This window comes from Sorex fumeus, unplaced genomic scaffold (genome assembly GCF_029834395.1).
Source record: "Sorex fumeus unplaced genomic scaffold, SorFum_2.1 ptg000044l, whole genome shotgun sequence".
NCBI lineage: Eukaryota > Metazoa > Chordata > Mammalia > Eulipotyphla > Soricidae > Sorex > Sorex fumeus.
This window is the reverse complement of record NW_026606101.1, coordinates 12,941,447-12,991,977: the sequence shown is the minus strand read 5'-3', so window position 1 is coordinate 12,991,977 and position 50,531 is coordinate 12,941,447. Positions and strand designations below refer to the sequence as shown.

The 50,531-nt window shown below is 53.9% G+C and overlaps 2 protein-coding genes across 2 annotated transcripts; one reads left to right on the top strand and one right to left on the bottom strand.

Moving 5' to 3' along the window:
* Nucleotides 1-9,055: 9,055 nt before the first annotated feature.
* On the bottom strand, nt 9,056-29,407 carry SUN5 (Sad1 and UNC84 domain containing 5). The gene is made up of 11 exons (XM_056121549.1): nt 29,341-29,407; nt 22,542-22,608; nt 21,591-21,652; nt 16,835-16,884; nt 15,594-15,628; nt 14,922-15,030; nt 13,215-13,293; nt 11,770-11,885; nt 11,156-11,323; nt 10,423-10,509; nt 9,056-9,211 (listed from the first exon to the last, which is right to left on the bottom strand). The coding sequence occupies exons 1-11, from the start codon at nt 29,405-29,407 to the stop codon at nt 9,056-9,058; spliced, it is 996 nt and encodes a 331-aa protein (XP_055977524.1).
* BPIFB2 (BPI fold containing family B member 2) lies at nt 28,815-47,798 on the top strand. Its single transcript, XM_056121942.1, has 16 exons — nt 28,815-28,831; nt 29,479-29,621; nt 33,575-33,668; nt 36,638-36,742; nt 37,819-37,968; nt 40,106-40,199; nt 41,203-41,263; nt 42,521-42,612; nt 42,791-42,976; nt 43,130-43,183; nt 43,513-43,683; nt 44,218-44,285; nt 44,371-44,416; nt 45,373-45,436; nt 45,698-45,774; nt 47,630-47,798. Exons 2-16 carry the CDS (start codon nt 29,513-29,515, stop codon nt 47,669-47,671), a joined length of 1,413 nt encoding a protein of 470 aa, XP_055977917.1. The 5' UTR covers nt 28,815-28,831; nt 29,479-29,512; the 3' UTR covers nt 47,672-47,798.
* Nucleotides 47,799-50,531: the final 2,733 nt, after the last annotated feature.

Genomic DNA, 50,531 nt, shown 5'->3' with positions numbered 1-50,531 from the left:
TGGAGTGATCCTCCTGGCCCTTATCTCTATTATCCTTGGGTGTTAGTCTCCAGTTATGTTACTTTATATTCCACAAATGAGGGGAGGGCGGTTTTAAATGTTCTTCCTGAACACTGGAGACAGGAGACCCTCCTCCCCACCCCACCTCTCCCACCCCACTCCAGCTCCTGAAAACAGGCACCTAAGACCAGGGGCAGGGTATCCCACTGTGACCTGGAGCAGCTTGTCCCCTGACCTCTGAGCTGGGGGGACCGCACAGAGGTAGGGTGTGTCTGGCATGGTTGAAGGGAAATACAGTTTGGTCCCCAGACTCACTTTCCTTCACCCAGACGATTAAGGGAGATGACAGACACGGACAGAAATGTCTCTCGGCCTCTCCAGCACTGTGATTTTGAATTGGCTTTTGAGCCACCTGCAGCGTTCCCCAGGGGGTGACTCCAGCAGTGCTGGGGATTGAACCCAGAGCCTCCTGCAGGCAGAGCGAGCCACTGATCCATTGCGCCTTACTGCGTGGAATTAAAGACTGTCTAAAGTCAGCAGGGTTCTTCACACACACAGGGTTGTTACCGGGGCATGGCATGGAGAGAGAGATGGTAGCCCCAGCTCTGACTTCAGGGGGCCTCAGGACTGCTGGGCCTGACCAGTCCCAGGCTGAGTCTTGTGGGGAGTGGCCACAGACCCCCCTGGGCATGGCTTGGGAGGACTCCCCACCCCACACCCCTGCTTCCAAAGGCAAACAAACCCAGGGCGCTGATAGGCTCAGGGAGACGGTGCTGATTATCACTGTCCTGGGATCTGGACCAGAGCAGGCCTCGATGCCTGTGCCTTCCCCGTCCCCTCATCCTTTATTCTTTTTTCTTTTGGTTTTTGAGTCACATCTGGTGATACTCAGAGCTTACTCCTGGCTCTGCACTCAGGGATCACTCCTGGCAGTGCTCGGGGGATCTTATAGGATGCCGGGCATTGAATCTGGGTTGGCTACATGCAAGGCAAACGCCCTCCCTGCTATATGATTGCTCCAGCCCCATCCTCCTTATTTTCAAATTAAAAAAAAATGTTTAATCCCCAAGTATGGCTCAGGAGGCCTGGGGCTCTGGGGCTTGGAGGATGAACGGAGGATGCGGTGCTGTAGGAACCCCAGGACTGCACCCAGTACTTGAGACCCCGAACAGAGGCACACAGTGCCTGAAGCCTAGATGAAGCTGCTTCAGCTGTTTCCTCTCACCCCCTAGCTCTTATTTTATTTCATTTTTGGGCTACACTCAGCAGTGCTCAGAGCTTACTCCTGGATTTGAGCTCAGGGATTATCCTGGCAGGCTTCGGGGACCATGTGGGGTGCCAAAGATTGAACCTAGGTTGGCTGTGTGCAAGGCAAAGGCCCTACTGCTGTGCTATTGCTCTGACCCCTCACCCTTCTCACCCCAGAAATGTAGCACGGCCGAACGGGGACAGAAACACCCCCCATTCACTTCATGTTTCATGTCAAACTAAATTTTCACGATTGCCCATTCAGAAACTTCACTGCCAAGTTTTCTGTGACCCCCATAAGACCACCTGGTGCTGTGTCCCACTGTTAAAATGGTTTCTAGAGTAACTGAGCAATGCCCCCCCCACCCCTACCCCTGACCTCACTGCCTCTCCCCCACCCCTTGCCCTGATCTCTGCCCTGCCTCTGGGCTTGCATCCTGGTTGAGGCAGGGATATGGGGTGGGGGAGGGGGGAGAGCTCCATCCTGCAGGGCTGCAGTGTCTGAAGGATTTGCCTGAGTCACATCTGCTTTGTCTCCTGCTCTGCCCTGGAGGGTGGTGCTGGGTGCAGGCACTTTCCCGGCTCTGCCCACGGACTGCAGGAGAGACCCAGCCTGCCGAGGTCTCCACGGCCTCTTGCCTGGTCCTTCCTGGCAACTCACAAGCCTGGACCCCTCTCCCCACCATGCGGGATGGGTGCAGGATTGGTGTGCTGACACTGGGCAAGGTCGCCCCGGGCCACAGTGGCTGGTGCGCTGAAGGGTTAGCGGGTAGGGAGGGGATGGGCCCATCCCCTGGCTGGCTGGTGTGGCCCATCCCCTCCCTTCCCGCTAACCCTTCAGCACACCAGCCAGCTCTGCTTCTCCGAGCCCTGGGGCGTGGACAAGGCCCCTCTTTCCCTGCCCACCCCCTGCCAAACCAGGGGTGCTCAGAGAACTTACAACTGTGTTCTGGGGGCCAGAAACTCTCTTGTTGGGGCCGAGAGGCGGGTTTGGCTTCTCCCCCAGATCAGATCCACTTGGAGCACCAGGACCTGAGCAAACAATGGAGTTGGAAGCTTTTGGGGCGTATAGGGAGCCCACGGTCAGCCTCCCAGCTTATCCGGAGCCCACCACAAGCTCTCAATACCACAGGTCAAAGAGAGGCTCCCTAATACTACATAGCTGTTAGGAGAGATGAAGTCATGAAATTTGCTTATAAGTGGATGGACATGGAGCGTATCATGCTAAGTAATACGAGTCAGAAAGAAAGGGACAGGTATAGAAGGGCTGCATTCATTTGTGGACTATAAAATAATATGAGATGGACACCCAAGGACAGTAGACACAGGGCCAGGAATATTTCCCCATAGTTGGAAGCCTGTCTCATGAGCTGGGGGAGAAGGTAGCTGGAATAGAGAAGGGACCACTCAGTCAATGATGGTTGGAGGGATTGTTTGGGATGGGAGATGTATGCTAAAAGTAGATAAAGGACCAAATGTGATAACCTCTCAGTATCTGTATTACAAACCATAATGCACAAAAGTAGAGAGAGAGAGAGTATGGGGGAACTTATCTGCCATAGAGGCGGGGGAGGGTTGGAAAGGGTGTTATACGGGGACATTGGTGGTAGAGAATGTGCATTGGTGGAGGGGTGGGTATTTGATCATTGTATGATTGAAACTCAAACATGAAAGCTTGTAATTGTATCTCATGGTGATTCAATAAAAAAATAGAAAAAAAGAATAAAAACCTAAATAAATTATTAATTAACAAATAAATTCTTTAATCGAATAAAAAGAAAATTCAGGAAGTAAGAGCAATTCCACACAGGGGGAAAAAAAAGGCTTTCTGGCTGTGTCCAGCGGCCCTCAGACGCCTTGTCCAGGCTGAGTCATACCTGAGCTTTGAGGGGGAGTCAGAGGCTGGACAAGCCCATCGTCGCCTGGTGCCGGGGGCCAGGAGCAGACTCGATCCAGAGATGCAATGCCACACTCCTTCCCCATGTGAGAGGGACTCCTGTCCCTTGGCCCCAGGATGCTGAGCCTCAGTTCCCCTCTAGCTGGAAGGAGGTGAAAACTTTCGCTTCCTGGGTGCACGTGGGGAAACTGAGGCAAAGGGGGGCCACAAAACGATCAGGTCGCTCTGTGAGGGGGCAGTGGGCAGCTGCGGGGCCCTGAACTTGGTCACCTCGCTGGGTCTGGAGCTGGGGGGTCTAAGTCTCGGGCAAGCCTGCCTGGGCCCCACCTGGGCCCTATCTGGCCTGGCATCCAGGGATTAGGAGGATTAGCGCAAATCCCGGGCCTGAGCTGGGCTTATCCCGGCGCCACTCGGGGGCTTGGCGAGGCCGGGAGTGCTTGGAGCTGGGTGCGGGCACCTCCGGTTTGGTCTCGCTGGCCCCAGAGCTGACTCCCACCTGGCCAGCCGCCCACCGCTCGGGTCCCGTCCAGGGGGTGGGCTGACCTGGGCCAGCAGCCAACCTTGGGCATTTTGGGCCCGCAGGGACTGGGGGCAGCCAGGTGTGAGGTGACCTTTATTCTCCTGCCGTTTGCTTCCTTGGGTGGAACCAGGCCCTGGTGGGCCTGATGAGACCTTTCCCATGTGTGCGGGGGCGAGTCAAGGGCTCTGGAGGATGGGGGTTGTGAGGGTGGGCGGAGTAGGGGGGGCATTAAGGGGGACCTTGGGGACCTTGGGGAAAGGGGGTGGGTACTGGGTGGGTACTGGGCCCTGTGTGCTGGGGGCTTGTGAGTACAAGCCTTCCCGGATGGAGTGGTTCCAGGACCCACCTGCTTTTACTCACAGGTCCAACCAGTGCATCGGAATCTTCTGGAATCTGAGAGGACAAAGTTGTTGTTGTTGGTGGTGGGGGGTCGTGTTGCAGGGGCAGAGGAAACACAGGGAATCTGGCAGATTTGCTTTGAGGTCACAACTGCATGACTCTCAGTGTGACCTTGGGAGGAGCCTCAGTTTCCTTATGCACCGAGGATGCTTTGTCCCCATCGCCAGGGGCTGAAATGATGGGCCCAGACACACCCATGCTGTGAAGGATGCTTGTGGACAGTGTGACATCCCTTCTCGTTTCTGGGGGAGAATTTATTATTCTCCTTCCCAGGCGGGGCACGGAGGGTGGACGCCACAGGACTCTGCTGCACAGTAACCCAGAGCATAGAAAAAAGTGGCACTGAAGGCATTTATCCACCTGAAAGCTGGTGAAATCGCCAGGATAAATCTGGCGAAGAAAAGCACAGGATTCACATGCAGAAGGCAAAGGTTCTTTAATGGGGTGCTAAGGAGGTTGACACGAACGAGGGGAGAGTCTGTAGTCCAGGCAGATAGCTCTTGACATGGCCAGTGGCTTATCCTCCATGCATGACCCATATGGCCTGTATTATTCCTTTTTGGTTTTGTTTTGTTTGATTTGGGGGGCCACACTGCTAGTGCTTAGGACTTATTCCTGGCTCTGTGTTTAGGGGTCATTCCTGGAAGTGTTTGGAGGACCAAATGGGTTTTTGAGGATTGAATCTGGGTTGGCTGCCTGCAAGGCAAGCTCCCTACCCGCTATACTAGCTCTGCAGTCCTTCCCCGCCCCCACTTTAAAAATGCAGCTTGACAAAACGATTCTAAAATTCTCCTGGAAGACAATCACTATTAGAACAGCCAAGAACGTTCTGAAACAGGGAGTTGGAGGAGGGAGGTTCTCACGCTCACATACACAAATACTCAGTCCAGAGCTCGTGACCCTGAGAGGGACTGGAGGAGATGTGGGGCTCAGTGGGATGGAAAGATGGGAAGTTACCCAAGCCTGGGCAAGGGAAAACTGGATGGTTCGGTCTGCCTCCACGCTGGGTCATAATCAGGCAAGAACGAAACGAGAGCCCGGCCTCACACCATGCACAGAAATAAACTCCAGATGCAGTAAGGAGCTTTTGTAGAATTAAATTTTGTTGTTTATTTGGTTTTGGTTTTTGGGTCACACCTGGCTGCGCTCGGGAATCACTCGTGGTGGGCTCAGGGGACCATGTGAAACAATAACAGGAGGGACATAGGTGTCTCCGATGTCATGGCTGGAATTGCCAAGAGTGGCAGGGCAGGTCAGGGTGGCTTAGAGATATGGGTGCCAGGGATCTAACTCAGGTCAGTTGTGTGCAAGGCAAGTGCACACCCACAATACTGTGGCTTCGTCTCTTGGGATTTAAGGTATTTTAGAATATTTTCCCCAAGTTTTCTTATTTTTTAATTTTTAAAAAAATATTATTAGTGAAACACCATGAGGTACAGTTGTAGACTTACAAATTTTTGTGCCCCCAAGCTTTCTTTATTAAAAATATTTTTCATTATGACACTGTGGTTTACCAAGTTGTCCATACTATAGTTGTTTTAGGCATAAAATGTTCCACGCCCCGTGTGCCCTTCCCTCCACCAATGTCCCCGGGTTTCCGCCCACCACCCTAGCTTGCTCCCTTGCAGGCACAAATAAATTGACTTCATATTGTTTGTTATAACACAAAGACTAATGGAATTGTCAAAACTTAGATCAATAAGTCAGTTTGTGATCATTGTTCTGTCTCTGTGGTGTTGGTGATGTCATTGTGTGGGGACCTGCTGTGCTGGTTGGTGCTAGCTGAGCCTTCTGTGTTATTGTTTAGGCTCATCAAGCTTGGTGGGCTTCTATGTGACTGACTTTTCAATCAATTTTCTATGATCCTACTGGGCTGACAGTACTATGAAATTTGAAGGTGGTGGTCCAGGACCTATAGATCTGGAACAATTTGGTGGTTTGGCAGTTTGATGAGGTTCAGTTCTTTTTTTTTTTTCTTTTTCGCTTATTGGGTCATACCTGGCAATGGGTTACTCCTGGCTCTGCTCTCAGGAATTACTCCTGGCGGTGCTCGGGGGACCATATGGGAATCGAACCCGGGTCAGCCGCATGCAAGGCAAACACCCTACCCACTGTGCCCGAGGCTCAGTTCTGTAGCTGGACCGTTTCTATGTTGGAGGGTGTCATGTGTGTCTGAAGGCTTCTGTGTCTTCAGGCAGAAAGGGCAATATACCCACCCCCATTCCAATAAGACCCCAGAATTCTCAGTCCAGACCAGTCTACCTGCGAAGATTCGACAGTATCATGTTCATTTGGGGGTGTGATGCTGGGCAATTTCTCTGCTGCAAGATGGTGGGTGTGGGCCCCTATTTTTTTTTACTGTGGTAAATAAATTTAACAGAATGTTTATCATCTGAGTCCTTTCTTTTTCAGTTTATTTTTTTAGTTATACTAGGATGGCTCAAGGGCTACTCCTGGCTCGGTGCTCACCGGTCTTTAGAGTAGCTTCACAGAGCCCTTAACAGTTTTGAAGTGTGTAGTCTAGTGATAATAAATGCATTATTAATGTTGTGCATTAAAATAATGCACAATTTAAAAAATTAAAATATTTTTTAATTTTAATTAATATTGTGCAGCTCCCATCGAATCCATCTCCATAGCTCCTTCCCAACCTCTATCCCCAACACGAACGTTCTATTCCCCTTACCCCCAAGCCCTGAAATCATGGCTACACTTCCCATTTCTCTGAACTTGACTTCTCTACTTATCTCTCTCTCTCTTCCTGGCCCTTGTTTTGTTTTGGTTTTGGGCCACACTTAGCTCAAGGCTTCCTTACTCTTTTTTTTTCCTTTTCGGGTCACACCCGACGATGCACAGGGGTTACTCCTGGCTCTTCACTCAGGAATTACTCCTGGAGGTGCTCGAGGGACCATATGTGATGCTGGGAATCGAACCCAGGTCAGCCACGTGCAAGGCAAACGCCCTACCCGCTGTGCTATTGCTCTAGTCCCAGGGTTCCTTTTCTCTTACTCTGTGCTTAGGGATCTCTTCTGGCGAGGTTCAGGGGACTGTATGTTGTATGGGGCATTGAACCTGGGTCAGCTGCAGGCAAGGCAAATGCCGTACCTCCTATACTATCACACCAGTCCCATGGCTTCTTTTTCTTGAAATGTAAAAGATTGACAGTTTATTTTCCCTTTCCCTTCCCTTTGCTGCTGTGGCTACTGGAGTCCGTACTCTTGCTGTCCTCCTCGGGGGAGCACCCTTGTTAGGGCTCCAGGGGTCCTCATATGGCTTCTGGGGTCACACGCAGCATGTGGGAAGGCGCCAGGAATGATTAGACTCAAGACCTTAGTCCCGCAGGGCACTTGCTCTCCTGAGCCACATGCCAGAACTCTCCAAATCTTTAGTGGAATAGTGCAAGAAATGTCTTTGTGACTGGCTTATTTAGCACAAAACTCACACGTTAGAGATTCAAGCCTTACAGTTTCTCCACATCTATGTTAATACATACTTTTTAAATTGAAGGGATATTTGTGTGTGTGTGTGTGTGTGTGTGTGTGTGTGTTGCCAACCAAGAAATGCCCGAGGGCCATTCCTGGAGAATCTTGGTCAGCTGGACTGGAGAATTGGGCCCAGCCCCAAGGTTCCTTGCAGGGCCTGGGGATGCTTGGGCCATGTGATGCTGGGAGCCCCTGCTGGACCAGGTTCCTGAGGGTCAAACTTGGATCCTTGCATGGGCACGATGTACGGTCCTGACCTCAGAGTTCCTTTCTTGGTTCCTGTGTCTCTGTTTTGCGGCCAGACTTGCCTCAGTTCTTGGGGGTCTCTCCTGACCGTTCTTCCCAGGTTTAATACCAGCACTTCATGGTCCCTGGAACCTGGGACTCTGGTGTGCAAAGCACGTGTTCCAACCCTTCGAGCAGCGCCCTGTCTATCTTCTGTTCTTCTGATCAGAGTCATCCTAATGGGGCCAGGTGGTAACTCATTGTAGTTTGATTTTCTTAATTTGAGCGCCATCGAGCAAGTTTTTGGCTGTTTATTAGCCATTTCTCTTTGGAGAAATGTCAATTTCAGTCCTTTGCCATTTTAGAACTGAGTTTGTTTGTTTTTTTGCTTTTTTAGGTTGTGGCCCAGCGATGCTCAGGAGTTACTCCTGGCTCATGCACTCAGGAATTACTCCTGGCAGTGCTTGGGGGACCATATGGGATGCCGGGGATCGAACCCAGGTCTGCCCCTTTGCAAGGCAAACGCCCTACCCGCTGTACTATTGCTCCGGTCCCTGTTTTTGTTTGTTTGTTTGTTTATTGGGTTTCGGGTCACAGCCCGAAGTAAGCCCTTTCGGGTTCTGCACTCAGGGATCACTCCTGGTGGACCCTGTGGGGTGCTGGAGATCAAACCCGCATTGACCGTGTGCAAGGCAAGCACCCCGCCCACTGTACTATCACTTTGGCCCCATGGTTCAGCTTTAGGAATTCCCTAAATATTCTGGAGAGTAATCCCTTATCAGACACACAGTCTGCAGATACTTCCTCCCATTCTGCAGGTTGCCTTTTCACTCTGAGGGAAGTCTGTAGACGCACAGAATGGAACAGAAATGTGTGTGCATGGACAGAATGAGGTCCAGAGAGGGTGATGTGCTTCCCATGTGGCCACTTGGTACATTCACATGGGATTGAACTTGTCAACCCAGCTCATCCGATTCACTGGTCTTGGTCCGTGCCTCTCGCCGTGATGGGAAGAGTGCAGCTTTGAGCTGGCTGGGTGTTGCCCAAGGCCATGTGGGTCAGTGCTGACCTTACCTGGAAGCGAGACGCACAGCCGGGGTCTGAGTCTTGAGCACCCCTGGCTGACAGGGGTCTGACAAGTCATTCTCTGGCTTGGAGCATCCCTGTCCCCAGCTGACAGGACTGTCCCGAGGGTCCAGGGCCACCTGCTCCATGTGTGGCCTCAACGGCTCGCCCGCCCTCCTGGGGGCCACAACACAGCAGCACCGGGGTATAGAGTAAACTTTAATTTTTCTGGGGGAGGGGGTCTTGGGGGGGCTGCTCCTTGGGGGCGGTCACGGAGCCGTGCACGCGCACACGGTATAGGCAGGTGAAGTGGGGGCTCCCCCAGTTGCTCGAGATCTTCACCTTCACCGCCCCGAATGCCCGGAGAGGCTGGTTCTGGAAGAGAGAGTCAGACTGGGGGTTGCCCTGCACCCCGCATCCCGCCCCTTGGACCCCCATTCGCCTGGTGCGGAGGGCTGGGAGTGGAAGGGGCTGTTTTTGCATTTAGCCAGAGTGGGGTTCAGGAGGCTTGGGGGTTGGAAAGGCTGTCCAAGGATGCGGAGCAAGTGGGTACATGACACTCGGGTGTGCCGAGGTCAAAGCACAAGTACGAGGACCAGAAAGTCCCGCCTTGGGGGTCCAGCCTATGTATGTGCCATGGGGTCCCGGGCAGTCCAAGACCCCTCCCTGGGCTCCAGCGCCTGTCTGTCAGAGGGGAGCGTGATGAACAGAGAAGATAGCATACGTCTTAAGTCACTTCCCCAGCATGTGACCGACCCTGGCTTGATCTCTGGGACCTCTGAGGGGCCCCTGAGCATGCAGGGAGCAACCCTTGAGCACAGAGCTGGGAGTAGCCCCTGAGCCCTGATAGTGTGACCTCCAAACAGACAAGGGGCCAGTAAGACTGCTGCCCAGGACTGCTATGGGCATGTCACCCAGTGGGACCCCACACTGCAAAGGCTCTGTGAGAGAAGACCCCCCTCCTGCCCCCGCCCCCGGAAGGATAGAGCCTGTACATTTACTTCTTGCTCTGCCCAGGACCAAAGAATGGAAGACTCGGCCTGTGAGATTTCACTGGATGATGTCAACCTCCCAGAGTAATAGAAGGGGAAACTGAGGCACAGAGAGGCAGTGTTCTGACCACCCAGGATACTCCGAGATGGTCGGGACAGGATGCGGGCCATTTTCAGCCTGATCGCCAAACCTGCCAGACGCTTCAGAGTTTCAGGACCATCTCAGCGCCCCACCTCTGCTTCTGTCCCTCACTCCCACGTCTCCTGTCCACGCCAGTGGTCTGCTTGTGTCTGGATTGTGGGGCACCCGGGATGGACACTGAATCTGAAGGAGAAGCTCTGGGTCCCAGGCCACCCCCTGCTCATCATTCACTGGCCCGTGGGGAGTCCGGACCTGACCCAGGTGAGACGGGACTTCCTCACGGGCCTCTCAGCTGTGGGCAGGGTCCCATTCATTCCGAGCATCAGTTTCACCTGTCCAGTGGGCTCGGAAACAAGGGGCCCAGATGGGGGGGCAGAGCGGGGTCCCCGGGCCCAGCCCCACACATGGGGCTCATGCAGCCATGCTCCCCGGGGGCCCCTCTCCCCTGTTACCTGGAGCGGAAACGTCTGAATGATATTTTCAGGCTGAAACTGGAATGCCCCCAGGAACACCTCTTCTTTGAGGGAGCCTTCCAAGCCCTGTGGAGTGGGAGCCCAGGAGAAGGTGTGAGGAGCACAGGCAGGGTCTGGGAGGGGCCCCCACCCCCGCCCCCTGCCCCTGTCAGCTGTCTCTTGCACAACTCCTGGAGTGGAGAGCATGGAGCCATGGCCAAGAGAGAGACATGGGGCTCAGAAGCTGCGGCCCTTTCTAACTCTGCCCTTGACTTGCAGGACCTAAGCGTGCCCTTGACTGGCCCTCAGTTTCCTTATTGCTAAAATGGGGCTCAGAGGTCTCGTCTCTGAAGACCAAATAGGCTCTCACAAACGTGGTCTGAAGGACCTAGAGATAGTACAGCAGGTAGAGTGTTTGCCTTGCACGTGGCTGACCCGGGTTTGATCCCTGGCACCCCATATGGGCCCCTGAGCCCACCAGGAGTGAGGCCTGAGCACAGAGTCAGGAGTAAACCCTGAACACTGTGAGGTGTGGCTCAAACACCAAAACCAAACAAAGAACTGAAAGAAACGTGGGTGGGAGTAAGGTTGCAGTCCCTCCATTTCCTGAAGGCTGTGCCCTCTTCTCTGGGCCTGGAAGAGAGCTAGCTTCCATTGTCAGGGTCTAGCCTAGTGCCCGAGACTGTCCCCTTCGTCCAGCGTAGCCCAGGCTGGTGGGGTGGGGGGTGCTCACGTAGATCACGAAGTCCTTGGGGGCGGTGTCCAGGCTGCCCGATAGGGAGATGGTCTTGGGGATGTGCTGTAGCGTCACATTGGACAGGAAGACCTTCTGGGCCATGCGAATGGTCACCTGGCCGCGGTCACCGGAGAAGGCCCAGCAATTGCCTGGGGTCACATTGGGCTAAAAGGGACAGGTGTCACTCAGGCCTGGCTGGGTGGGGTGGTTCTTGCTTCCACTCTATCCCCCTTCTAACCCCCTGCCCCTTGATATGTGCTTACTCCATTCTGTCACCAAGGCTAAGCTTGGGGGTCACCAGCCCCAACAGTCCCTCCCTCCGCATTGCTGCCAGCCAGGACATGTCCTCAAGCCAGCACAGAGAGGAATAGGGTCTGCCGGGGGACCCTGAGGGCTCACATTCCCAGTGCCCCAAGAGATTGTCCCTGTCCTATACCTGTCCCCCGATCCAGTGCTAGCCCCCAGCAACTCTCTCTCCCTTAACTCCTCCTCACACCCTTTCCCTCTGTCCTCTGCCGCATCTCCCAGGCCCACCCCCATATCCTACACTCTTTGCTCTGAGCCTCCTGATTTCCCCAACCTCCACCCTGCATCCCCGCGCTGGCCCCTGCCTCGAGGATCACGTCGGGGGGCTGCGCATAGTTCCACAGACGGATCCAGTTCCAGTAGGAGCGAGCCTTGTTGTAGTTGTACGTGGCGGACGTCTGCTCAAAGTCGATGCTGGCCCCTGGGGGGAGTGGGTCCTAGATGAACAGGAGCCTGGCCTGGGAGGGCCCTCACCGCAGGTCAGCTCATCTGGGTCCTCCCCGGAAAAGGGGGAAGAGCCAGGAGCTGCAGCAGTAGCCGTGCTGGGCGCTCCCATCCTGGGGCTGCTGCCAACGGGAAGTGACCCCTGCAGGCCAGCATGGTGCAGGGGTGCAGGGGTGTGAGCTCTCACTGTGTCCGCCTGGTTTTCTGTGCCAGGTCTCTAGTATCCCCTGTCCCAGAGAGGAAAACTCAGGCCCTGAGTGGCTAAGAGATTGAGCAGTTAGCTGGACACCTCCTGACCCTCCATGTTCTTCAGGGGCCCACAGGGCAGCCGGCCCAGGGTGTGCTGTGCATTAGAACCGCATTGGCCCATGGCTGGCACTGACACCTTGGCAATCCAGAGCCACCCTCCCTCTTTTACGAGGCTCCTTTCTCAGGGATTTCCTGGTGCTGCTCTCTCCCAGCAGGTCTCAGCCAAAATGCCCACCTCCCAGGCCCCTGCCTGGTGGCTTGTGTATGTAGAATGTGCTGTCTATGCAGGCTGTGGCCTCTCGCTTGGGAGGAAGGCACAAAGAGCCAGGTCAGAAGTCTGCCGAGGGTAGCATGTTTGCCTTGCATGCTGTCGACCTGGGTTCGATCCCCGGCATCCCATATAGTCCCCTGAGCACCGTCGGAGTAATTCCTGAGTGCAGAGCCAGGAGTAACCCCTGAGCATTGCCGGGTGTGACCCAAAAACCAAAAAAAAATAAAACCCCAAAAAACAGAAAAAAAAAAGAAGAAATCTGCTGAGAAACCGTAACACCCAAAAGGACAGAGAGAGTAGTAAGAGGGAATGTGTCTGCCACAGAGGCAGGGGGTGGGAAGGGGTGGGGAGGAAGGGATACTGTGAACAATTGTGGTGGAGAATGGGTACTGGTGGAGGGATGGGTATTTGAAATTGTTTGACTGGAACGGAACGATGATAGTTTGTAAATCTGTAACTGCATCTCATGGTGATTCATTAAAATTAAAATAAATCAAACAAACAAAAAGTAAAATAAAAGCTCACAATTGAATTACATAAAAAAAAAAAAGAAAGAAAACTGCCAGGAGGGGCTGAAGCAATAGGACAGTGGGCAGGGCTCTTGCCTTGCATGTGGCTGACTTGGGTTCGGTCTCCTGCATCCTATAGGATCCCAAAGCACTGCAAGGAGTTATTCCTGAGTGCTGAGGGAGGAGTAACCCCTGAGCATTCTGGTACGGCCCAAAAAGGAAAAAAGAAATCTGCCATGGGTGGCTTCTCGGGTGGGCGGGTGGCTTGGTGACTGACCGATAGACTTGAGGGCGAAGTCTGGCTTCTCGATGTAATCGCCTTGGATCAGCTTCATTATTCTCTGAGCCATTTTGTGCTGGGGGGGGGGGGCAGAGAACACCAGTGAATATACAGCAAAGCCACACCTCCCACACCAGCTCTCTGAGTGCTTTCTCGGAACTGGTGATGATTGTGTGCGTGTTCTCAGAGACTTGGGCTTGCAGCAGCAGAGGATATGCAAAAAGCAGTGAGGCTGAGCTGATGGCCTGCAGTTGAAACACCAACTTTGCATGTGGAAGTCCTATGTTGAATCCCTGGAACTACCTAGCTTTCCGAGAACCACTGGAATTGAGTCCCAAGGAAAATGATAGCAAATAGAGAGAAAATGCGGAACAATTTTACCTTGAAATTAAAATCCATAAAAACAGAGAAATGTATATATTCTAGCAATGTACGCAATGAAGAACTTCATGGAGGGCTGGAGAAAAAAACTCAATGAGCTGAGTACATGCTTGGCATGCTGGAGGCCTAGGCTTGGTCCCTGGTACCTTGTAGCCCCCTGAACACCATTGGGAGTGACCTCCTGAGCACAGAGGTTGGAGTAGTCCCTAAGCACCACCAGGTCTGATCCCTTCAAAGAAAAACACCCAGAGAACGGGAACATTTAACTCTACATCAGACAGAAGGCAATACAAAAATCATCCGCAAGCCTAAAAAGATATGACTAGAAAACAGAAAAATGGAACTGGAGAGATTGTACAGTGGGCAGGGTGCTAGCCTTGCAAGTGGCCAACTTGGATTTGATCCCCAGAATGCCCCTGAACACCCGCAGGAATAATTACTGAGTAGAGAGACACGAGTAAGCCCTGAGCATTGCCAGGTGTGACAAACCACCCCCCAGTAGAAAAAAATTATAAATAGAAAAAAGAATAAAGATAAACTAGTTATATGAAATATTAGTAGTAGTTCCTATAATAATACATATAATAGTGTCTAAAGGTTTAGCATGGATATAATTTGAATCTCAAGAGAGGAGATAGATAATGGGGAAGAGAGAGAACAGCTAAGAATGAAAAATTTCAGCACATAGATTCAACAAGCCCCATAGTACCCAAATAGATTAAATACATATCATTGATCAAGGAGGAGTGGAGGAGAGAAAAATATCCTACAAACTCCCAGGATAGAAATAAAAAGACAACATTTAGAGGGCTAATAATTAAACCATTAGAATTTTCAACAAAAGTATAGCTAGAGGGGCTGGAGTGATAGCACAGCGGTTAGGCCATTTGCCTTGCATGAGGCTGACCAGGGTTCGATTCCCAGCATCCCATATGGTCCCCTGAGCACTGCCAGGAGTAATTCCTGAGTGCATGAGCCAGGAGTAATCCCTGTGCAATGCCGGATGTGACCCAAAAAGCAAAAAAAAAAAAAAAAGTATAGCTAGAACATAAGAATGAACTTCCTTTAAGATTCCCATGGGCCATGGGAAACAATTTATTATCTAGAATTCTATACCCAGTCAAACTATGCATAAGTAGAATAAAGATGTTTTTTAAACATACCAATTCTCAACTTATATATTTTTACTTATAATTTATGGAAATAAGTAAAAATATATACTGGAAATTAATGGGGGGATGTACTTCACCCAAAGGTGGAAGAGAGGAAATAAGGCTTCAAATAGAGAAGTAGGGTGCTTGAGCAGAATGGCCAGCATCTCACCTCATCTGACAGGGCTTCCATCATCTGGAGTCTGATAATGAGCAAGCTCATGTTACCTCGGAGATCCTGGATTTCCCCGGCATGCCGTCGCACCTTCTCCTGGTACATCCTTATGAGCAAAGAGAATATGGACCAACTTTTATTGTCACTCTCAGCCTCTATCTTTGCCAATCAGACCACAAAGAATTAACGTCACAAATTCTCACTTTCTTTGGACCATTCCTGGAGCTCCCTGCAGGATCTTATCTCTCAGACATTATTTTTCTGCTCCTGATGGGATATCCTTAAACCCAACTCATTCCTTTTAAACATAGAGTTTGCAAGCAAGGATGCTCTCTGTCATCAAGTGGTATATTATTGGTTAAGATTTCTACCCAGCTACCATTTGTGGAGGACTGCTGGCTATGGAACAGGATCTACTTAAGACATTTAGCATCTTCATTATATCAGTAATTACCCAGAGGATGTATGTTATGCTTGATCTCAAAAAGTGAGAGGTTAAGGGTCAGAGAGGACAAAAGAGGTAATGCGATTTTTTTTGGCCAGGCAGGAATTGTGGGTGTTGAGATTTACAGAAGTTGGTCAGACTGTAGTTCCTGCATTGTTAGCCCAGAATCTGGTGATATTTCTGTTTTTAAGGAAATGATAACACTATTAGCAGATTCTTCTTACCTCAAGCTCTTCAATGGACTGTTTATGCTGTCATCCTAGTTGAGGTGGAGTGTTGAGGAAAGCAAAGCATCCCTTCAGATGACACAATCTGGACCCAAACAGCTCATCTATCCATTCTTCCACAACCACAACTATTCCACCCACCCAACAGTATATTATCTACCTAAAATCCAATATATCTTCCTTCTTATCCATATGTCCATATCTATCCTCATCCATCTACCCTTCTCACCCTTCACCATGCTATCTGCCTCTAATCTATCTACCCTTGCTTTCACTCTTTCTTCTTCATCTCATTCGTCACCATCCCATTCATCTAATTTGCCTTACTTTCCATCCATCCATCCATCCATCCATCCATCCATCCATCCAGCATCCATCCATCCATTTTCCATCCATCTTCCCATCTTCCCTCCCGTCTTCCCATCTTCCTTCCCATCTCTCCATCTTCCCTCCCATCTCTCCATCTTCCCTCCCATCTCTCCATTCTCTCATCCAATCCACTCTTCCATTCATCTTCCCACTTATTTCCTCTCATCGGGCTCTCCAATCAGACAAGTGAGAGTGGCAACTGGTCCTTCGCTGCTGGGATAAAAATGAACTTGGTTCTGGCCTTCTAGGGCTGCCAGTATTATTGGGGAAATAGTCAAAACTACAGAAAATTATTGAATGATGCAGGTAAATATGATAACTTCCTTTTGGATGTTTGGAGATGGTAACATTTTGTCTGAATCTTGAAGATATGAAATATTTAAGGAGGGGAGGAGAGATGTGGGGTGGGATGGGTCCTCTTGTTATAGAGCTTCTGAGACACTTGTGATTATGAGATTAGGAGCTCTGGCAGCTAATTTCCATCTATTTTCTCTCCCAAAGCCACAAAGCAAAGGGTTCCACCTCATTTGAGCAGAAGAACAAACTTCCTTGAGGAGAGAGAGAGAAAGAGAAATGTGTTCTTTGTCCATAGGATCCTTTACATGGGGGCCTGGATAAAGCAGATGAGTCACCACGGAACTGAATGACTCCTAGAAGAGAAACTGCCCTCTGGTCTTTGAAACTCAAGGTTTTGCTGGAAGAAAGGGTTTTAGGTGTGTGGCATTGCCAGGTGGAGAGGTGGAGATGGGATAAGTCAGGCACTGGCTGGGGTTCAGATGTGCTGAATGTGTGTGGGGGGGAGAGCTTATGCAGGTGATGTTGGTAGAGGGGTGAGTCAGTGGTGGGTTCTGAAGTGTGGACTTGCTCACCTGCCAGACTTCCATTTTGGACGGTAGGTGCATAGAGAGAATCCAGAATCCTGTGGGGTCAGGCAGGGGAAGGAGACATTTGAAATGCACTCTGAAGGATTCTGGAGGTAAGGCATCTAGGTTCAGACCCTAACTTTGCCACCTACTAGCAACTTCTGAGGGAAGTGGCTTGATTTCTTTTTTTTTATTGCTTTTTTGGGGGGTCACACTCGACGTTGCCCAGGGGTTACTCCTGGCTCATGAACTCAGGAATTATCCCTGGTGGTGCTCAGGGGACTCAGGAATTACCCCTGGTGGTGCTCAGGGATGCTGGGAATTGAACCCTGGTCAGCCTCATGCAAAGCAAATGCCCTACCCGCTGTGCTATTGCTCTAGCCCCTTAATTTCTTCATAACTCAGCTTCCTTAGATCCTGGGAATAACGTTAACATCCACTTCACAGTTAAATGGCATCATAGCTAAAAAGTGTCTCACAGAAACGGAATAGTCACATCTCTCCTCCTCCCCATTTAAATTCTGTTGAGGTCGATTGGCAAAGAGAATGGAGAGGAGATGACACTTTGCTCCGAGTTCCTGCCTGTCCTAACTTGGAGTATGCTTCCTTTATGGGGTTCTCTCCTTGTTCACATTTCCCAAATCAAACCAGTTCAGAAGAAAAAGAACAAAAGAGGAGGAAGTGGTTTCTGCATTTTATGCTTTCCACTCTACTGAAAATTCCACACTCAGACTTTCATTTATAACTCTTGAAAAACAATAAAATTCTAACAAGAGTCAGGGCAGAATTCCCTCAGTCTGACAGAAGCCATCTCTGAAAACTCAATAGCGAACCTCCTACTTAACAGTGAAAACTGGAACGTTTCCTTCAAAAGATCAAGGCCTTGCTGACCTTGCTATGTCTAATGAATTTATACTAAAGGTTTTAGTGAGGCCAATTAGGCAGGAAAAGAAATATAAGATAAAGGGATGCAATTTTGTACGTCGAAACCTAGGATATCCAAGACTTTATCCATACCCAGAAAGATATCCCAGGATATCTTTTGAATCCCTATTCAAAATTCAAAGATATCCCAGGATATCTTTCTGGGTATCAGAGCTAGTAATCGAGTTAGTGAGGTTTCAGGATACAAGATTGACAATAAAACATCCATTGTGTTGGGGCCAAGATAGTACAGTGGGTAGGGCACTTGCCTAGCAGGTGCCCAACCTGGATTCAATTCATGGCACCGCATGGTTCCCCAAGCATTGCTTGGTGCAGCCCTGGAGACCCCCACGGTGTTCAGGTATCCCCACCATTGCAAGGACCAAGCAGCATCTCTGGCTATTGTATTGAACTATCAGCTGATTGTCTGAGAACACTGGGTGGCTGCCCCAGGCATCCTGAGTGAGCATTGCTTGGATACCCCTCCCCCCTTCCCACATCAATTGTGTTAGTAAGCATTAGTAATGAAAAAAAAAATCCATAAATAAAATTAAGAAAAACAATTCCATTCAAAGATAGCATAACTCAGAATAAAGTCGTAAGGATAAATCTCAGAAAAGATGGGTAAAATTTGTACTCTGAAAATTATAAAGCATCACTGAAGGAAATTAAAGAAGGCAGAGGTATCTTTCAACAATGGAAATGTTGTTGGAGTGGAAGAGTCCACGTTGTTTAGATGATTCTGTTTCCGAATTCATCTCCAAATCACTGTAATAAAAATCCCTATTCAAAATACCAGTAGAATTTTTGGGGAAGTAGAAATGAAAACGTTAACTCTAGAATTCATAATGAGAGCCAGAAACATATTATAGCAGCTAGGATGCTTGTCTGGTCAAACATCAAAGTCAACCTGGGTTTGATGCCCAGCATCCCAGTGGTCCCCTGAACACTCCTAGGACTAATTCCTGAGTGCAGAGCAAAAGAGTAAGCCCTGAGCATCTCTGAGTGATGCTCCAAAAATTCATAGTGAAATGGCAGGGACCCATGAAGCCAAAACATCTTGGAAAATTACCAGTTGGAGGACTCATATATCAAGAGTACCACTGACAGACATACATGAAGATCAGTAGAACAGAACTGGATGTCCCAAAATAATCAGGTGATTTTGACTTTTGTGCTGAAACAATTTAGTGGGGGAGAGAATAGTGTGTTTAATAATGGTGTTGAATAAGTGGATATTCACCTTCAAATTGATAAAGTTGGACCTTTACCTCACACCACATGCAAACATTAAAATGGATCGTGAACTTGAACTCTGAAGATGAGAGGTAAACTATCAAAGTCTTAGAGAAAATATGGGAGTCAGTACTCATGGTATGTTTGGCAATGGTTTCTTAGATGTGATACCAAAAAACAGAGTGAAGGGACTGGAGCGATAGTACAGCTGGTAGGGCATATGCCTTGCACATGGTCAACTAGGGTTCAATCCCTGGCATCTCATTTGGTCCCCTGAGTCAACAGTAGTAGTTTCTGAGTGCAGAGCGAGGAGTAATCCTAGAGCATTACCGGATGTGACCCAAAAAGCCAAAAGGAAAAAAATAAAGGAAAGAGTGAAAAAAACAAAACAGGTATTGGGCTTCATGAAAATCTGAGTTTTGCACTAATAAAGACTCTTCACCCCCATCAGAAAAATGAGAAGATAAGTACAGAATGAAAGAAAAAAATTGCAAGTCACATATGTGATTAAGGGATGTGCAACAGGCTAAAAAACAAATGTAACTAAATAACTAAAATATAGACAGCCCAAATTAAAACGGGGAAAGAGCTGAACTGCCGTTTCTACAAAGGAAAAAAAAAAAACCCAAATGGCCAATAAGTTCCTGAAAAGATGCTCAACAGGTGATCCTCAGTTAGCTGGTAAATCAGAACCATTCTGAGATTCTACTCCACAAAGGTCAGATGCCGAAATGAAAGATAAGATCATGAATTGGGGAGGATATGAAGAAAGAAGGACTTACACAAGGGATGGTCGAAATAGAGGATGCCATCACCTAGGAAAACAGCTGGGTAATTCCCCAGTGAAACAGTTACCATCTGATCCAGCAATCCTGCTCCTAGGCATGGACCCAAAAGTGTAGAAAATACTTGGCCACATCGAATAAGTTTCTTTGTTTGTTTGTTTGTTTTTCGAAAATACTTGGTCGTATTCAGGGCTTGTTCTTGGCTTTGCACTCCCGGATTGCTCCTGGTGGGATTCCTGGGGTCACGTGGGATGCCAGGGATTGAATCCAGGTAAGCCACGTGCAAGGCAAATACCCTACGTGTGCCCTGCTACCTTAGGATCATCTTAATAACAGTATTCTTAGTAACAGCCAAAGGGCAGCAACATCCTACAGTTCTCCACGGATGAGCAGATGAACAAAATGTGACATGCACATACAATGGTGTGTTTCGCCCTCAAAAAAGGTTTGCCTGGCTTCCACTGTCTACCACAGGACGTGCTGGACAAGCATTCTGCTCAGTGAAAAACTCCACCAAGGCCACACAGCATGGGTTCCACTTATCTGACGTTCATGCTAGGCAAATCCAAGAAAAATAATTAGCGGTTGCCTAGGTCTGGGAGGAAGCAGTGAGGAGTGACTCCCTGGGCTGGGGGCTGGAGGGGAGTTGAGGGTAGTAAAAAGACAGGAATTAGGTAAAATGATGGAGCTGTGTCATTGAGCATAGACTCAAGCCATCCACCGGAACATCTACTTGGACAGGGTATGTAAATCATATCCCAAAAGAGTTGTTGAAAAAGAGTCATTTATTGGGCTATACTTCCTAAAGCCCAGGTTCAGCTCCTGATGGGGAAGCTGGGCCTCTCTCTCCCCAGGACACCTTGACCCAGAGCTGAGCAGCAGAAAGTGAAAGCAGAGACGGTGCGTGTGGGCGTGTGCGCACGTGTGTGTGTGTGTATGTGCATGTGCGTGTGTATGTGTGAGTGTCTATGTGCATGTGCATGTGTGTGTGTATATATGCATGTGTGTGTGCGTGTGTGTGTGCGTGTGTGTGTGTCTGGGGGTGGCAGAGACAGCTGGAAGGAGTTCCATAGAAATGTAGAAAGGTGGGCTGGAGAGATAGCACAGTGGGTAGGGCATTTGCCTTGCACGTGGCCGACCCGGGTTCGATTCCCAGCATCCCATATGGTCCCCTGAGCACCGCCAGGAGTAATTCCTGAGTGCAGAGCCAGGAGGAACCCCTGTGCATCTCTGGGTGTGACCCAAAAAGCAAAAAAGAAAAAATAAGACAAAATGAAATGTAGAAAGAGGGAGTTATCATGACCCTAATATAGTCATGGTTTGGGGGGAGCGCTACAGTTCTGAAGCTTTTCTCAGCTTTCAGACTTTCTTCTTAATATCGATGTTCTTGTGGTACTTACTGTGAGCTGATAACACTGTGTTATCTGTTGTGTGTTTTTTTTTTTTTGCCACACCTTGTTGTGCATAGGACTTACTCCTGACTCTGTGCTCAGGGAATCACTCCTGGCAGGGCTTGGGGGGCCACCTGGGGAGCTGGGGCTAGATCCCAGGTTGGTTGTGTGCAAGGCAAGCACCCTCCCACTGTACTATTGCTCTGGGCCTATACAGCCCTGCGGTGGCTCCAGGTGGGCAAATGGCACTCAGTAAGAGTCTGCATCACTCCACACCCTCCACCAAATGAAACAGTCCTCAGGTCAACCAGCCACCCTCACTAGACCCTCACAAGGCGGGAAACTGCAGCTCAGAGAGCGCATTGTCTTGCCTGGGCCACACAGTGAACACACAGAGCCCAAGCTCCCTCTGGCCCCAGCACGCACCGATTGTGCAGAAAAACAGGAATCCTGATTTTTCCATGAACTTCTGGCAGAGCTGTCGGGACCTGGAAGACGGGGAAGCTGGACTCAGAGGGGCCAGAGCTTTGTCCAGGCTGCCACCCCCAGGCTTACCCTCGTTCCTCTCCTCTGGGCAGGGACACTCTATCCTGTGCCTCCACAGGGTCCGAACAAAGTGGGCCTCTAACTGGCCCTTCTTTGGCCCTTCCCTTCTCTCCTGAGAATGCATCTTTAGGGGTCAGTGCCGATGCCCCTTTCTCCTCCCACCTCCCCAAGGACTCCCTGCTCTTAGGGGCGTCTGTGGAGGAAGTGAGGATGAGCCTGGCATGAGTGTGAAGAACTCGTTTAGGAGAGAAACATTCAAGGAGCGCGCGGGGTGGAGAGATGTGTGGGACTCAGAAGTAACCAGCAGGAGCTGGTGGGAAAGAGAAGGGGTGGGCCAGGAACTTCTGGTGGGGGTGGGGGGTGGGAAGTGTGTACAGGGTGCAGGGTAGGTGGAAAGAATCATGAGGCCGGGGGAAGAGAACCCTAGTTTTTGTTTTGTTTTGTTTTTCCTTTTTGGGTCATACCCGGCGATGTACAAGGGTTACTCCTAGCTTTACACTCAGGAATTACTCCTGGTGATGCTTGGGGAACCATATGGGATGCTGGGAATTGAACCCGGGTCGGCCACGTGCAGGGCAAACGCCCTACCCACTGTGCTATCGCTCCAGCCTCAAGAACTCTAGGCTTGCCAGTCCAACGGGTACAGAGTGGGAGTCAGTGACGAAAAGGAAGTGGGGGTGGGGCCCCCAGAAATGACAGGGATGGGGCGCCCTAGGGGGCTCTGGCAGGATCTGGGAAAAGGCAGATTTGGTGGAGGGGAAAGTCAAACCGGGGAGGGGCTGCCCACCTGCCCGCTCTGTGCCCTCTGCACCCCTGCCCCCACCCACTCACCTGCAACTGCTGAAGAGCATCTGCTGAGTCTGGGTGCGCAGGAAGGAGGCCAGGGAGTTGAGCCAAGCTGTGGAGCAAGCGGCAGAGCCGTGAGCAGCAGCGCTGGCCCCGGCGCTGGCTCTCTCCCTCACTTGCCCAGGGTAGCACTCGGCTCTGACCCCGGGAGAGTCACGGTCCCGCTCCGCTTGCCAGGGGCAGTTGGCAGCTCCATAGTCACGCCTCAGAACACCGGGAGTCTGGGGTGTGCAGAGTCTCCGGTCCACCCACGGGGTGCGGTTCTCTGGGGGAGGCTCTGTGTTTGCCCCCGTGTGCCCAGGGGTGCCCAGCACGGGGCGAGGCAAAATATAAATAAATAACAAGGGTGTAGAGGATAGATGTGGAGGAGAATGAGCCAATGGGTGGAACAGAAGGATGGAGAGAATGTCTGGGGAGGACGAAGCTGAATAAGAAGAAGCTGGTGCAGGGGCCAGTGTGATAGTAAAGGGGGTAGGGCATTGGGTAGGGCATTCGCCTTGCATGAGGCCGACCTGGGTTCGATTATCGGCATCTCATATGGTCCCCAAGCACTGCCAGGAGTAATTCCTGAGTGTAGAGCCAGGAGTAAGCCCTGGGCATTGCTGGGTATAAGAGAGAGAGAGAGAGAGAGAGAGAGAGAGAGAGAGAGAGAGAGAGAGAGAGAGAGAGAAGAAGAGAGAAGCTGATGCAGATGCAGGGGTGACTAGGAAGTTGATTGAGAGAAAGGAAGGAAGGGCGGGTGGGTGGACGGTGGCGTGGCTGTGAATACTGACGGGTCTGGAGGAGGGCGAGTGGACCAAAGGGAGAGACTAGAATGTGCGCACTGCAGATGGGTGGGTGTTTGGGTGGTTCGTTGGCAACATGAGGGTGGAGGAAGGGCAGGGAAGAGCGTGGCTAATTTCTGGGGTGTGGCCAGAACTGTATCAGTGAAAGGCGGGTGAGTTGCACCAAACCATTTCGGCGACTTCATCCATAGCCTCCTTGGCCCCATGGCTGGACCCTTTGCTCACGCCCGTGTGGATGGCCCAGATGGCTCTTGGGTCTATACGTACATCTCCATCCCAGTAGGTGCTGATTCAGGCAGAGGGCTGGGGGGTTGACGTGGAAAGGCGGCGAGGAGGCCTCACCTGTGAAGGGCACGGGCCTGTGACATCACTTCTGACCATGGGCATGAAGGCCCCAGGGCAACGTGGGGTGCAGCTAGAGCTGGTGTGGAGTATCCCTTCCCTCTGCCTGCCCCTGGCTGGGTGACGCTGGCCTGCCCATCGGTACTTTGAAGTCTCAGCCCCAACAGAGCACCCCAGGGCTCCCTCTCCCCATCCTGCTCACGGGCTGAGGTGTCCTGTGTCGTCTGGAAGGCAGCGTGGCTTCGATTAATTCTGGGGATGACAAGAAGCATACATGTAGTTCACACTTCACAGGGAGTGTGGAGGGCCCGGGAGGCAGGAAAGTTGACTCAAGCCTCCCGAGCCCATGGCTTTGAGGCAGACCCAGGACTGGCACACCCCAAATGCCCAAACCACCGTTTCCTTGATGGTCGGGGTTGTTGGCGGTGGCTCAGCCTGTTCCTCCCTGTCCTGTCTAAGCCTCTTCGCGAAGCTTCTGACAGTCCCCACTGGCCTCAGCCTCACTCCCACTGACTCCCTGTGCCCTGTGCTGGTCGCCTCGAGGACGGGATGTCTGCAGGGATGAGGTGTATGTGGTATAGGGGGCTCAAGGGTGGCAAGAGGGGCCTGGAACACCACTAACGTGAGGCCCACAGCAAGCCGTGCCCTCTCTCCTTCCGCCATGCTTCTGCGTGACCCGTGAATCAGGCTGGGAGAGGAAGCAGAAGGAAGAGTTAAAGAATGGTGGCAGAAACCTGGGTCCCAAGTGGAGTGACCAGTTGTGGAATTTGAGATTCTGGAGGTCCCCAGTGCTGAGCCCTGTGTGTATGTGGGAGCAGTTTTATTTCTTAAGGCAGAGGTTTGTTAGACTCCTAATGGGTATATGATTCTTCATGAAAAAAATAATTATGGATGCACCATTGGTGTCAATGCATTACTCTTACTCTTTCAAATATATGAATATATGCACTCCTTGAGCTGAGGAATTGGCATTAAAAGGAGAGCAACTAAAATTATTTGTAGAAATGCTAGCTCGCCCCCCCCCCCTCAGCCCCTTGGACTGTTTATTCTGCCGTGTCATACACCCCAGGGGTTGCGGGGGGATTTGGGGGGGTGGTGGCAGATGGGGTTGAGTTAGCTGGAGGCTCCCTCCAGGTAAAGCTGGCTGGGGGGGTCACTTCCTCAATGACTGCTTCTCCCCTCACTACATTGGGGGTCCTGGGGGCACGGAGCACCTCCCTCTGGAGCAGCCCCACTGGCCCAGCTTACAGTTGTGTCTAGCATACAGTAGCAAACAGTAAGTGCTCAATAAATGCTCCCGAAAAGATGATTATCCCCTACTTCTTGGCAGGGAGCTCTCAGGGAGGCCTGAGCTGGTGCCAGGTGTGTGTGTGCGAGGGGGAGTGCCCACGCCCCTCCCAACCCAGGCAGCATTTAAACGGGGGCAGGTACAGGGAAGGGCTGCTGCCCACACCTTCTGGACCTGGCCTCCTGGTACTCTTGGAGCCGACTACAGGCGGCATTACACGGGTTCCTTGGGCGAGGCATTGGCCTTCTTGTCTAGGACGGGATGTCCGAGAGTCGGCGAGCAGGAACCGCCAAAGCCTCGGGCTCCCAGTCCTCTCTGGAATGTGCCCACGGGTGGAGCACACTGTGACCTCACAGAGGGGGGAGGGGCTGGGGGTCTTCCACGGGGCCCGGAACCTCCCCTCTGAGGAAGCCAGTCTGGGTGCTCGGATGCGGGCACGAAGACTGCAACCTGGGCTTGCCAGAGCCTCCGGAACCAGGCAGGGGCGAGGGTTCAGGGCTCTCCTGGCCACCCAATGTTGGTTCTTGCTCCCCGACTGCTTCCTGCCCTGGGCTGTTCCGATGGGCCATTTTCTTGGGTTGCAAGTGAACACATTTCTTCTTTTTTTCCCATTTTATTTTGGCTTTGGGGCCATTCCCAGCACTGCTCAGGGTTTACTCCTGGCTTTGCACTCAGGAATCACTCCTGGCAGTGCTCTGGGAACTCTATGGAATGCTGGGGATCGAACTCAGCTCAGTTGGGTAGAAGGCAAGCACCTTTACCTGCGGTACGATCATTCTGGCCCCCATGCTGAACGCATTTGGTGATGTCGAGATTCTCCCTGGTGGACACAGAGCATCACACAAAATAGCACTCAGGTGTTGCTGTTTTAATAAAGTTCTACTTTTGACTGGGGGAAGAAAGAGAAGCTTGATTGGAAATGTGGTGTTTTCTGTCAGTCCCACCCGTGGCGAGCTTCCTGGAACTGACACGCACATGTGTTCCCTGCGCCTTCTGACGGTAACGGCTCAAATTGCAGGCTCAGTGTCTGTGACTCACCACGGGGGCCCTGCCATGAAACACCTGAACTTGGAAACTGTCGGGTTACACCACAAAGGGTCATTATGATCTGCAGATGGGAGTAAATTGGGTTGATCAGATGACCCTGAGGAGGTCCTGGATGGGTCAGGGGAGTCCAATGCCACAGTTCGAATCTCTGCCCGTGCAAGAGGAAGCCCGAGAGAAGGGTCACCTGCAGAAGCCCTCAGCCCTTCCTGGCTTGGGAAGAGGGAGGGAGGGGGCCATGGGCCAAGGAACGAATGTGGCTTCTAGGAGCTAGAGAAGACGGGGGCACCATCTTCCTCACCTCTGAGGAATAGCCACTTGCCCACCACTGCCTGGATTTGAGTCCAGGAAGAGCCTCTGGGGAGTCACTGTCTTCCCGTTGTTCACCGATTTTGTTCGGGTGGACCCAATAACAGACTTGTTACTGTGTTTGGCATATCGAATACGTCACAGGTAGCTTGCCAGGCTTTCGGTAGCTTACCGGGCTCTCCGTGAGGGGCAGAGGAATCGAACTCGGGTCGGCCATGTTGGCCGCATGCAAGGCAAACACCCTACCCGCTGTGCTATCGCTCCAGCCCCCTCTGGGGAGCTTTGAACGTGAGTGTTAGGTTGATGTAAGCAGCAGTTGCACACAGATCACAGGGTGAAGCCCTGAGCCAGTTACAAGCATCCTTAAAAAATGTGCACACCCATTTCCTCCTCCGCGAGTATCTGTGAAGCCCCTGTTTGGAGCCGGTGCTGGTGTGGGGCTGAGCAGCTCCAGCACCCCGGGGTGTCGGTAAGGAGGCTGCAGGACACCTGCCATATGTGGTGCTCAGCAAACGGTGTGTGCCATGGCCCTGGGTGAGGCTGGGGAGAGGCCTCTTCTTTGTGTCTGAAGCTGTCCCTGGTTCCTGGGAATTCAGGAAGAGGAAGTGTGCATGGTCAGAGCAAACACCTCCAGAGGCTTTGGTCAATATTTGTGGCCCCTCACCTCGGCTGCTGTTTGCCTGGGCCACAGAGAGGCCAGCAGGAACGGTCTAACACATGGGTGGACACCGGAGGTCAGAAGTAGGATGCGAGGGAGCTCACGACTGACTGCCCTCCCCCTGCTCGCTCTGTCCATCACAGAGGACAGGGTGCCGGGGCTGGGAGCAGGGCTGGTCAATGCACCGTGGCCTCCCAGGGAATGCCTGGAGAACAGCTGCCGCCTGGGTCAGCACCCCAGACAGCCTGAGAGGGAACACCTGGTTCTGGCCTGGTGTATGTGCTGGTGGGGTGTCGGTGGGAGCTATGGGGGGATGCTGGAGATGGGAGGGCCCCTGAGGCAGCTGGGTCAGAGGAGCCTGTCCCACACATGTGCGTGTACCAGTTGGGCACATGCCTCACCCTGTGTGCCAGGAAATAGCTCACCACACACTGGCAAACATGCACCTGCACACCGACACAGACCCAGAATCACACTCAAGAAGCCCACCTGGACAGGTGTGTGCACAAAACTCACAGTGGCACCTGTGGGTGCTGGTAATGAGGCCTGTGACATTGTCAGTGGAGATGCTGACAGGCCCGTTCCAGACACACACACACACACACACGCACGCACACACACACATACATAGGCACGCTCACATACACAGACATACAGATATGCTCACACCTAGACACGTATACACATACAAGCATACTTGCACATACACAGTCATGCTCACACACACAGACATACGCATAGATATGCTCACCCCACACATATATATACACACACAGACACACTTGCACACACACAGACACAGTTATGCTCACACTTAGACACATATACACACAAACACACACGCACACACAGTCATTCTCACACACAGACACATATGCATAGATATGCTTACCGCCCCACATATACACACACACAAAGACACACTTGCACACACAGACTCACACATAGACACGCTCACATACACAGACACAGATATGCTCACACTCAGACATATATACACACATAAACACACTTGCACACACAGTCATGCTCACACACACAGACACAGGCGCATAGATATGCTCACACACATATACACACACGCAAAGACACACTTGCACACATACATTTTCCTGATCAGATCTGATGCCCACTTACATGTCCAGTCTGCACACCCAGAGCACAGAGACAGCCCCCAGCCCTCCAGCACCCACAAGGCCTTACACTACTCATACCCTCACATCTCAAACTTCCTTGGCCCTGGGGTGCCAGGCGGAGTGTGGGTTTGGAACCAGGGAAGGTGCCTAGGGCTCGGTTTGTCTTGACTGGGTCATGTGTCTGAGAGGCTGTGTGTGTGTGTGTGTGTGTGTGTGTGTGTAGGGGGGCAGGGGGACCAGAAACTGAGGTGTTCACACCATCACCATCTTTTGACGCCCTTGGAGTCAGAGCTCGGCGCGTGAGCAAGGCCAGGGCTGCGGGGCGGGGTTGGGCTCCAGCGTGGCTGTTCTGGGTAACGGCTGTGAGTAATGGCAGCGTCTCTGCTGGCACGGGAGCCCCTTCCTCCCGGCTGAGTCATGGGGGTCCTTCTGGCCAGCCCTCCTTCCAGCAAGCCTCTGGCCCCAGGGTCTCTCGGAGGTTGGCAGCCCCGCCCAGCTACGTGGCCGCCCCACAGCACCCTCGGATGAGACACTTTGGCAAAGGCCGTGTTTGCAGGGAAAACACTCACAGCCAAAAGCAAACCAGCCCCTCCCCGAGTCCTTCCCTAGAGGACCCTGCCTCGAGGGAGCCCCATAAAGCAGCTTCCACACTGGCCACGAGGAGGAAGACTTGGCTGGGGCTCGAAGGCAGCTGCTCTAGGAACCTGTGTAAGGTAGGATGGGGACGGGGCTGGCGCTCCTCCAGGCAGAAGCCTCAACTTTTCCATCTGTTCAATGGGCGTGCAAGCTCCCCTGGCCTTCTGTAGCAGGGCCCGCCCTTTGGCAGGACCCTGGTGAGGAGCCGGGACTACCCCACGGGGTCTCAGTGAACCCCTCATTCCTGCCTGGCACCCTTTCCCTGAGTGGAACACAGAAGTGCCTGCTCAATTAGCTGGGCTGGAGGGGGTCCGAGGAGTCATGGTGGGGAGGCATGTGAGAAACTAGGTCCTCCACTGGCCTCTAGGCTGGCCGGCCACACGGGTCTGGGCTGTAATGTCAGGATTCAGAGCTGGTACTCAAAGCAAGGGCCTGTGCTCTCCTATCTGGGAACCCCCACCCCCATACCAACTGTGTGACCTTAGACCGGGCCATGTCCTCTCTGGGCCTGGGAGGCACGAAGGGACTTTGGTAGTCCAGACTGATGTCACTTTGCCGGTGGTTCCAGCAAAGCAGGAGACCTCACTTCCTTTCAAGAAGTGCCGGGGGCAGGGCCCGGGCCCGGGCATGGGGGTGGCTACTGAGGTGTCCATGCGGTATAGGGGTTGGTGAGCAGCCTTGGGGGCACATGCAGGACCGGCTCCCTGACATGACCTCTCCGCAGCCCACAGATCTCGGGGTGCCCACAGCCAGGCTCCATGGCTTGGGTATGCCGGCTGGGCCTGCTGCTGGCCCTGGTGCTGCCCGCGGTTGGCTCCTCCAGGCCGGGCATCGTGGTGAGACTCAACCGTGCGGTACTGGACTACGGTAAGAGACGGAGCGAGAGTGAGCCCGAGAGCTCGTGTGTGTCCAGGACCCCCAAGGCTCCCTCTGCCCCCCACCCTCAAGGGCCTGGATTGGAGCTTCTCTGCCTCTGGAACCCGGTCCCACCAGGAGTCTGACTCGGTGCTGACGGGGGAATAGGGGGGTACAGGCTGGGGTTCAGAGTGGACGGCTTGACCGTGCTTGGGTGCCTGACCGGGGTGGGCCTGGGTTGCTGGGAGGTGCTGGCGTGTGCATGGACAGGCATGGAGAGGTGCCCATGTGGATGCCTGGATGCGTGTCTTGGGGTGTGGCTATATACCCCGGCATAATACATGAATGGGGTGTCGGTACATTTGCAGACTGGGAAGAGGCCAGGCGAGACCTGGGCAGAGTCCTGAGCTGAGAGCAGCCAGTGCCCCCTAAGCTTCTGGGGGTGATGCTTTGTCCTGTGGCTCTTCTTTCCTTCCAAGCTCTAGCCAGTCCCCGGGGCAAAGCACAGCGCAGAGACCTGGGTCCCACAGAGGCCCCCGGGAAGGCCTTTGAGCTGCCATGGAAGCTGGGTCAAGGGCCAGAAGCCAGAATTTGCTTCCCCCGTGTCAGAGCAAACTCACTACCGCACGAGGGGCTCAGAGAGCAGGAAGGACTTGTAGGCACAGGGGCCACGAAAGAGTGAGGCAGCGACTCAGGGGCAGCCGGCCCAAGCTGGGGCGTGCACAGCTTCCAGGACCTTGATCCGGGCAGATGGGCGGGTGGTGAAAAGGCTCAGTGATCCGTGTTAGATCGTGACTGGTGCCTGGGGCCACGCACGGATGCCCGCTGCCTGGCCCTGGCACCCACGCCCTGTCCACCCGTCCCGCGCGAGGTTCCATTGTCCTGGAGAACCCTTGGGTGTTCCTGCCCATGTTTGCTCTCTGGAAGGCTGGGGCAGGCCTTCCAGAGTGCGTGCTCACACTTCTCCTGGGGTCCCTCCCTGTGCGTACCCACAAGCTCCGAGTCAAACATAAGCTGTGTGTGGTGTGGTGTGTGTGTGTATGTGTGTGTGTGTGTAGAGGTGTCCTGAGATATGGGGGTGACCTCAACCCAGCTGCAGAAGATCAGGCTGGAGAGAGGTGCTATGCCTGGATGGAGATCATTGCTTTTCTGCTTCTCAGGATCAGGGAAACTGAGGCCCCAAGAGATTTTGCACAGTGGTGGGAGAGAAGCTGGTCCCACCAGAGCTCTCGTCAATTACTTTGGGCCAGCAGCACCACCTTTCATTTTACTTAGTTTCTTGCTTTTGTTTTGGGGTCACACTAAGCCATGCTCAGGGCTTACTCCTGGTTCTGCACTCAGGGGCTTGGGGGACCAGGGATGCCAGGAAGCAAACCTGGGTCGGTCTCATGCAAGGCAAGAGCCCGAGCCTGCTGCTCTCTTTCTCTGGCCCTGCACCTCTCCTCTGAATTCCGTCCCCACTGGGTTCTTCCATCAGCCCAGCCAGCCCAGTCAGCAACTGAGCACCCAGAATCCACTTTCCATCAAGGCGCCCCAGAGCTATGAGATTCTTTTCTTTTCTTTCTTTCTTTTTCTTTTTTTTGTAGGAGTACTGCTATTTATTCAGCCACTGATTAGCTGATTGAATTCGGCATGAACTCCATCTTAATTTTTAAAAATTTTTTTCTTTTTATATTTATTTACTGAAGCACTGTGGGAAAAGTCACTAAGCTTTCAGGTTTAAGTCTCGGTCATACAATGATCAAACACCTTCCCCTTCACCAGTACTCATTTTTCACCACCAAGAACCCCAGTATACACCCCCTCCCACCCCTTCAAATGCCTGTGAGGCAGATGATTTCCACTTAACTCTTTTCTACATTGATTACATTTATTATTTCAACAAAAGATGCACCATTATTGTTTAGAATTTTCCCCCAAACAATCAGAATTGCTGAAAAGGCATTGTGAAATATTTTGTTTTCTATAGCTGGTTATGAGAATCATATAATGTCACGCGGCCACGATTTTGGATTTCTGCAAAGAGCCAGATAATTACGAGATTGGTTTCTGTGTGTCCTGTGTTATGACCGTGCTGGAAAGCCGCTCGTGGGGGCTAACTTGTGACCTCGGTAGGGAATGAAGGACGTGCCGGTACCGCTCCCCTTCCCATGAGACTGCAGTTGCCCTGTCACTGCCAGCTCGTACCTGGCTTTCCTATAAGCTCTGAGGTGGCGGCCACCTTGCTGCCAGGGGGGAAAAAGGTGGAAGGGAGCAACACCCTTTCCCTCCTGGGGAGGCATGACGCCATAGTTTAGTGCAAGGTCCATTCACTTTTCTTCTGCAAGCTGCCGGGCTCTGGACTAAGTCCTTTTGCCTCTGGAGCCATGGCCGTGCCAGAGAGCCGCTTGTGGGGGGCAACTCATGACCTTGGTAGGGCACGAAGGACAAGCCGGTACCGTCCCCCTTCCCATGAGACTGCAGTTGCCCTTTCACTGTCGGTTCATACCTGGCTTTCCAATAAACTCTGAGGTGGTGGCTACCTTGCTGCCAGTGGGGAGAAAGGCAGAAGGGAGCAACACCCTTTCCCTTCCGAGGAGGCATGGCGCCGTAGTTTAACGCATGGTCCATTCACTTTTCTGCTGCAAGCTTCCGGGCTCTGGATTAAGTCCGTTTGCCTCTGGAGCCATGGCCGTGCTAGAGAGCCACTTGTGGGGGGCAACTTGTGACCTTGGTAGGGCGTGAAGGACAAGCCAGTACCGCCCCCCTTCCCATGAGACTGCAGTTGCTCCGTCACCGCTGGCCCATACCTGGCTTTCCAATAAGCTCTGAGCTGGTGGCCATCCTGTATGCAGTCCAGATGCATTTTTTCCAAAAGCCACTGGGTTTCAAGATTTGTTTCTGAGTCTCCAGTATTATGGCTATTAATCAGCCAGAGAGGCCGTTTGTAGGCAGCGTCTTGTTGGGATGGGAAGAAAGAGTCGACTCCACCCCCATGTGGTGAGGCCCCATGTGTCTCGTCACTGAAGGCCCAAACCTGACTGTCCAGTGGCCTCTGGAGGATGGTGGTCACCAGACCGCCAGGGGGAACAGGCCAAGGCACGAAACCTATTCCCACCTGGAGTGACCCAGCGCCAGTGACCTACTGCAGGAACAGGACGCATTTCTGCCAAAAGCCTTTGGGTTCCTAGATTCGTTTCTGATACTCTGGGATCATGGCCATTAAGCAGTTCGATCAGGAACCAGAGGGGCCATGCTTCCAATTAAATAGCTGAGGTGGTTTGTGGGTATGTCTCCCACATACCTAACATTTGGCCGTTTACTTTCTTGGTAAACTTTGCCCCAAGTTTTTGGGGTCTGGCCAAAGGCACAGCAGCAATTTTGGGGTATCTGAAAGTCTGGTGTTGCCATCAGGCTGCTGATGCACTCACCTCACAGGTACAGATTACAGATTGATCTGCTGGCGGCACCATATCCCCAGCCATGAGATTCTTAATAGGAAACTGGACAGCGCTAGTGAGAAGTGACATTTCCTGTGCCCTGAGACTTCTCAGAGCCCCTCGGTGCCAGATGCTGGAAATTCCAGGGGTCAGAGAGAGAGAGAGAGAGAGAGAGAGAGAGAGAGAGAGAGAGTGGCCAGGCCGTGGCACTCCTGAGCCCCCGTCTCCAGGTGTGGCTGCCTCCCCCGGCAGCCCAACCGGGCCTCCTCCCCAGCTCACCATGCCAGGTGGGGGTGCTCCATTGGAGGGTTCTTCTTGCTCTGCAGAAGGGGGGAGCTGATGGGAGCCTTGCAGAAGTGTGGAGGCTGTTTCTGAGGAGTGGGCTAGAGTGGAGGGGAGTCCAGGGGCAGAAGCGAGAGCACCTGGCGTTCCCTGCAGGGTTTGGTAGCTGTTTCACCAAGGTGGGACTTGCTGAGTCCCCGGCTGCCTAAAGTGTGGGGTACCCCTCAGAGGGAACCTGACCCCAATGCTGCTCTGGCCCCCCAGTGTCTGACATCGGGAAGGCCCCTCTCCAGCGAGCCCTTCAGGTCACCGTTCCGCACTTCTGGGACCGCAATGGAAAGGAGCTTCAGCTCACCAGGTGAGTGCTCCCGGCCTCAGAGAAGGTGCTCCCACCACTGGGTGAGTACTCCCACCTGCCACGTGAGTGCTCCCCTTCCTCCCTGGGAAGAACATGGCAGTCCACCACATACCTCTGAAGGCATCATCCACCCCAGTTCAGACCCCCAAACCCCTAAGTTTGAGCCTGACTTGCAACTGCAGCTTCCTGGGAGTCAACTGACAAAGGAGGGAGGGCAGAGTCCAGACCAGGTTCCTCTACCAAGATCTCCCTTTCTCTTTCCCTCTCTCTCCCTCTTCCCCCTCCCTCTCCCCTCTCCCTCTCACTTTCTCCTCTCCTTATCTCTCCCTCTCTCTTCCCCGCTATTCTTCTCCCTCTCCCTTCTCTCTCCCTTCTCCTTCTCTCTCTCTCTCCTTCTCTCTCTCCCCCCTCTCCCTCTCTCCCTCTTTCTTTCTCTCTCCTTTCCTCTCCTCATCTCCCTCCCTCTCTCCCTCACACCCCTCTCTCTATCTCACACACTCTTTCTCTGTCTATGTCTTACATGCACACTTTCTCTGTGTCTCTCTCCTACACACTTATATCCATAATTAATTGTTCACTTATTTAAATCTGTGACAGGGGTCATATCCGGTGGCTGTGGTTGAGGTGGCGGGGTGGCCATGCTCTCAGCCTGTGCTCTACCCCAGAGTTACCTTCCTGGCCCCTCTCATCGAATATATTTATATATTTTTTCATATGTTTTGGGCTGGCAAGATACCCGTGACGTATTTGATATGCCAAACACAGTAACAAGTCTCACGATGGAGATGTTACTGGGCACACTCGAGCAAATCGATGAACAACGGGAGGACAGTGCTACGGTGCTGCAGTGCATATGTTTTGAAATAGGAGGGCCCAGGAGGGTGAGGCTCTGGGCTTGTCACGTGATCACCCACAGCTCCACCAGCTGCCCAGGCTGAGCTTTGCTAGAGTGGTTCCAGGGCCTTGGTACTCCTGAATGTCTCCCCATTAAAAAAATCTCTCTGGCATATCAAGAAGCTTCAAATCGACCAAGTTGTGAAGGATGCCAAGAGCTGCCTGGAGTGTGGCTCTGGAGGGGTTTGAGGACATGGACACTCTGCAGGGTGCAGATGGCCGGGAGCCAGGCCACCCGCTGTTCGTGGTTGTTTGAGATGATGTTGAAGGTGCCGGTGTACGGGCTGTCAAGTGGGGCACAGCAAAGTGAGGGTCACTGTCCCTGGGGCCGAGGACAGAGAGAATGTGTGAGCCCAGCTCCCGGGCCTGCATGGTATGGCCGGTGCCTCACCACCGAGCACGTTCCTGGCCTAGACACTTTCTGCCCTAGTGTGTTATTCGAAGCACCAGCTGACGATATAGCTCATGCAGGGGTTCAGACACACACTGTTCCAGAGTGTCCACAGAGTGTTCACAGAAGCTACCAGAGAGTCTGTCTTACACCCCCCAACACACACACGTGCATACGCACACACACACATACCCCAAACACACATGCACGCACATACACATACAAACATACACACACAGACACCTGCACACACCTATCGCCTGCCCTCAGTAAGCCCAGTTCTGTAAATCAGTTCTCAGGTTCTAGTGTCTTTGACATTTGTTATTTCCTTAATTTTTTAATTGATTTTTTTGGGGGTGGTGGATGGGTCATGTCTAGCGGTACTCAGGGCTTACTCCTGGCCCTGCACTCAGGGATCACTTCTGGCGGGCTCATGGGACCATACGGTGGTGGAAAGGTGTAATGGTGGTGGGATTGGTGTTGAAAAATTGAATGTAATAAATTATTGTGAACAACTTTATAAAAATAAAAAAGTTTAAAAAAGGGACGATAAGGGATGCCAGGGATTGAATGGCTTGGCTCTGTACAAAGCAAACACCCTTCCCGCTGTACTGTCTCTCCAGCCCCACCTGCTGTTCTCTCTCTCTGGCCCTATGTTTCCATCTTTCCCACACGTGAGAGGCTGTTCTGTAATTGTCCCTTCTCTTCTGGATGATTTTACTCAGCAAGATACCTGGAGATGACTTTTATTAAATTAAGTTAATTAATCGATTAATTAATTTTGGCCACACCTGGTGATATTCAGGGCTCCGCACTCAGGAATTACTCCTGGCGGTGCTTGGGGGACCGTATGAGATGCCGGGGATGGCACCCTGGTGGCTCTGTGCTCAGCAGTGAGCCCTGGTGGTGCTTGGGGGCCCATATGTGGTGCCTGGGATCGAACCAGGTTCAGTTGTGAGCAAGGCAGTGTGCCTTCACTCCTGCACTGTCTCTCTGGCTCCCCTCTCCTTTCTCTGCAGTGCTGGGGACTGAACCCAGGGCCTCTCACACGCAAGGCAAATACTCTAATGCTGCAACACACGTCTGCATACAGCTCAATATCATGTTGGGGCAGACAGCTCACGCAGGAAGGATTAATTAACCACAGGCTAGGTGGGGACTACTCGGCAGCCAGGATGGGGACTTTGGGGGTGATGGTCCCTTTGCCAGGGGCCTGCAAGTCAGAGCTAACGACTTGGGTGCCCCAGAGGGCATCTCTGGGTTTTTTTTCACCTTCTCAGCTTCCAAGAGTCCCTATCAGAAACCACATCCTTCAAGGCCCGAGCAATCATCTTACTCCCATTCCTGCCCAGTGCAGACGTCTTCTCTGCATCTTCTCCCTGCATGGCTTGCATATTGCCTCTGATGGAGAACTCACTACCTCTTCCTCATCCCACGGTTCCACTCACCAGAAAGTTATTTACCCATTCCCCCACATCCCACCTTTTGTAGCAGGGAATACACACCCAGCACTGCTTGGTGGAATTTGCAGTGCCAGAGATGGAACTGGGGTGGCCTGGATTCAAGGAAAGTGCCCAGAAGGTCCTTTGTAGCACCAAGAGTGTGGGTATGACTCAGAGTATTGTCCCGGGGGGCTCAGTGTCTAAATGAGGGCCACACTGTCCCCTTCCTTCCTACCCTGCAGGATCCAGATTCCAGATGTCCAGGTACCCGACCTCCACCTGACGTTCATTGCCGGTATGGGGATCCGTGTGTCGGCAGCAGCCAATTTCACATTCAGGGTCTTTCGGTGAGTGAAGACCCTTGTTGGAGATGGGGGTAGGAGAGGGTACAGGGTTGGTCCCTCCTATGACATGCACTTCACTCCTCCCCCGCCCCCTTGCCCAGTTCCTGCTGTCTGGCCCTCCTGTGGGCGACAGAGGCAGTGCTAGGACTTCTGGGCACCTGGAGTCGGCTCAGAAGCTGAGCATGAGTTTCCAGCCTTCTCCAGACCTCGGTTTCCCCCCTATAAAATGGTGGAAACTGGAAGTGTGGCTCTGAGGGTGGCAGTGAGTGAATTTGTCACTGTGATTGAAATTGTGATCGCATAGTAGGTGCTCAATAAATGGAGCCATCAGAATTAGTTGCACATGTCAGTCACATGCATTTTTGTTTGTTTTTTGTTTTGGGGGGTTGTACCCGGTAGTGCTCAGGGCTGACTCCTGGCTCTGCACTCAGGGATCACTCATAGTGGGTTCTGGTGACCACATGTGGTGCCAGGGACAGAACCCTGGTCTGCCGCTGTGTGCAAGGCAAGCACCCTCCCTGTTGTCCTATCTTTCTAGCCCGAACTTCACTTTTTTTGGGTTTTTTTTGGGTCACACCTGGCAATGCTCAGGGGTTACTCCTGGCTCATGCTCTCAGGAATTATTCCTGGCGGTGCTTGGGGGAGCATATGGAATGCTGGGAATCAAACCCGGGTCGACCGCGTGCAAGGCAAATGCCCTACCCACTGTGTTATCGCTCCAGCCCCCTGCACCTCACTTTTACGTCATGAGCTGGGAGTCTCATTTGAACCCCTCTGGCCACTTGACACCCAATTTTCTGGTGCTGGCTGTAGAGTGCACAGTTCCTGTGAGAGGGGCCCACTGTCACACGCCCATGGTGCAGACGAGGAAACAGGTTCTGTGTGGGAGAGGCAGAGTCTAGGAAACCCGCATCGCACCTTCGGCTGCAGTCCGGGATCTGACTGGAGTTTGGGGGCCAGCAAGGACCCCTGCATCTGTCCAGTGGAGGATGAGCTCTGGCAGGGGCTCTATGGGGTCTTGCCTGGGTCAGGGTGGGCTATGCTGGGGGTGCCGCTGGGGTCCAGCACTGGCTTCCCAGCAGTGGCCCTGAGCCTCTGGAGCTGAAGCTGCCTGTGGAGCTGATGGCCGACGCCCGGGTGACCCAGAGCTCCATCCGGAGCCCGCTGGTCAGCATCTCTGCTTGCATCCCATCCCTGGACCACGGCTTCCTGCTCGATGGCCACAACAGGTGGGTGTCTGCGGGGGGCAGGGCTGTGGCACCCAGGCGGCAGCTACTGCGACCCTTCCCTGACCACCTGATTCAAGACTTGCCCCTAGCACTCAGGAGGCCCCAGAGACCCCCCTCCCCATACCCATACATGCACACTGGCCTCTGGCCAGACATGAGGCTTGGAGCGGGGTGGGGCTTGCCTGAGGTCAGTGGTGAACTTCTAGGTGAACACAGGAGTGAACATAATCTGGGAGGGGTCCCTGGCGCGGAGTGGTGGGGGTTTGCTAAGACTCCCACTGTCAGCATTGCTGCTAATAACCCCTTGGGGTTCCCGCTGGGCCCCTTGCCTCTGCATCTGCCCCCAGGCAGTGGAAGCATGGCTCTATGTCACGGGGAGCCAGCCGAGGCCCAGAGGTGTCTTGCTGGAGAGCACAGAGCCCAGGCAGCAGCTTGTGACCCTCATGTCTACCTACCCCTCATCCCCAGGGCCGGGGAGGGGGCAGGGAGGTCTCCCTGCTAGGGGAGGAGAAGGGGAGGGGAGGCGGTGTAGAGGAGGAAGGGGGAGGTGAGAGAGGGCAGGAGGGAGACTAGGGAGGGGAAAGAAGAAGTCAGAGTGTAAAGTTAGAGAAAGACAGGACCCCCTACCCCAGCAGGGGTTGTGTCCCCATAGTACCCAGACTCCATCACCCCTGTCCCCTCATGAGTCTTCATGACAAGGCCTGTTTTGTTTTGTTTTTCTTTCTGGATCATATCCGGCGATGCACAGGGGTTCCTCCTGGCTCTGCACTCAGGAATCACCCCTGGCGGTGCTCAGGGGACCGTATGGGATGCTGGGAATTGAATCCGGGTCGGCTGTGTGCAATGCAAACGCCCTCCCCGCTGTGCTATCGCTCCAGCCCCAATTTGTTTGATTTTGTTTTGTTTGTGACAGGGCCTGTTGAGGTTCTTTTTTTCCCCCTGAACATTTCTAGTAAGGTAAAAAAGGTAAAGACCCTCCCGTCGATCATCGATTTGCTCGAGCGGGCCCAGTAACATCTCCATTGGAGACTTTGTTGTTACTGTGTCTGGCATATCGAATACTCTCGGTAGCTTGCGGGGCTCTCCGAGAGGGGCGGAGGAATCGAACTCGGGTCGGCCATCTTGGCCGCTTGTAAGGCAAACGCCCTACCCTCTGTGCTATCACATTTCTAGTATTTTTAAAAATTTTTAATGAATCACCATGAGCTACAGTTTCAGACTTACAAGCTTTCATGTTTCAATCAAACAATATTCGAGAACCCATCCCTCCACTTGGGCTGGAGCGATAGCACAGCGGTAGGGCGTTTGCCTTGCACGCAGCCATTATGGCCGACCCGAGTTCGATTCCTCCGTCCCTCTCAGAGAGCCCGGCAAGCTACCGAGAGTATCTCGCCCACCCGGCAGGGCCTGGCAAGCTCCCGTGACGTATTCGATATGCCAAACACAGTAACAACAAAGTCTCCAATGGAGACGTTACTGGGCCTGCTCGAACAAATCGATGATCAACGGGAGGGCCTTTACTTTACTTTATCCCTCCACCAGTGCCCATTCACCACCAATGTTTCGATTGTCCCTCCCACCACGCCCACTCCTCGCCTCTGTGGCAGACACATTCCCTCTTACTCTCTTTCCTTTGGGGTGTTATGGTTGTTTGCATTATAGGCACTAAGCAGCCATCGTGTTTGGTCCATAGTGTGCTTTCAGCACGTTATGTTGAGGTTCTTTGATGGGGACAAACACCCAGAAGTTGGTGCCTGTCCCTGGGGTGGCTCTGCAGGGAGCAGCCTCCTGAGACCCAGGTCTGGTTGGGTGACGGGAGAACCGAGGCCTGGGGTGAGGTTGGGGTGCCCCAGGAGGAGGCAGACCTGGGGCCCCGCCTCCCTGACCCAGGGCCCATGGGATCTGCCTGCCACAGGACAGGTTGGTGATCACCCGCGTGGCACCTCGGGACCTCAGGGCACTCAGCCCTTCTTCCCTCCGGGATGGGGGCTGTGCTGGGGGCACCCACACAGAGACCCCTCTGTGAGGCCTCCCTGTTGGAGGTGATTGTGCGGGAGAGTGTGAGGGGAGCCTCTGGGCCCTGACTGGGTAGGGGGAGCTGGGCCGTGATGGAGGCAGCCCTGCCTGGGGGGGGGAGCACCGCTGAGGACCCCTTATCCCATGCCTCTTCCTCCAGCCCCCCGGCACTGCTGCCACTGCAGAAGCATCTGAAATCCGTCCTGAGGAACAAGGTAATGCCCCCGCCCTTCCCCTCCCTGCCTTCTTCGCCAGACCCCTGCAAGGGGCATGGCATGGCTCAGAAGGCGGCCCTGGTGTGGTGCAGCCAGGCGGGTAGTGGCCATGGCAACCGTCTTCCATATTGGAGCCAGGAGTGGGGGGCCCAGGTTCCTCCATGAGGAGAGGTCGGGGTGGTGGCCCAGGCAGAGGCTCTTGGGGGCCCGGGGGGCTCATTCTGTGGTTCCAGCCCCAGCTGCACACTGGGCTGGGGTGGGACTCTGCTGTTGGCCAGTGGACGCAGCAGGGGCTGAGAAGCATGTGGCCTGGCTGGGGTCCCGGTTCCTCCCTCCCGGGAGCTTCCCTGGCTCCCACCCACCTTCCCCAGTCCCACCGACACACCAGGATGTGGGAGAAGCTCCCCGGGGGTGGCCTTGGGCTGAGGCGCTCAGAGGTGCCCCTTCTTGGGTGGGTGGGTGCTGGCTCTTGTCCTTAGCTGGGGTGAGAGGGTGGGCGCTGACCTGCTGGCACTGGAGTTCCCTGGCCCAGGAGCTGGTTCTCCCTCTGGCCCTCCCTGCCCTCTCTGTGGGTTGCTGTGGAGCCCCCCACGGTGCCTTCCCACTTCCCCTGCCCTTGGCTTTGCCCTCTGAAGCCACGCAGCTTGACCTGGCCTTGCTTCTGTTTCTGGTCAGCCCCAGCCCTGTGGTCGACACTCACCTCCTCTGTCATGTTCAGCCCAGCTCAGCCAGTGGCTCGGTGGGTGCCCTGGGCCCAGCGAGCTGCCCCCTGCCTGCCCACCAGCACCACTTTCCACTTGCTGATGCTCGTGTGGCTTGCTACCTGCCGTGTCCCTGGGCCCTGCTGTGGTCCCCTGGGCTGAGCTCAGAGCACCGGCTCCCACCAGTCCTTGGTGCCCTAGAAGGCACCCAAAGATGCTCCTGGTGCCTAAGGAGGGATTCCGGGCTCCCGACACTGCCCGCCAGCCTAAGGCCCTCTGGACCCGGTTCTGTTTCCTTGCAGCTGTGCCTGAGCCTCGCCAGCCTGGTGCAGGACCTCAACGTCCACCTGGGAACACTGATAGGTGAGACCCGGGGCCCCACGGAGGGGACTGACACCCTTCTCAGACTCCCGTACTGGGGGGTCAGACATCAGTCAGAAGATGACTGGATAGATACTGGTGGACTTGGGGAGGTGCCAAAGTGCAGAACTGTCTTGGGGTGCTTTTGTGTGTATCTGTGTGTATGTATAATATATATGCATACATATATATAGAGAGAGGGAGTGAGAGAGACAGAGAGAGACAGAGAGGTCATGTTCCTGTGTGTTTGTATGAGCCTGTGTCCGTTTGTGTCTCTGTGTATGTGTGTGTGCGTATGTGTGTCTGTCTGTATTTTTGTGTCTGTATGAGTGTCTGTCTGTGTCTGTATGTTTTACTGCGTTTCTATGTATGTTTATGTGTGTGTATGTGTCCATATGTCTGTGCTTTATCTGTGTGTGTCCAAGTCTGTGTCGGTGTGTCTCAGTGCATGGCTGTGTGTATATCGGGCCTGTGTGTGTCCATGTGTCTCTGTGCATGTCTGTGTGTGTATTCATGTGTGTGTGAATCTGTGTCTGAGAGTGTCCATGTGTCTCCTTGTGGGTCTGTGTGTGCATCCATGTCTGTGTGTGTATTCGTGTCTGTGTGTGTCCATGTGTCTCTGTGTGCGTCTGTGTATGTATCCGTGTCTGTGTGTGTATCCTTGTCTGTTTGTGTATCCGTGTCTGTCTGTGCATCCTTGTCTGTTTGTGTATCCGTGTCTGTCTGTGCATCCATGTCTGTGTGTGTATCCGTGTCTGTGTGTGTATCCATGTCTGAGTGTGTCCGTGTGTCTCTGTGCATGTCTGTATGTACAGCCGCCTTGGGGTCAGGCTGGCAGGTGTGATTCCAGGCCAGGGTCAACTCCCTTGGCACATGGGCTGACAGGACGGCGGTGAGGCTGACTGAGGTCGCGAGTCCCATGTCCACCCTGAGAAATGAGAGCTCCCTCCTGCCTTTGTCAGAGGCATTGCTACCTGGAGACTTGCCTCCCTAGAATTCGGGGTCTCTAGTGGAGCACTGTCTGGGGAGCAGAAGCCAATATTGCTTGGATGTGACCTGACTAAGAGCCAACAGGCTGTGAGCGGGGCTTGGGGCAGGCCCTCCCCCCAACCTCAACTCTTCTCTCCCAAGCCCTGTCCTGCCCTTCCTGTCACTTGGCGTGGGCCGGGCTCATGAGGAGGGATGCGGGGATGCCGGCACACCCGTGGCTGGGGTGGGCCTGCTGGCAGACCACGTAATCTCGCCCCCTGGTGCCCTCAGGCCTCACCCCCGTGGGCCCCGAGTCCCAGATCCAGTACTTCATGGTCGGCAAGCCCACAGTCACCAATGACTACATTGCCCTGGACATCAACGTGAGTGGTTCCTTGCCAGCCCCGAGCCCAGGGGGTTCTGGAAGATTCTTCCAGGGGTTGGGGCATGGGGAGGGGGCGAGTGGGAATGGCTGGCTCACGAGGGAGGGGGCAGCACGCAGCTGGCGGAAGCCCGAGTTCTGCCAAGGAACCTGCTCTTTGCTCCTTCTCCCCCCGTCAGGCGGTTCTCTTCCTGCTGGGCAGTCCCATCGTCCTGGCTGTGAACGCCACCCCCTTCCTGCCGCCTCAGCCTGTGGGCGCGCCGGGCGCCATGGTGACCCTGTGCCTCTCCCAGGACCTGTTCGACTCAGCCCTCCTGCTGCTGCAGAAGGCTGGGGCCCTCAACCTGGATGTCACGGGGCAGCTGGTGAGGGAGACCCCCTCGGAGGCCCCCCCGGGGGGAGGGCCCTGGAGCTCTGGGCCTCATTGGCTGCAGGGGGGCTTCCATGGGGGTGTTGGGAGGCCCTCCTGAGCTGGGCAATGGCCGTACTGACCCATCTCTACTGGCTGATGCTTTCAGAAGTCTGATGAAAACCCGCTCAACACCTCCTGGCTCGGCCAGTTCATCCCTGAGGTTGGTGACACTTCCAGCTAGCCTGGGGCAGGGACAGGGGAGGATGTGTGACCCTCTGGGCGGGGGCAGCTTCCCTTGCTTATGTCTGTCCCTCTGCCTGCACCCTTCCCGCTCCGAGTGGCCCCTTTGTCTGCCCAGACCTCGTCGTCTTTCCCCTCTGTGCCTGGCCTCAGGCTGGACACGAGTTTTTCTCTCCCTCCTGTTGGGGATGACCCAGTTTGGGCGTGTCCTCCCAGGCCACACCCTGAGCGTGTTCTGGGACACTATGTGTGTCCCTCTCGCCCATCACTGACCCGCCCCTCCACTCCCCGACTCTCTCACCTCTGCAGGTGACCCGCCAGTTCCCCAACCCCATGCCCGTGGTGCTCAAAGTACGGCTGGGCGCCACGCCTGAGGCCACGCTTGGCGCCGGCAATGCCACCATGCGGCTGCAGCCCTTCGTGGAGGTCCTGGTCGCCACCTCCAACTCGGCTTTCCAGTCCCTCTTCTCAATGGACGTGGTGAGCTGGGCTGTGAGGGTGGGGGGTGCTGGCGAGGAGACCCCAAGGAAACTGCCCTTCCTGCCTCACGCTCCTCACTCGCTCAACTCTGCCCTCTGGGTCTCTGTGCTGCGCCTGCAATGTGTCAGGACGTGGTGGCCTCAGGACCTTCGCTTGTGCTCTGCTCTGTGCCTCAGATGATAGATACACTTCTCCTGCTTCTTGCTGGGCTGGCTTTGCCTCATCTTTCAGCTCTCAGCTTAAATGTGGACATGTGCCCAAACCACCCAAACCCTGAGTAAGCTGGTCCTTGCCTGCTCTCTGCACACTCCCCTCTGCCATGCTGCTATCTCCCTTCTCTGCCTACCATCTCCACAAGGATTTCACTGGTTACTGGTTACACTGGTTACATATGGTTATAGGTCCCCCTTGACCACTTGCCTGTGCTGCAGAAAAACTTGAATGAGTGTCCCGATGGGTGGATGGTGGGGGAGTAGGGACCAGCCAAAGGCTCAGTATCCTTTGACCCTTGACCCTGCTTTCCCATAACCCCAGGAGGTGAACCTGAGCCTCCAGCTCTCCGTGTCCAAGGTGAAGCTTCGTGGGTTTACTTCTGTGCTGGGGTGAGTGTCAGAGGTGCAGGGGATATGGCGGGCACAGCAGGAAGGGTCCCCGCTAACCCCCTCCCCACCCCCGACTTCCTCTCAGGGATGTGCAGATCACCATGACCTCATCCAATGTCGGCTTCGTTGACGTGAGTGTGAGGCTGGGGTCTCACGGGTGGACCCCTGAGCCAGACAAAAGGGCCACATGTGCACTCCCAGCCCCTACTCCTGGGATCCATCTGTTCTTCCTGGGTTCACCCGGCTAGTCAGCCTCTGGGTTTCACTGGGGTCCATGACTTGGCTGTCACCACTTGGCGGCCAATGACTTGTCATCTGCCCTGAGCAGTGGGCCACCAAATTTCCTGGTTTGTGAGACTTCCCAGCGTCCCCAGCTGGCAATTCCTTCTGGGATGTGGCCAGCCCTGTGTGTGGCCCTGTCAGTCTGTCTACGCTCAGCCCTTCTGGTGGTGGGTCAGCCAACAGAGCACCAGCCAGCGACTGACCCAGCCGCCTGTAGGCACACACTGTGCTGGCTCGCAGGGGCTGGACCCTTAGTGACCCCTCTGGGGACCCCTTTCTGAGGCTGGGATGTTGCTGAACTCTGAAGACAGAACAGGAGCAACCAACTGTCCTTCCTCTGTGCTTCTGTGCTTTTGTGTGTCCATGTGTCTGTGTGTATCTGGCTGCCTGTGCACACCATTGTGTCTCCGTATTTCTGTGGCTCCATGTCTCTGTGTCTCCATGGGCCTGTGTCTCTGTGTCTCCATGTCGCCATGGCTCTGTGTCTCTGTGTCTCCATGGGTCGGTGTCTCCATGGGTCTGTGTCTCCATGTTTCTGTGGCTCCTTGTCTCCGTGGCTCCTTGTCTCTGTGTCTCCATGGCTCTGTGGCTATGGTTTTGTGGCTCTGTCTCCATGTCTTTGTGTTTTCATGGGTTCGTGTCTTCGTGTCTCCATGTGTCCATGGCTTCATGGTTCTGTGTCTCCATGTCTCTGTATCTCTGTGTCTCCGTGTCTCCGTGTCTCTGTGCCTGTGTCTCCATGGCTCCATGGCTCTGTGTCTCCTTGTCTCCGTGGCTCCTTGGATCCGTGGCTCTGTGGCTGTAGATCGACCAAGTGCGCTTGCTCATGGGCCCAGTGTTTAAGAAGCCCCTGATGAACCACCTCAACGGTGAGTCTGCCTGTGCCCGCACCCAGGTCTAGGCTGCCTCGGTTCCTCAGGCTCAGAGGGTGGGCGGGTGGGTGAAGGGGATTTGCTGTTCAGGTCCTTCTTTTTTTCAGATCTCAGTTTCCCTTTTTGTAAAGAGGGCCTCAGAATGCTGCCTTCCGCTTTCTGGGGATGAGGGACAAGTGCCACCCTGCAGAGGGCTTGAGGCCCGGTGGCTCTGGCCGCTGCCCCCACTGACCCTGATCTCTCCTCTCCCTCCTGCAGCTCTCCTGGGCCTGGGGATCGCCCTCCCCCATATGCTCAATCTCAAGTATGTGCCCCCCGAGGTCTTCATCCACGAGGTAAGTGCCTTTGGGGTGACTTCTTCCTGCCCACCCCTGGGGGAGGGCCTGGGCCTGGGGACTGGGGGTCCCCTCTCTCACTCTGCCTGCCCATGCAGACAATGGGCGTTAGCCAGACCTGGGTGGTAATGAGCATGCCGGTCCCCAGGAATGCTTCCTGGGCCGGAGCAATAGTGCAGCGGGTAGGGCGTTTGCCTTGCACGTGGTCGAGCAGGGTTCAATCCCCGGCATCCCATATGGTCTCCTGAGCACCACTAGGAGTAATTCCTGAGTGCAGAGCCAGGGGTAATCCCCTGAGCATCACTGGGTGTGACTCAAGAAGGAAAAAAAAAAGGCAAAACACCAACCAACCAACCACCCCCCCCCCAAAAAAAAAAACCCAGGAGTTCTTTAAACCCATTGTCTCTGTCAGCTGCACTTGGGACTTGGGCTGTCTGAAGGGATTCAGTGCCCTGGGAGGACATGGTCTGCCAGCTTTAATTTCAGGCCCCCACCCCCGCCACTCCCAGCGGAACTCAGGGGCCATTCTGGGTCTGATGTGCATATTCTGGGTTTGATGTTCATGAGTGACCCCTGGTGGTGCTTGGAAGACCATATGCAGTGCTGGAGATCAAACTGGGGTCAGCAGCCTGCAAGGCAAATGCCTTCCCTGCTGTATACTCCCTCTGACCCGGGGCCTACCTTTTGTACACAAATCTCAGTAGACTGGGCGGGGGAGGGGGTGCAGGGGAAGGTGGTGGTCAGTGTCTGTTCCCCTTTATGGCCTTTTCTGGATCAACAGGGTGGGCCCAGGGTGCAGTTTTACTGCACTGTGTGAGATCTGATCATCTCTTTCTGTTCCACCCGGACAGACACAAGATACATTTCTCCCTTCATTGACCAACCAATCTCATACGGGACAGAAGGCTGAGGAAGTTGGGGTGTGCGGGCCCGACACCTGAGTGTTGGGAGGACCTGCTGGCGCCTTTTGGGGGAAAATGTTCTCACAGCATAACGACAATGTTCCCCTTCATGCCCCCTCCTGTCATTTGAAAGATCATGATCCATGGAAGATCTGTAGGGTTTTCCCCCAAAGACCCCTCCCTTTAGGAACAGGCAGGGGGCTCACTCACTGTGGCACTCACGATCCCGTCCACTGGCTTCAAGGCCAAGGTCCCAGTTCCAGGACATGGACAAGGACGGTCAGCTGCACTGATACGTGGGTACCTGCAGTATAGCCAGCGCAACTGAGAAGCTGAACTTTAGTTTATTTATTTATTTATTTATTTATTATTTTTGTTTGGGGGCCACACCTGGCAATGCTTCGGGTTTACTCCTAGCTCAGGAATCACCCCTGGCAGTGCTTGGGGACCAGAGGGAGTTGCCACGTGCAAGGCAAGCATTCTCTCCGATATGCTATTATTGCTCTGACCCAGGAACTGAGTTTTTAAATGTCATTTGACTTGAATTAATTTAGAGGTAATCAGCCATGCGCATGTGGTGAATGGTGCCTTTCTCGGGGGCACAGAGGACCTGAGGAGAGGGAAGGGGTGGGCCAGGCTGCCCTGGGGCTGGTCCCCAGCCGGACTTGGAGAAGACCTCAGTGGGCCTGGACCCCTACCTTACAGCCTGAGATTCATCCAGACCCACCCCGGACCTGAGTGCTCTGGCCCCTGGGAAGAGCTGCAGCCTCATAGTAGTCCTTAGGGGGCGCTGTTACCTCCAGGAGTCACACAGCAGGAAACCGAGGCCCAGAGTTGTCGAGGGCTGTCCGCAGGACACACAGGAAGAATGTTCAAGCATGAACTCAAAGGTGGGCTGGTGGGGCAGTTGGCCACCGGGTGGCCTCTGACTTGGGTCCTGCTTCCGCCCACAGGGCTACGTGGTGGTGTCCAGTGGCCTCTTCTACGAGCGCTGAAGCAGCACCTTCTCAGGCTGGGCACGGGCCAGCTCTCTGCTCTGGGTCTCAAGTCACAGGGGAAACCGAGGCAAAGCCGCACTGCCCAGGGCCCAGCCAGGCTGTTTACTCTCCACTGCGAACTGGGTTCTCCTCACCCCCTCCCCTCCCTCCCTTCCCTCCCCTCCCCTGCCTCTCCCTGTCCACCCCCTCTAGCCTCCTCCACCCAGGCATTGGTTGCCTTCCCCTCGGTGTACAGACCCGGCTCCTCTCATTAAACACCCTTGAGTTGCAACTTCCCGCCTGACCAGCTCTTTGCTGTCTGAGCCCGTCCCTCTGTGGCTGGCTCTGGCAGTTGGGCCAGGACCATATGCTCTGCCTGCATACAGACCCCTGTACCAGTTATGTGCTGCCTCACTCCCCGCCAGGCCCAGCGAGGCTGCTTTGGAAGCATTCCCAAGAGCAAGGCGGACATGCAGGAACTCACAGATGCGATGGTGGCCCCTGTGCCCTCAGCTGGTGGTGTCTCCCCCCACATTGTCACTGAGGGCCCCTGCCAGGTGTCATTTTACAGGTGCAGAGAGGAGAGCCAGGAGCTGCGGGTCACTACGGGCAGCAGCCGAGCCTCTGGACTCCGCATGGAGAGCTCAGCTGTTTCACCCAGGCACACCCCCACCTCGGCTCATTGCTGGGGTTACCAGCTGCAGCGTTGGCTGACCTGGGTCACCAGCAGATCAAAGTGATGGTGAGCCCTGGGATGTGACTAATGGCTCTTTCCTCTGGAAGTTCTTCCCATCCAGGGGGCAACCCAGGGCAGATGGCCCAGGGAGATGAGGGAAGGGACTTCCTCATCTTTCAGCCAGAGCATGTGCCTTCCTGCCTGGGGAGACAGGATTTGGCTCCCAGGGAGCGCCTGGGAAGCTGCTGGCACGGGACGACAAACCTTTGGTCCCTGCGGGACCCGGGTCTCTCCAGAGGCCTCTGGCGTAGAGGGGCCAGCCCTGCAGTCACATGGTCCCTGCTGAGCCCCTGCTTGTCCCCTCTGCTCCCATCCCCAGCCCAGTGCCCCCCAGGAGTGACTTGACTTTGTGCCTGCTCACTGAGGAGGGCCTCAGCATCTCCCCCTGAAGCTCCTGGAGCCCCCTTGGGTCGGGACTCCCCACTGCCTGGGTCACCGAGTCATCTCAGCAACCCACCTGGCCCACATCTAGCGGGTACAATAAATGCTTTCTGAGGGCATGGGGGGTGTCACTCTGTCCCCAGCCTCATGGGAGGCCCAGAGCCCAGGGGGAGCTCCAGTGGGAGCCCAGAGGCCCTGTCCAGTGACAGTGTCCTCTGCCCAATGACTGCCCTTGTCCAGTCCCCGTCCCCTGTGCTATTTACATTGGAACAGACTGAAGGGTCACGTGAGCAGAACTCCTGTTCCTCTGCCCTCTAGATAATTATCGAGGCCCTTATCAAGCCCTTCATTATCCCAGCAGCTAATCGGGCTCCCGAATATAAGGGCCTCCTGGCCCCGGGGTCAGAGGCAGGGTCTGGGATCTGCAGGACTTCCCGTTCCTGGGCTCGCTCGGTAAGCGTGGGCCCCACAGTGGCTCTTTCTCCAGCTTACTGAGGCCCAAAGAGGGCAAGGGACTTGCCTGAGGCCACCCAGCATGTGGTGGCAGGATCAGGGCTTGGATCTATGTCGTGGGCCCCATCCAGAACCCCCGCCCCCACCAGATGAGGCCATTGTTAGATCCTGTGGGATCGGGGCAAGATCAGGGTAGCAGCGGGCCCCCGGGGTCTCCCATAGACACCACCTGGCAGAACGCTGCAGGGTTGAGCTGGGTGGCAAGGGTGGGGGACAGTGAGGGGAACCAGTGGGTGGACATTCCAGGGGAGGAAAGAAAGTGGGCAAAGGTGAAGGGGGGCGGGAGAGTCTCAAAGGGACTTGGAGTAAGTGGGCAGAGGCAAACCTGGGCCTTGGGGCCCCTGTTGGAGAACAGGGGGAGAGTTAATGGTGGGGGTCCATCAGGGCTGAAGTTTGGACTTGAGGGGTGAGCAGTTTAGGGACTGGGGAGGGGCACAGCTTTGGGAGGGGCATAGAGGAGCACAGGTGCCCAGGATAGCCCAGAAGAAGATCCTGGCATCAGCTGTTGTCCCAGACCCTCTGTACCACCATGCCACCCCAAGTCTCTTATTCCCAGAGGGCAAATGCCCAAGGCATTGATGCTGGTGTCACTCTGGCCTGGGATTGGCGGGCGGGGGGGGGGGGGGAGCTCCAGTGACCCTCCTGGTGGGTCTCCCTAACCTGGCTGAGGCAGCAGCAGGCTCTTACAAGGATCCTGACCCTGTTGCCCTGGGGCCAGACCTCACAGTCTCTCAGGGGCCGCCTCCTAGCAGAGTGGAAGGGTTGCATCTGCCCTGCCTCCACATAGCATGGGGAGGAGATGCCGTGCCCAAGGCCCAAAGGGGCATTTGAATGTGCAGCGGGATAAGAGAGAAATGGGTTGCAGTTTCCTGATTGATCACCAACATATGGTCAAAATGCTCAAATGGACCCTCCTGGCTCGTACAGGCAGGAAGTGCTTCTCTGTTAGGTGCCAGCCAATCCAACACACACACACACACACACACACACACACACACACACACACTCTCTCTCTCTCTCTCTCTCTCACACACACACACACACACTCACATTCTTCATTCTTACACACTCATTCACATATACACTCAGACATACACATGTATAGTCACATTCATACATACATACTCGACACACTTACATACTCACGTTCTTACACATTCACATTTACACACACTCAAACATACACATATACACACAGGAGCCTACTCACATATGCATTCATACACACTCACATTCACACACACTCAG

Bases quoted from the DNA above. Each gene is read 5' to 3' on its own strand.
- SUN5 (XM_056121549.1), bottom strand. From the start codon at position 29,407: ATGGACACCTCAGTAGCCACCCCCATGCCCGGGCCCGGGCCCTGCCCC. The intron at 11,886-13,214 runs GTCAGTCACCAA...CACTCCCCCCAG, and splicing joins CTTCGCCCTCAAGTCTATCG to GGGCCAGCATCGACTTTGAG. The intron at 9,212-10,422 runs GTAACAGGGGAG...TCTCTCTTCCAG, and splicing joins TTCAGACGTTTCCGCTCCAG to AACCAGCCTCTCCGGGCATT.
- BPIFB2 (XM_056121942.1), top strand. From the start codon at position 29,513: ATGGCTTGGGTATGCCGGCTGGGCCTGCTGCTGGCCCTGGTGCTGCCC. The intron at 29,622-33,574 runs GTAAGAGACGGA...CTGGCCCCCCAG, and splicing joins CCGTGCGGTACTGGACTACG to TGTCTGACATCGGGAAGGCC. The intron at 45,437-45,697 runs GTGAGTCTGCCT...TCCCTCCTGCAG, and splicing joins CCTGATGAACCACCTCAACG to CTCTCCTGGGCCTGGGGATC.